General features: G+C 36.3%; 1 protein-coding gene and 2 pseudogenes across 3 annotated transcripts; all 3 read left to right on the forward strand.

Annotated features, from left to right (window-relative positions):
- The first annotated feature begins 5064 nt into the window (after window positions 1-5064).
- On the forward strand, window positions 5065-18021 carry LOC149834745 (pre-mRNA-splicing factor SLU7-A-like; annotated as a pseudogene).
- Window positions 15593-25049, forward strand: LOC149834746 (pre-mRNA-splicing factor SLU7). Of its 2 annotated transcripts, none has more exons than XM_090011533.1 (11): window positions 15593-15608; window positions 18180-18376; window positions 18759-18922; window positions 19023-19135; window positions 19274-19687; window positions 19832-19967; window positions 20083-20382; window positions 21406-21622; window positions 21849-21952; window positions 22050-22118; window positions 24540-25049. In XM_090011533.1, the coding sequence occupies exons 2-11, from the start codon at window positions 18361-18363 to the stop codon at window positions 24615-24617; spliced, it is 1611 nt and encodes a 536-aa protein (XP_089867659.1). In that variant the 5' UTR covers window positions 15593-15608; window positions 18180-18360; the 3' UTR covers window positions 24618-25049. The 2 variants fall into 2 exon arrangements, with proteins under 2 accessions (XP_089867659.1, XP_089867657.1); XM_090011531.1 differs by lacking the exon at window positions 15593-15608 and adding an exon at window positions 17318-17617.
- Window positions 25050-25703: 654 nt separating this feature from the next.
- On the forward strand, window positions 25704-38038 carry LOC149834747 (large ribosomal subunit protein uL2-like; annotated as a pseudogene). Its single transcript, XR_016432435.1, has 3 exons — window positions 25704-26100; window positions 37340-37426; window positions 37499-38038. The product of XR_016432435.1 is annotated as a large ribosomal subunit protein uL2-like (transcript).
- Window positions 38039-72089: the final 34051 nt, after the last annotated feature.

The raw sequence follows: 72089 nt of genomic DNA on the forward strand, positions 1-72089 counted from the left end.
GATGTTGTACATCTTGGGATCACTTTTATTCAAGAGAACGAACTAATAGTGACCAAAGCCAGTAGTTTGGAGAATTCAGATATCTTGCCCATATCTGATGGATTTTCACACAGCTCTTGAATAGTGAATTGCAGTAAGATTCCACTGTAAAAGCTTGGTTAATTTCATAATTTATGAGTGTCAAATGGAGAAATATCTCAGCCGATCAAATAGCATCCAGCTGGAGGTTAGCTATCGGCTGGGGATTAGCTATCAACGATGAAGGTCCCCACAACACTCAGTTGTCATTTAACAATTTCCAGCAAACTGTAATAAGTGAAATGAACATAAAGAGATTTATTCCAAGGAGTTTGTGTACCAAGTTGAGATGCCGAACTCAGGCAATAGCTGCTGCAATGCCCAACGCAGAAGATGTTTTGACAATGACAGAGAAAGATCTTCTTCTTTTCACAAGCGCCAACTTACAGTGGATTTGCATAGAATTCTCTAAAATCATCAAATTTAATAGTTCCTCCAGCAGGTGCTTAATTTTAGCAAATAACACAGGAAGTCCAAACGCAAATCCAGCTCCCACTATAAGCAAACAAGGATGGTTAGCCATGATATCTGAAGAAGATAAATAACATCACACCATAACTCTGCCCAAAAGCATGCCAAAAGGAAAAAGCATAGTTAATGCAAGAAACACGCTTCTCCTTCTTGCTTGCACAACTCTGTACACATTGAAAATATGTGGTAACAACCAGCTTTCCTAGTTGTGACACAGTTGGAATTTCTGCATATGGTAAATACGACTTCAAGGCTAATCGTGGCACCATATTTTCGTGATGTCATCTTGCTGCTCTCTATAGGCCAATGTTATCATTCAGGACACTGGAGCAATACATCCTGGGGGACTGGGGCATTTCCTTCAGGCATTCACAAAATTAGATTAATCAGGCAAATGTCAAAAAAAAATGTCACAGAATTATGAAACCGATAAGTCTCATCATGGTTCAATCTTCTGAATCAACCTGTTGATTACAAAGAATCTTGATGATGAAATATGCACATAAAGAGAAAGAATGTCCATTGATTAACTGCAATCCAACTTCATAATCTATTGACAGTAAATCAAATAGTCATAACCCAAGAATAGCATCTTTGAGTAAGATAATATGCATAAAATGAACACCACTCATGAACCTCTACCATGCAGCACTCTGTCACCTCCTGTAATCTCGCGATTTCTTCTTTTTTTCTTTTGTTTTGAGGGGATATCAGTGCCTTTGAAGCACTATGATGGCTCACTCCATTTCTCCAAATGGTAATCCAGACATCAACAATAGGATCATGAAACACACGACAAGGTTCATCCCCTTTCAACACTGTCTTCACCCTCGGCTTCAGCTCTTCATAATCCTTCTCAAGTGTAATCAGATTTTCATGAGCATCAGAGAGTTCACCCTTTTTCATGCCTTGATCAGAATACCGGTGAACACAGATACACTTAGCGTACATAAGATCAAACTAATGATCACAACGGTTTAGAAACATCATTTATAAAAAAAAAAATTGGCCAAAGCATGACATCAATGGTATAGACTGAATTCCATGGTCATGGTACATCGTTATGAAGTATGGTGAAGAGAAATTTTGAAAAGATATTACTGACGAAATCACCTGAATGACAAAAATGAAGCCGAGATAATAAACCTCAAAGTATTTACAGTGTGGATGACAATCATAACCACAGAAGGGTACAAATGAAGGGATGATATGCTACGTGAATATAATGACACTACGCAAGATCAAAACACCCGGGTATGGGCTCACAATGTATAAAATCAATGAAGTAAATCATGATACTGACATCCCAAAAATAATTCTGATCAGTAAAAAAACCCACAAGAAAACCACATAAATTTAAATCGGAATGCAAATAGAGGATCGAAGATCAGAACATAATCTGATTATGACATTAGAATGCAACCAAAGAAAAGGGAAAATCAGTAAGGAAATCAAGATAAAATGAATCTAACAGTAAACGAAAATGAAAAAAAAGGCATCGTCAGATACATCTGTGATGATGCGGTGGAAACGCAGTCAAAACGAAAACGAAAACCATAATCATACACATCTGTGAGGCTGCAACGAAGATGCAGTCAAAACCAGCTATTGAAATAAGCATTAGATAGCAACAAATAAACATCAGAAAGCTTCACAAAATTAAGAAGAATGATCGCCAAATGAGGTACCATGGTCGACTTGAAATTGAAAATGATATATGGGATTGCAATATTAGGAACGAAATGTAAAAAAAAAAGAACAAATGATGACTAAAAATGAAAGAAAATAATAAATAAAAAAAATGAGAAGATCTGTTGGAATACATGTATTCCGCTGATTTTGCCATTCATAAGTTGATTCTATTATAGATAGATCGACATTATAGAGAGGCTTACAAAAAAAAAAAGGAAAACAAAAGAAAGAATAACTTCAGATTTTTATAAAACAGAAAAAAAAGGAAGAGCAGACAAAATCCTTACCGATACATCCCCTTTAGTCGACTTTTGGAAGAAGATCAGAGAAGGTATGGGTACAGGAGGAGGAAAGAGGGCAATGGGATAGGGAAGAAGAAACCGGAAGGGAGAAGAGGGGAAGAAAATCTGAGAAAAGGGGTGCTAAAGGGGAAAAGACGAGGGGCGCGGGGGTGAAGAGGCGGTCTGTAGAGAGAAATAGGGGAAGAAAATCCGAGAAAAGGGGTGCCGAAGGGGAAAAGACGAGGGGCGCGGGGTGAAGAGGCGGTCCGTAGAGAGAAAGAGGGGAAGAAAAATCGAGAAAAGGGGTGCCGAAGGGGAAAAGACGAGGGGCGCGGGGTGAAGAGGCGGTCCGTAGAGAGAAAGAGGGGAAGAAAAATCGAGAAAAGGGGTGCCGAAGGGGAAAAGACGAGGGGCGTGGGGGTGAAGAGGCGGTCCCCAACCCCCTTCCCCCTGTACCTTTTTATAAAAGGGGAAAGAAGCCTCTAGAAGAAAAAATTTCAAAAAAACTTGAAAATTTTTAATGAAAAGCGAAGAGACGTCTCTTTTATAAAAAATTTGCAAAAAAGGGTTTTACTAAGAAGCGATTTTTATAAAAGAGGCTTAATAAAAAAAATTGTATTTTTTTTCTTATTATTATTATTATTTTTTTATTTATTATTTTTTTTTTGATGTTTTGATATAAAACTTTGAAAACTAAAAGGGTTTTAAATTAATTTGGCAAAATTTAAAAATATTTATCAAAGAAGCATTTTCTGAGCATTTGGATTTATCTTTTTTGGATTTTTCTTCAGAAGACAGGTTTAGATCCGGGATTTGAGAAAATATTTGAGTTTTAAACCTCGAATTGAGAAATACATAGCAGTGGATCCAAACGGATGCCGGATGAACTGCCCGAGCCATTCAAAAAATATTTTTTGGTATTTTTGTAATTTTAATTTGAAAATTGGACAACGAGGCTCATATTTGGATTTTGACAATGGATCAGGATCTGAAATTGAGTCAGATATATAAAACAAATTTAATTTCAGTAAAATCTGAGAAATAAATTGGAATTTCGATTTAAAACTGACTCAATTACTCAAAAAATGGGGTCAGGGGAAAAAGGGGAATGTTTACGATCATTTTAAAAAATTTGGGGTGTTCACACTCTTCCCTGCTCTCTCCTACCTCTCTTTTTTTCCCTCTTCTTCCTCTGGGGTGCGGATCCGATGGGTGGTTGAAGCCGCCACCCACTCCCTCCTTCTTCTCTGATTCCGGCAAGCCGCCTGGCTGTCCCGTCTCTTCCCCCTTTCCTTCTCCCTCTCTTCCTTTTTTCTGTCAACAAAACCAGAGCCACCACTGGTGGCTCTGGCTTGCCAAGAGGGAGGGTGCCAAGCACCCCCCTTTGCTTTTGTTCTTTTTTCTGCCGACCAGGTAGAGCGGCTGAGGCCGCCACCCACCTTTCAGTTCTGGACAGGTACCCTTTGCTTAACCCTTTGGCTGTTGGATGAGGGGAAGGGTACCATGTGAATGACCTGCACATGGGTTAGTCGATTCTAAGAAGCAGAGGAACCCCGTTGGATAGCGTGGATCACACGAACCTCGATAGAGAATCGGGTTAAAATTCCTAAACCGGGTGTGAGACACACTTGGTTCCCCTTTTTTTCTTCCCATTTTTTGTTGAGCTGAGCCGGACAGGGCAAACCCCTGTTGCACCTCTCAGCCTAGCTGAGCCCCGACAGGGCCAGCCCCTATCGCAAGACTGGGACCAGGCTAGGTTCGACTTGACCACCAAGCCCACCCCCTCCCGTTGGTCGCGTAGCCAGCCGAGCTAAGCTTGGCTAGAACTGAGCTCAGCACGATTTTCTCTTTTAGACCGAGTTGGTTTAGTTAGCAAACTAAATTTGACTCAGTCGAGCTTTACCCCTAGTCTCTTGTACCGAGCCCGGCTTGGTCCGGTCAGCTTCAACTGGGTTGGGGTTCGACCCCTGCCACACAAAAATCGCTTATTCTGTTAAATTAAAATTGTTTCATCATTCTTTCGTAGCACAATAAAATATTTTTTAGCACACTACATGGCCACCCTCTTCCCCTCTCAGTCGGGCTTCGATTGGCCGCAACGATGGCGACTTTATCATGCAAGCTTTTGTCTTTTGTTGATTATTTTCTCTAGTCTTGCTTTTAATCTGATTGCTATCCTTTGTCAATAGGACTTGCTTTAATGCTTTTTCTGTCTGTGTGGTTAGATAAGATTTCTGAATTGCATATCATATCTTAGTTCCTACGAGGTTTCTACTGAGCATGGACACCTTTTGGATATCTAAAAATTTAATGTGAATTTTTTTAATTTGATCTTCATTTCTTCAGAGAACATATTCATATGAAGATGACTATTTTGTCTGTTGTTCTTTGTTGTAGAAATAGATTATATAATGTTAGTCATAAATTTTGGTGTTTGTTTTTCATGTCTATTTTGATTGACATAAGAGTAAATGCCTATGATTCTACTTTTCCAATTTGTTAGCTTTTATTTTTGGTATTAAAAGTTGGAATTTTGTGAAATTTTACATCTGCAGTGGCCTTCAAATCTCGAGAGGACCACCAGAAATAGCTGGAATTGGAAGAGGCTCAAAAGGCGGGGTTGGCTTCAACAGAGCTTGATGAAGATGGGAAAGAGATCAACCCTCATATTCCACAGTATATGTCATCTGCACCTTGGTATCTTAATGCGGAGAGACCAGTAAGTCGTCCGTTATCAAACATACACAATGCTATACTGATATGGTTGACATAAATCTTTACATGCGGTTTCTGATACATGTTCTATCCATTGTAACCAGAGTTTGAAACATCAAAGGAAGTGGAAATCTGACCCAAACTACACCAAGGATTGGTATGACAGAGGTGCAAAAATATTCTAGGCTGACAAGTACAAAAAAGGTGCATGTGAAAAGTAAGTCCCTATCGCATCAATGATGTTGATATATGGTTACCTGAATTTTAAAGTGCAATAAATAATTTTTTTGTCCCTCTTTTGGACTTTGTGTATACAGAAAACTCATCATATTGTTTTTTGCCTTATGCATATAAGCTGTGGAGCTATGACACACAACACTAAGTCATGCATGGTGCAAAAAAAAAAAGAGTACGGAGAAGAGGAAGAACAGACAAGAGGAAAACACTCTTTACGTGGTTCGGTCCTTTTGCAAGAACCTACATCCACGAAGGTAATGAGCACTCTCTAGCTCTCTCTCTCTTTTATTTTCCTGTGTATTATTTTGCTATGGCAATACAACCATATATATACAAGAGGGGTCTCTCATGATAAGGCAATAGATTCCCTATAATCATGGGAGACGATAAAGCAGAGATCTGCTTTTATCAATTATCATACTTCCTTCCTTTTTGATATTCTTTGACTTGTGATCATGCGTATCTCCAGAAGTATCTCCAGAATTATCGCCATGCATATCTTGACCTCCTTGATTATTGTTAATATTCCCCCTCAAACATGGTCGTCCATGAAGACCAAGTTTGGTGCGCAAGAGAGAAAATCTATCACGGTTGAGGCTCTTAGTAAAAATATTTGCAAGTTGATGATGTGAAGGAGTATATTGAGTTTGGAGAGTTCCCTGAGCCACTTTTTTTCAAACATAATGGAAGTCGATTTGAATATGTTTCGACTTCTAGTGCAACACAGGATTAATAGTCATATATAAAGCACTGATATTGTCACAGAAAATTATTGGAGGCTGAAATTGAGGAAGTTGAATATCCCGCAAAATAAAGGAAATCCAAGTTAACTCAGTAGTCGTAGAAGCCATGGCTCGATATTTTGCTTCGGTGCTGGATCTAGCTACAGTACGATGTTTCTTGGCACTCTAGGAGATGCAATTGGCACCAAGAAAAATGTAGAAACCAGAAGTAGAGTGGCGTGTGGTAGGACATCCTGCTCAGTCAGCATCAGAAAAGGCATAAAGATCAAGATTTCTATGAGAATGAAGTTGAATTCCATTATTTAGATTGCCTTCGACATATTGAAGGATTCTTTTGACCATTTGAAAGTGCCCAACAAAGGAATTATTCATAAAATGGTTGACATAGTTGACACAAAAAGATAGTTCTGGTCGAGTAAGCGTAAGATATTGAAGTGCTCCGACTAAGCTGCGATATTGAGTAACGTTGAAAAATATAGAAGTATTTTGCTCTGCAGGAGATAGCTTTGGTGCCATGGGAGTTGGCATGGGCTTTGCATCAAGCATGTTAGCTTTGGCGAGCAAATCTCGAGCATATTTTTGTTGGCATAGAAAAAGCCCATGAGAGTTGGATTGAACTTCAATTCCCCAAAAATAGTGAAGTGGGCCTAGATCTTTCATAGCAATTTTTTTTCCAAGGTTAGCAATAACCTTATAAAGAAGAGGTGAACTGTTGCTTGTAATGATAATGTCATCGACATATATAAGAAGGATGACAATATGGTGATCAATATGTTGAACAAACATGGAGGGATCAGCAGTACTACAAAAGAAGCCTTGTGAAATAAGATAAGAGCTTAGACGATCAAACCAGGCTCAGGGCGCCTGTTTTAGGCCATATAAAGCCTTCTTGAGTTTACATACTTGCTCAGGATGAGATGGTTCCTCATATCTAGGTGGTTGAGTCATGAACACTGTTTCTTTTAAAATACCATGCAAAAAGGCATTTTTGACATCAAGTTGTCGAATAGTCTAATGTAGCTACTGTCAGAATGATTTGAATGGTAGCAGGTCGAATAACAGGAGCAAAAGTCTCTGAGAAATTAATCCCGTCAACTTGATTAAAACCATGGGCTACAAGACGTGCCTTGAGATGTTGTAAAGTGCCATCAACATTAAGCTTTGTTTTAAAAACCCATTTGGATCCAACAAGGTTCATGTTTGGTTGCTTGTTGACAAGTTCCCATGTTTGGTTCGCCTTCAAAGCTTTTATTTTTTCCTCCATTGCAGCTCGCCAACCAGCATGCTCAAGAGCAACTTTTATATTTATAGGTTCCTTAGGGATAGACAAATCAACTTCATGCGAAAGAGCATATTTGGGATTTGGCTTATGAATCCCATGCATGCTGAGTGACAATAGAATGAGTTGGTGCAAGACTAGTAGGATTACCTTGCATTGGTGCATTATGATCTTGATCACAAGAGCCCAAGAGATTGTTCCAACAAGGTTTATCACAATTTCCTTCAACTGCTATAGATGGTGGTTCAGTCTGATTATTATATGGAGATTCTACTATAAAGTTAGTAGGCAACAAGGTAGAAAAATGTGGTACATCTTGAGAAACTTCTTTTGATCTTGTAAACTGCAATGAATCGGATCTAAATAAAGCAGAGTCTCCTTGAGAAGAACTTGGTTGAATTAAAGATCTTGGATTAACAAAAGGGCAATTCCCCTCATCAAATATCACATGACGTGATATATATATATATATATATATATATATATATATATATATATATATATATATATATATATATATATATATATATATATATCCTGCCTGTAGAAGAATAGAGGCACTTGTAGCCTTTATACTCATTACTATAGCCAATGAAGACACACGACAAAGAATAAGGGTCGAATTTGTTCGTGTTGTAATCTCTGAGATAGGGGAAACAATGACATCTGAAAATCCGCAGGCTAGAATAGTCTGGATGTTTCTTATAAAGCCTAAGAAAAGGTGTTTCCATGTTCAACGTGGTTGATGGAAGCCTATTCATTAGAAAAACAGTAGTAACAAACACTTCAACCCACAAATTTTTAGGCACATTTGCATGATGCATCATATTTAAACCAAGTTCAGTAACATTCTTATGTTTATGTTCTGAAACTCCATTTTGTTCATGTGTGTAAGGACAAGATACTTGCCTTTTTATTCCATGATTCTCAAGATGTTTGATAAAACCGGAACTTGAATATTTGCCTCCTCCATCGCATTAAAATTTTTTTATTTTCTTCTCAAATTGGCATTCAACAAATTTTTAAAAATAAGAGAAAGCTTCAATCATCTGGGATTTCCTTTTTAGAGGATAGAACCATGTGAATCGAGTATGATCATCAATGAAAACAACATAATATCTAAAATTATCTTTAGAAACAACAGGGGCTGATCCCCAGAGATCCGAGTGAATCTTCATAAAAGGTTTCTCACAGAGTTCTTTATTAGAAATAAAAGGAAGTCAACAGACTTTTCCTAATTGATAGCTTCCACAAATAAATTTAAACATTTGATCTTGGCTCACATCTATCATCTTATTCTTGTGCAAAAAGGAAACAGTACTCATTTGAGGATGTCCCAATCGAGCGTGCCATTGTTCAGTCGAGACCAACTTACATCAATTTGAGAAGAAAGTTGTTGGTTCATCGTTCATGGCATACAGGTTCCCACGCCTACTCCTTGTTGCTATTGTCTGACTGATTCTCCTATCCTTCACAACACACCCGGATGACGTGAATTCAAAGACATAAGGAAATTCAGATGTTAATTGGCTAACTGACAACAAATCCTTCTTTAGCTTTCGAACTAATAAAACATTGTTTAAGGAGAGGGTGGTCAGAGCAGACTGAATTTTAGCATTGCCAATATGAGAAATATTAAGACGTTGTCTGTTTCCTACAATGATCGAATTTGAACCTTGGTTAAGCTTTAAGTTGGATAACTTACCAATATCGCCTGTCATATGTGAGGAAGCACCCGTATCAGCAAACCATTCAGAGTCTTGAGAGTCAGATATAGTCATTGCTGCCAAAGCTTGAGGGATACTCTCATCCTGATATGAGTGATTAAACCTATGATAGCAGTTAACAACAGAATGATTTTTCTTACCACATATCATGACATAGAATTTCCCTCTGTTGTAGCCTCCAATTTGATTGTTGCTATCTTTTTGCTTTTGGTCTCTTTGGTGAGGCTGGTTTTTTATTTGATTATTTTCACCTTGATTGAACCCTTTTTCTTTTGATGAAAACTTGAAATAATTGAACTTATTTTTGTTAAGCTTATTGTTATAATTGTTGCGATTGCTGAAATACGCCATTTGATTTGATGAGATGCCAGAATTGCTCCCGAGATTGGTTCTGGTTTCATGACTTTGCATAAATGAAACAATATCACGATATGATGGCACCAGTGGTTTTAGCATACTAGTGACAAACTGCTCATAACCTTGCTCGAGCCCTTGTAGAAGCCAAAAAACCTTAACTTTGTCTTCAACCGGCTTCCCAATGGTGGCCACAGGCCTTTGAATTTCCAAATATAATCATTTAACGAGTTTGATCCTTTTTTGATAGAAGATCGTTGTTGAATGAGGCAGAATTCCCTTTCCTGAGAATCCTGTGCAAAAGAATCAATCAACATGCCCCATATTTGTTTGGAAGTTTTGATTCCAACAACTAAACCCAAGACGGATTCAGATAAAGTGGTTGTGATCCAACCATTGAGAAGACGATCAGACTTCTTCCACAAGATGTAACTTAGATTTTCTATCTTTGTTTTTACAACATCTGTGTTGTTAGGATCATCAATGGTAGGACTAGGCATTTGAGTTTCACCAGTGATGAACCCCTTCATATCTTGGCTTTCTATGAGAGCTAAGATTTGAGTCATCTACAACAAGAAATTGGTGTGATTGAGCTTCAACGAGATGAAGTTTAAAGTATTCAGGGAAGCCGGATATGGATAACTGACAAAAGAACTTTGTTGAGCCATTTTGAAGAACAGAACCTTCAAACTTATGAAAAATATCCTATAGCTCTGATACCATGCAAAAAAAAAACAGAGTATGGAGAAGAGGAAGAACAACCAAGAGGAAAACACTCTTTACGTGGTTCAGTCCTTTTGCAAGAACCTACATCCATGAAGGTAATGAGCACTCTCTGGCTCTCTCTTTTTTTTATTTTCCTGTGTATTATTTTTCTATGGCAATACAACCAGATATATGCAAGAGGTGTCTCTCACAATAAGGCAATAAATTCCCTATAATCATGGGAAACGATAAGGCCGAGATATGCTTTTATCAATTATCCTACTTCCTGACTTGTGATCATGCCTATCTCCAGAATTATCGTCATGCATATCTTGACCTCCTTGATTATTGTTAATACATGGAAAGGCCTCAGAAGGTAGGTGCAAAATGAACCAACAAGCACATAGCACCAGATGAGAAAATAGAGACATTTGAGCTTGATTATGAGGGGAAATGTGATCGCTGGAATGGTTACGATGCTTCTACATATGCTCGGGTTATTCAAAGATATGAAGCAAGGGATGAAGCTCGAAGGAAATATCTGAAAGAGCAGCAGATGAAAAAATTGGAAGAGACAAACAATAAGAAGAAAGATAGTGATGACAGTAGTGATAAGGATGATGATGAAGATGAGCTGAAGGTTGATGAAGCAAAGGTTGACGAGAGTAAGCAGATGGATTTTGCAAGGATTGAGAAATGTGTAAGAACAACTGGTGGCGGCAGCACAAGAATTGTCAGGTAATATGAGGCACTTTCAGGTTATATTGTTTTCTGAATTTCAGCTCTTATTGAGAATTTTCCTCTCTAGTTTTTTGGTTTCCATTTGTCAGTTGTCTTTTATGTGATTCTGAATGTTCTCCAAATGTTTATTTTTATCTCCAGGAATTTGCGCATCCGAGAAGATACAACCAAATATCTTTTAAATCTAGATGTCAACTCTGCGTATTATGATCCCAAAACTCGATCCATGAGGGAGGATCCCCTTCGCGATGTAGATCCCAATGAAAAGTTCTATGAGGTAAGCGTTCTTACTGTGGATATAGAGAGTGAGGGTAGTTGTTTCCCAAACATTTAAAAAATGTGGTGTTTCATGTTTTCATTTCCAAAACGGCTTCTCAGGAAACGTGTTTCCCACTCTCTTATAACATTTTCAGTAACCTTGGTTTGACTTGACACAAGGACTGGTGTCAGTGACCCTACCTGGGGTTTTACCTGGCAGGACGTGGAGAGGGTGGTGTATGTTCTCCCTCGATGATTCACTGAATCCCACATTTGTGTTCGGGGGTCTGAATGAGCACCACGTATACAAGCACATGGGGCTCGTATTCCCGTGTATGTTGACATCACTTAGCATTAGAGTTTGGTGTGGTTGCAAAGACTTCAGTACCCGTTCTTGTTATTCTTCTCATAAAGCGATTGTTTGAAAAAAATGACAAAAATGCCCTTCATTAAAAAAAAAAACAAACAATTCAAAAAAAGGATAAACATGTCCTCCATCCAGAAAGTCAAGGATGATGTTGACTCTTCAAAGTCTTCTTCTTCTTTCTCCATAAAACATTGTAAAACTCTCTCTCTCTCTAGAGAAGAAATCAAGGGAGGCAAAGAGTTCTCCCTGAAGAAGGCCATGAACATCAACCCTCTCACTCTCTCTCCCTTCTCTCTTTACTTCTGTGCACATCCAACAGACGATCCTACATTGCTCCATCAAACACCGACTGACCTGCACACTGACTGTAGCATCGTTCAACTTGATGAGTTGTGGAGCCTGATTCATAGTTTTTGCCCTTACAGAAGGGGGTTTGGGGGCTCCTCTTAGCGTGGGTAACATCATTCAACTTAATGAGTTGTGGAGCCTAATTTAGAGTTTTTGCCCTTACAAGAGGGGGGTCTGAGGGCTCCCCCTGACACGGATCCAGCAGGCGGGGGTCAGGGGGGGCCGCCCCTGGTGGGGGGCTTGGGGGGCAGCGCCCTCCGGACCAATTTTTTTGGGGCCTTTCAACAACAATTTGTAGTATTATCGGGCTTTCCTACAACGATTTGTAATATTTTCGGGTCTCCAACGAGCCCCACAACGATTTATAGTGTTATCCGGCTTTTCAACTGCGATTTGTAGTGTCTTATGCAAATCACTATAGCGATTTATAGTGTTTTGGGGTCTTCAACGAGCCCCACAACGATTTATAGTGTTATCCGACTTTTCAACAACGATTTGTAGTAACTTTCGCAAATCACTATAGCGATTTATAGTGTTTTTGGGTCTTCAACGAGCCCCACAACGATTTATAGTGTTATCCGGCTTTTCAACAACGATTTATAGCATCTTCCACAAATTACTATAGCGATTTATAATGTTTTTTGGTCTCCAACGATCCCCACAACGATTTATAGTGTTGTTGGATCTCACTATAGCGATTTGTAGTGTCTTCCGCAAATCACTATAGCGATTTGTAGTGTTATTCAGTAAGCAAATCGCTGTAAATCGCTACCCGAATTAGGACCAACTTGTCAAGGCCATATCTCCCTAACCGGAGGTCATATTCCAAATCCGTAAAAAGTGGTGTCTTCGTTATTGAGTCTAGTTTATTCTTGTAATTTTTCAACGATTTCTATTGTCATTCCGTTCTCCACTTTAACTAAAAACCAGACCCCTATTATTCTGTGTTATTTGAGTTGCACAACACCATTCTCGCTTGATATCTATATCTTGATTCTGACATGCTCCTTGTTGGATTTTCCATTGATTTCTTCCAATCTTGCTTGGAACAAACATATGTCTTTCTCACCACGACACTCTATGCATTTTTTGACCACGACACCCGGGACCCGTGCCGGAGGGAGCTCCCGGACCCCCTCCTGTAAGGGCAAAAACTCTAAATCAGGCTCCACAACGAATCAAGTTGAACGATGCTACCCACGTTGGGAGGAGCCCCCAAACCCCCCTCCTGTAAGGGTAAAAACTCTGAATCAGACTCCACAACGAATCAAGTTGAACAATGCTATCCACGCTGGGAGGAGCCCCCAAACCCTCATCCTATAAGGGCAAAAACTCTAAATCAAGCTCCACAACTCATCAAGTTGAATGATGCTACCCACGTTGGGAGGAGCCCTCAGACCCCCCTTTCTGTAAGGGTAAAAACTCTGAATCAGACTCCACAACTCTTCAAGTTGAATGATGCTACCCACGCTGGGAGGAGCCTCCAGACCCCTCTCTTGTAAGGGTAAAAACTCTGAATCATGATCTACAACTTATTTAGTTGAATGATGCTATCCACGCTGGGAGGAGCCCCCAAACCTTCCTCCTGTAAGGGTAAAAACTCTGAATCATGCTCCACAACAGTCAATGTGCAGGTCAGTCAGTGCTTGATGGAGCAATGTAGGATCTTCTGCTCGATGTGCACAGAAGTAGAAAGAGAAGGGAGAGAGAGAGAGAGTGAGATGATTGATGTTCATGGCCTCCTCCAGGGGAGATTTCTTTCTTGGATAATCCTGCAGTGCAGAGACTGGGTCTTAAATAATCATATTCGGGGTACTTAAATCTTTATAACCACTCCTTTTCAAGAATCGTCATTTTTTTAGCACCAATGGAGGAGAGGGTACTTAAGTCTTTGCAATCTCATCAAACTCCAACGCTAATTAATGCTGACAAACATGGGGATACGAGACACACATGCTTACATACGTGATGCTCTTTGGGACCCCCGAACATGAGATGTAGCTAACTCCCCTGTTCGGAGGAAACATATAACCTGCTTCGCAGGACATGAGGCTCATTAAGTGACCACAGAAAAAAAAAAAGTAAATATAAGTGTGCATGCATGATACCTCATCCTATATCATGTAGTAGTGAGGTTACACCTTTACCGAATCCTCACCGGCCTGGTTGATGTCGCCATCTCATTTACTTTTAACCAAATAACAAAAAAAGAAAAAGTTGAATCATCAAAGTACAATTTTTTCAACAAAGTGAAAGAAAGGGACACCGTAGAAGGGCAAGAACAAATTTGATGGTTTTGATGCAGCCGAGAGGCAAGGCCTTGATCTTTTCCTTCCTTATAAATGACTTCAACCATTTAGGATACGTTTGCAAGCAGGAAAGTAAACCGTTGCCCTAAGAAATTGTAGCTGACATTTGTTTTCTCAGAACGAAGAGTGGAGAAAACTTTCACAACTAAAATTTCTTACATATCCCTTTGATTCATTTAGTTACCAGAGAAATGAATCTCATGTTTACAGAGTTGCGGAAAATTTCCTCACGTGAAGCGGTTATGAAAAATTCTCACTTTAGAACAAATGGCCTATCTTTGGTGACAAACTGTTTCATAGGCTTTCAGTGTTTGTTTACTAGGAGAGAGGATCATACACAAACGTCGCTCTCTCTCTCTCTCTCTCTTCATATGTATGCCCTAGATCATGGTTAATCTAATTCTGAAACTGAATTTTAAGCAGCAGGTACATAGTGAAAATGGATCTAACGAAGCTGAATTGAATCGAAATCGAAATCCCATTTTATATGGTACTGTCAGATCCTGTGGAGAAAAAAAGAAAAAGAAAGGCTGAGACATGCATTTTACATGCAACATGCAAATGGACTGGACTCAAACCGGAATCCAGAATACAGATTCAGGCATAAATATTGATCTGAATGAGTCTAAAACCACAAAGAGTATTACCAACCTACACTCAAAATTCTATTTGAAGATCAATATATGAAAGTGAGGTCATTTTTTATGCAGCGGTGTGCTGCATGTTTGGCTTGCAACTCGGCTGCTGATGACCATCCATCTCAATATTTCTCGAGATGAACACGACACCCATCTCGCGAAATGCTAAGATGGGTGGCTATCAGGCAGGCAATGCATCAAATGCGGATTGGATTCTCACTGAATTTGATCCATTTGCACCCTTAATATTAATATAACACATACGTTTTGAATGGATATACCAGTATTCGAATCGAATCCGAATCATTTACATCCTCACTTGGACCCGCCTAGTCCATGATGTAATATCAGGACCACACAAAAAAAAGAAAATTACAAAAAATAAATTTTAGTTAAAACAAAATCATGCCTTGTACTATTCTTTTTTTATTTGTCCAATATAATTTTTTCATAAAAGAAATAAAAATTAGTTAATAATGCACAAGAGCGATACCACACTCTTCTTCTTCTTCTTCTTCTTCTCTCTCTCTCTCTCTTGTTTGTCATCGCTAGCGCGGGAGGCAACGGAGAAGGAGCGCTCCCACCGTTCCTATTCTCCGTACCCGTCTTGATCCCGCCGCTGCAACATCACGGATCCGCTTCTTCCGTCTCAGCCCGTCGAGAGAGTGAGTCCTCTCTTTTCTTTGTTTGAACGATTTCTCTTTCTTCTTGTTCCGATCCCATCCTTTTTGGTTTGATTGAACTCTTGCTATTCAATCTGTTTGCTTGGTTTGCTCTTGGTTGCTGCTATAGTTTGATTTTTGTTAGTTTCTTTCCTCTTTTCGGTGTTTCTTTTCTTGTTTGTTTTGATTCACTCTGCCCTAAAATTAGTCACTTGCTTTAGTTTATTCGATTTGGTCTTTCGTTTCATTGAGCTTGAATCGATTCAGAAGATGGGACTAAGGGGTTTTTGTTTCTTGTGTGGTTTTTTGTTGGTTATACCTTTGTGGGCAGTTAGTTTTCTCACTCTTGAATGGAATTTGCAGCAGTTTTCTTTTGTATAACCTTTCATTGTAGTCAATGTCGTAACCTTCAAAATTTCCGTAGGTTTTCGAGGTTGTCTATGTGGTTTCTTAGGTTGACTCTTTCTTTGTCTCAAGAAGATGATGTTTTTATGCATTTTGGGAGAAAAAATGGTTTTGATTCCATGTACTTTGTGATTGAATGGATTTTGATAATCACACTGGTCGGTTTCGGCAGTTGGACTACCGACGAGGCGAGAGCTCTTTGACATCTGGTGCAATGTCTCCGAGTTTGGAATACTTGAGTTTCTGTATTTTAAATGGGTTATATTGGTGCTTATGATATCAGCACACTACATAAATACAAATACAGCGGCGTTGATAGATCCTATGTGGCCAAAAATGTGTTGCAGCCATTTTGGAGCCGCTGTGTGAATCTTTTCTCACTTTGGATGCCGTAAGTGTCATGTTTATTGATGATTGGCTTATTATTGCATTTTTTTAATTTTTTCTCTTATTGATTACGCTTCTCCAAGACATTTGTGCCTGATTTTTGCTATTAGGATATGAGCAATCTTGTCCTGAGATGCCTAGGGTCTCTATATGAATAGTAGCACAGTGTATTGTGAAATTCCTGTTAAAGTCAACATTGTTCACCCTTTAATTATGTACTGATTTATTTCAATAAATATGAATTCAACATTTTCTTATTTGGTCTTAATGACAGCCAAGCTACATGATATGCCCTAGTGATTTTTTTTGATAGATTCATGCTATTTTATGTGCATTTAGGATTTCAGAATTTCTTAAATTTTATGATGTTATTATACACTTGATGATTAGTTATATGCTGTTGCTTATATTCATTTTCTCTAGTACTTGAAAAATGTAGTTTTACTCTAGCAGCCTGTCGGTTGCAAGGTGAGCGATTGAAAGGTGCTTTCGTGTGAAAGAGTTCAAATTACTAAAAACGCTTGCTTTCGTATTTAAAATTTAAATTTTGTAGTTGTCTTTTTTTTACATTGTCAGTTATCAGTTGCATGGTTTGTTACTAATTTAAATTATGTAGTTGTCTTCGTATATGAATTTATGGTTGTATTTTGTGCAAATCATCATATGATTTTTTTTTTATAATTTATGCTATTTTTTTTCTGATTTTTGTAATTTTTTTTGGAATTTTGGAAAAGTTTTTATTAAAAATTTATGATACGTTTACGATATAATACGATAGTGTTAACTTTGTGCAAATCCCAGGAAAAAAACCGGACCCGGGTCGGGTCTGGACCTGACTCGGACCCGAACTGGATTTCCCCCCGTGCTTTTATAAGCAACTGAGGTGTTAGGCATTAGAAAACCCTCCCCACCTTCGCCGCCTGCCCTGGTCCCTCCTCCCGTCCGACTTCCAGCCGCCGGTCGACGGCTCGCCGGAGCGCCGATCGACAGCCCCCCGTGCTCGTCCCTCTCGGTTTCTCTCCCTCTGTCACCCTCTTCCTCCCTGACGCCGGCGACACCCCCGATGACCCCCAGGTAGCCCCCCTGCGCCGCAGCCCTCTCGAGTTCCCTCGGCTCGCCGGAACTCCGCCGGCGACACCACCTCCCCGGGTCCCTGCTTCCACCTACCTAGACGGACACCCCGTCCATCCCTGGGCTCCCCCTCTCCGGTCACCTCACAGGTAACCCTCTCTCGTCTTCCTGTTCTCTCTGTCTTCTCTTCGCTGTCTTCTTCTTCTTCTTCTTTCTCGGTTTCTTTTTGGTCCCCTGCCTGTCGTTTTTCCGACAGGCTGGCAGGGATGATGCCCCTGCCGCCTGAATCTTGTCCGACCCACAGGGGCGAAAGCCCCTGCCTGTCGTTCTTCGGCAGGTCGGCAGGGGCGATGCCCCTGTCGCCTGCATATAGTCGATCGATAGGGGCTTTTAGTCCCTGCCTCCCGTTTTTCAGGCCTGTGCCTCCCGTTTTTCAGGCCTGCAGGGGCAACACCCCCGTGCCTTCTGTGATAAGGCTTCTGGCAGGGGCCTTTGGGCCCTGCCCTCGTTCTTTTTCGGCAAGTCGGCAGGGGCCTTGCCCCCTTCCGCCTGAGCATTTTCGGCAGGCAGGGGCAGGGCCCCTGCCAGCTCTGATTTTCGGCGGGCAGGGGAGAGGCCCCTGCTGTCTTTGGATTTCCGACAAGGGAGAGGGCTTCACCCCCTGCCCTTTCTTCTTTTATTTTATTTTACTAACGTGCTGTACCTTCGCAGATTTGCGCAGCAGAGCCCTCTCTTGCCCCGCGGCCCGAGACTGTCATCTCCTACAGGTAGGCCCACGCAACCTCGCAACTCCCCAAGGTAGGGAAAACTTTAGCAGCACAATAAAATATCTTTTAGCGCACTACATCGCCGCCCTCTTCCCCTCCCGGTCGGGCTTCGATTGGCCGCAGCGATGGCGACTTCATCAGGCAAGCTTTTGTCTTTTGTTGATTATTTGCTCTAGTCTTGCTTTTAATCTGATTGTTATCCTTTGCCAATAGGACTTGCTTTAATGCTTTTTCTGTTTGTGTGGTTAGATAAGACGTATGAATTGCATATCATATCTTAGTTGAATTTTTTTAATTTGATCTTCATTTCTCCGAGAACATATTCATATGAAGATGACTATTGTGTCTATTGTTCTTTGTTGTAGAAATAGATTATATAATGTTAGTCATATATTTTGGTGTTTGTTTTTCATGTCGATTTTGATTGACATAAGAGTAAATGCCTGTGATTCTGCTTCCACAATTTGTTAGCTTTTATTTTTGGTATTAAAAGTTGGAATTTTGTGAAATTTTACATCTGCAGTGGCCTTCAAATCTCGAGAAGACCACCGGAAACAGCTGGAATTGGAAGAGGCTCGAAAGGCGGGGTTGGCTCCAGCAGAGCTTGATGAAGATGGGAAAGAGATCAACCCTCATATTCCACAGTATATGTCATCTGCACCTTGGTATCTTAATGCGGAGAGACCAGTAAGTCGTCCGTTATCAAACATACACAATGCTATACTGATATGGTTGACATAAATCTTTACATGCGGTTTCTGATACATGTTCTATCCATTGTAACCAGAGTTTGAAACATCAAAGGAAGTGGAAATCTGACCCAAACTACACCAAGGATTGGTATGACAGAGGTGCAAAAATATTCCAGGCTGACAAGTACAGAAAAGGTGCATGTGAAAAGTAAGTCCCTGTTGCATCAATGATGTTGATATATGGTTACCTGAATTTGAAAGTGCAATAAATATTCTTTTTGTCCCTCTTTTGGACTTTGTGTATACAGAAAACTCATCATATTGTTTTTTGCCTTATGCATATAAGCTGTGGAGCTATGACACACGACACTAAGTCATGCATGGAAAGGCCTCGGAAGGTAGGTGCAAAATGGACCAACAAGCACATAGCACCAGATGAGAAAATAGAGACATTTGAGCTTGATTATGAGGGGAAACGTGATCGCTGGAATGGTTACGATGCTTCTACATATGCTCGGGTTATTCAAAGATATGAAGCAAGGGATGAAGCTCGAAGGAAATATCTGAAAGAGCAGCAGATGAAAAAATTGGAAGAGAAAAACAATAAGAAGAAAGATAGTGATGACAGTAGTGATGAGGATGATGATGAAGATGAGCTGAAGGTTGATGAAGCAAAGGTTGACGAGAGTAAGCAGATGGATTTTGCAAGGGTTGAGAAACGTGTAAGAACAACTGGTGGCGGCAGTACAGGAACTGTCAGGTAATATGAGGCACTTTCAGGTTATATTGTTTTCTGAATTTCAGCTCTTATTGAGAAATTTCCTCTCTAGTTTTTTGGTTTCCATTTGTCAGTTGTCTTTTATGTGATTCTGAATGTTCTCCAAATGCTTATTTTTATCTCCAGGAATCTGCGTATCCGAGAAGATACAGCCAAATATCTTTTAAATCTTGATGTCAACTCTGCGTATTATGATCCCAAAACTCGATCCATGAGGGAGGATCCCCTTCCCGATGCAGATGCCAATGAAAAGTTCTATGAGGTAAGCGTTCTTACTATCGGTATAGAGAGTGAGGGTAGTTGTTCCCCAACACTAGTCCGGTATTTTTTATCCTGTATCTAATAGTATACTGATTTATTTTGTGGCAATGCTTCAGGGAGATAACCAATATCGTGCAAGTGGGCAAGCATTAGAGTTTAAGCAGCTCAATATTCATGCTTGGGAAGCATTTGAGAAGGGACAAGATATTCATATGCAGGCAGCCCCATCTCAAGCTGAACTACTGTACAAAGAGTTTAAAGTGAAAAAAGAGAAGCTAAAGTCTCAAACGAAGGAATCTATCATGGAAAAGTATGGAAATGCAGCTTCTGAAGAAGAACTTCATAGGGAACTTCTACTGGGCCAGAGTGAACGAGAGGTTGAGTATGATCGTGCCGGCCGAATCATTAAGGGTCAGGTAAGACTCATAGTTCAGATGTCCTCTTTGATTCTTTTTTTATTAATTCGGCATGGTTGCTTGTTGTGCTTGACCTTCATGTCAAATATGTGACAGCATGAGAACATGCATTAGTTAAAAAAGTGGAAGTAGGAACTTTTTGTAAATTTATTCAGATAAAAGTCAATATGTTGTTTAATTATGTTAAATTAGATGTCCATAACAAAGTGCATATAAATTGCTTGTCAGTTTAAATGTAAAGAACTCAAATATCTTTTGTTTTCAAAAAAGCCAATGATCAAACTTTGATCCTTGTTGGTTCCTTTTTGCGGTCCACTTCCTATTCAAAATTCTATTATCTGGCTGTTTATATGGTTCTTGGTTGTAATGAAGAACATATGGGAGCACATATTATCTAGTAAATGTCCCCTAATATTTTCAGCTTTGTGTTTGGTTATTTGTGTTAATCCAGATGATTGGATGACCTTGAGGCTGTGCACAAAGTTGGTTGTGTATTTTCTCTTGGTTACTTAATTTTATATTTTGAAATAATTTTAAAATTGTACTTTTTCTGGAGAGACAGAATTGTATTACCTGACTACTATAGGTCATGCTTGCATCAGATAGGTATCTGTAATTGGTTGTTTGTGTTAATACTGGACAGCATGTATAGAGGTAGGTCAAGTGTATATCAGAAATTTCTGTGTATGTTATAGTATATTGGTGAATGACTGCATGATTCTTGAACTACTATATATGCGTCTTTTTGTCATAACCTCTCGTTGTGCATCTTATTGTATCTAGTCAATGACTTTGTAGTGGTTGTCAAATTAGCTGTATACATTGGTTCACATTATCTCCTAGGGACTTGATCATGTGTTGGAGAGTTGGAACTTTCAGTCCTTCATATCATTTTGGTCAATTCATGTGTTTGGATGCTTTTCCATATCATGCTATTATTGTTAAGAATGTTTATCATGGACATGTGCTAATGTATTTCCATTGGCCTTGGTTGGTTAACTTTTTTCATCTTGCCGTTTGCAGGAGAAGTCCCTTCCAAGGAGCAAGTATGAGGAGGATGTGTATATCAATAATCACACAAGTGTTTGGGGTTCATGGTGGAAAGATCACCAGTGGGGATACAAGTGTTGCAGGCAGACTATCCGGAACAGCTACTGTACTGGTTCAGCAGGAATCGAGGCTGCTGAAGCAGCAACCGATCTAATGAAAGCCAATATTGCCCGTAAAGAAGCTATGGAAGGTCTGTTGTCAGTAATACTTGGAAGGTTTTGGAATATGACTACAAATTGTTTATTTTCTTTGTGAAGCCTGGGTTGGATCTTAAGAAGTAGCAATAAAAATTATAGCTTCTACATGCACTATGTGCAAGTGTGTATGAGTTATTCATGCTTGCGCACAATTTCTAGTTGTGGTTGTAACTATCATGGTATCTCTGAGTTGCTAACTAGTTAATTTGCACCATACAGAAAAGCCCGCTGAGGTTGAAGAAAAAAGGCTGGCTACTTGGGGCACTGATGTTCCTGATGACCTTGTTCTGGACCAGAAACGCCTTGCTGAGGCACTTAAAAAGGTAAAGTCATGGAATATGCAATATCAAACTTAGTGCTTGAAATTTCTTTCTTCTATTCAAAATAATGTTGCTCATTGCTGTTTCTCTTTCCTTGTAGGAGGATGTAAGAAAGAGGGAGGAGAAAGATGAAAGAAAGCGGAAGTACAATGTTAAATGGAACGATGAGGTACTGTCTTTTTCATCCCTAGCGTGTTTTTTATCAAGGAAACGAAAGTTAGAGAGGCTTCATGTTTGAGTCTGAGCCTGTCTTTCCAATTATGAAGGTTGCTCAACAGTTGACCACTATTAGTAAATAAAATCATTTCTTTCTCATCTCTATCTCAAGTAATTCTGTTAGAAGTGAATATACAAATGTTGTTTTTTTGATTTGCTCTTTACTTCAAAAGTAGATTTTAACACCATGGTAGTCAATGGCTCTGATGTCTCACCCATTGTAGTGCACCCAAACACAAGTCTTGTTCAGACAAGATCTGAATCTGTTTCAACCTAGGTCTGAATTAGACCTGTGTCAAAGCTGATCCAGATTGAAAGTAGACTTGTGTCAGTTCAAACAATATATATATATATATATATATATATATATATATATATATATATATATATATATATATATATATATATATATATATATATATATACAACAACAACAACAACTACGCCTTCATCCCAAAACAATTGGGGTCAGCGATATGAACCAAAAAAGAAATTCATTTTGGGTCTTCCACATGAATCCTTTTCCTCCAATCATTTCTATCCAACGCCATGTCCTCGGTGAGGTTCAAAGCATTCATATCCTTTCCTATCATCTCCATCCAAGTCTTCCTAGGCCTACCCCGACCTCTTTTAACTAATATATTTTCCCATTTCTCCAACCTTCTAACTGGAGCATCATTAGGCCTTCGCCGAATATGTCCAAACCACCGTAAACGATTCTCTCGCATCTTATTTTCAATGGGTGCAACACCTACCTTCTTACGTATCTCTTCGTTCCGAATCTTATCTTTTATTGTATTTCCACACATCCATCTAAGCATCCGCATCTCAGCTACACTCATTTTTTGAATATGATGTCTCTTGGCAGCCCAACATTCCGTACCATATAGTAAAGCGGGTCTAATAGTCGTCCTATAAAACTTTCCCTTCAACCGCAATGGCATTCTACGATCGCACAACACTCCAGTAGCACTTTTCCATTTCATCCACCCAACCTTTATCCTATGATTTACATCTCCATCAATTTCTCCATACTTTTGAATGATGGATCCCAAATATTTGAAATAATCATTCACCGGTATATCTTGCTCACCAAGCTTCACTACACTCCCATCACTACTTCGTTGCTTACTAAACCGACATTCCATATATTCAGTCTTACTCTTACTCAACTTAAAACCTCTAGCTTCCAATGTCTGTCTCCATAATTCTAACTTAGCATTAACCCCAGCTCTAGACTCATCAATCAAAACAATATCATCAGCAAACAACATACACCACGGTACATTTTCTTGAATTGATCTCGTAAGCTCATCCATCACTATCGCAAATAGGAAAGGGCTTAAAGCAGATCCTTGATGTAACCCAACCGTTATCGGGAAATTGGTTGTCACCCCTCCACAAGTGCGGACATTGGTTACTACTCCTTCATACATATCTTTAATTATACTAATGTACTTGAGAGAAACACCTTTCTTCATCATTGTCCACCAGAGAACGTCCCTAGGTACTCTATCGTATGCCTTCTCTAAATCAATAAAACCATATGCAAATCTTTGTTCCTCTCTCTATATCTTTCAATAAGTTGTCTAAGAAGATGTATAGCTTCCATAGTTGATCTTCCAGGCATAAAACCAATTTGATTCTCCGATATCATGACAACCTTCCTCAACCTAGACTCAATCACCCTCTCCCAAAGTTTCATAGTATGACTCATGAGTTTTATACCACGATAGTTTGTGCAATCTTGTATATCACCCTTATTCTTATATAAAGGCACCAAAGTACTCTTCCTCCACTCATTAGGCATCTTATTTGTTCGCCAAATCAAGTTAAAAAGATTTGTCAACCATTCTAAACCTTTCTCTCCCAAGCATTTCCAAGCCTCGATAGGTATACCATCTGGGCCAACTGCCCTTCTTGATTTCATTTTCTTCAAAGCCTCTGCAATTTCTTTCTTTTGAATCTTGCGCATGAAGTCACGATTTATCTCATGAAAAGGAATGGAGAAGTCTCCAAAAAAATGTGGATATGGGTATATATATATATATATATATATATATATATATATATATATATATATATATATATATACCCATATCCACATTTTTTGGAATTGCCGTGTCATACCCTCTGTACCCGCACCCAGGTGACATAGGTTTGGGTTGAAAAATGGAAGCCCAGTCCTGGCCTTACAATCTAAATAGTCTTTAAAATGTGTATCTTTACGTAAGCATATACAGCTTGTTTGTCTCAGTTAGTTTAAGTCTTGATGACTGTAAACAATGTCTGTAACCTTGTACAGGTGTTCATTCTACTATTTGTTTGTGTTCCTGGTGTTGCTGTTTGGTGCTTAAGAATTCAAGTTGTGCAGGTTACTGCAGAAGATATGGAAGCTTACAGGATGAAAAAGATCCACCGTGATGATCCAATGAAGGATTTCCTGCACTGAGGGAGAATGGGCCCATCTCGACTTGGTAGAGCAGCTAGCTATACAGGCATGTTTTTAGCATTAAGCTTAAATCAACAATGAAAACTATTTTTATGTATGATAACACCATACTGTGGTTCCAACTCGACCACAATGGGTGCCATGTAACGTGCTTGCGTTTTTCTGCAAGCGAACATGCATCGATCAACATATCTCACAGCAAACATGGCCTATGAACTAAATCAACCTACTGAAACCATTTCCTTGACTGTCTTCACTCAGCAGAAGCTGTCTTTTGGCCACACTTCTGGCTGATGCCTTACATCAAGTGGGCTTGCAAAAAATGTAACTCATTCCCATTACCAATTTTATACCGATGACACCTTAGAGTGCGAACGAAGTTTGTGTTTTTGTCTTAATGTTTATCGGTTGTTGTCCAGTTGGCTGATAAAATGTATATACGTCCTTTCCATTTCTTCTACTTTCGCCTGTTGTTTTTTTCTTTTTGTCGTGTTTATATATGACGAGTCATACTGTTGTTTTGTGTGAGATGATGTTCAATTTCTTGAGTGCCCACTAAGTGTTCTTTTTAGGCTCTGCTTGGGAGCTGGGAGTCTAAGGGAGTTTATAAATTTGCAGTAGTGGAAGTCCTGGAATTTGCTGCTATGTCATCTGGTGCCTAGCCTGATGACTAATTCAAGGGAGTGCCATTTTGTGTTTGTTGAAGTTGGTTCTTTATTTTATGGGTTTTTTCTTTTCTTTTTCTCTGTCAGTCAACCAAGTCATGAGAGGTTCTATTTTCATCTTTGAACTTGTAGAGTGGATGGTTTGGTATCTGTGTATAGGGCTGCAAACGGATCAGATATGGAGTGGATCTTGTTAGATTCAAATATGAATTCTGAAATATATATTGATTATCATAATTTTGTGAGTTTTGAAGATTATCTTTTCAAGCAAACAAACCTTAATTCTAAGTTGGTTCAAAAGTCCCACATTTCCTGCACACACACACACAGAGAGAGAGAGAGAGAGAGAGAGAGAGAGAGAGAGAGAGAGAGAGAGAGAGAGAGAGAGAGAGAGAGAGAGAGAGAGAGAGAGGTCACGTGATCAGGGCGCTCGCACATGCACCACCGGAAGGGTGCGGTGAGGTTCCAGTCGCTGGACTTCGGGGTGCGGAACGAGTACCTCAAGCGACGGTGACAGAGATCCTGCACGACCCAGGGAGGGGTGCCCCGCTCGCCCACATGACTTTCCAGCACCCGTTCCAGTACAAGCATCAGAGGGAGATCTTCATGGCCGCCGAGGTTATGTACACCGGCCGGTTTGTCTAATGCGGCAAGAAGGCTGCCCTCGCCATCGGCAACGTTCTCCCCCTTTGCTCCATCCTCGAGGGTGTCGTCGTCTGCAACATCGAGCACCACGTCGGCGACCACAGCGTCTTAGCATGCTCCTCTGGCGACTATGCCATCGTCATCAGCCACAACCTCCACAATGGCACCTCCAGGTCTATTGCCTCATCCTATCAGAACTCTCTCTCTTTCTCTATTTGATATTCCTTTTATTTCTGGAATTATTATTAGGTCATTGTTCTCTTCTTCTGGTTTCTCATTGCGTCCGCGAGTTGTTTCCTTTCACATGGTTAGTTCAATTTTTTATTTTTCTCTGACTGCGATCTGTAGGGTTTTCTATGGTGTTATTGTGGGTTGGTGGTTTCGATTGACGACGTAGGCCCACATTTTGGGATTTTGGATTCCTCGTTATTGGAGGTGTGATTGTGAGGGTTTGGGGTGCATTTAGTAGGGTTCTCTGGAACTTGATGGTGTGGTAAGTCAAGGTTTTGGGCAGATTTGAGGGGCTTTATTGAATTGTTGTATCTTATGGACCTGAATTGGGGTTGGCTCTTTTCTTAGGGTTGTGTGTTGGGGGTAAGGTAAAATAAAGTAAGGTTTTTGTATTGTTTTTGTCCCCGGTATTTGGGGTTATTGGGGTGCTATGCAGTGATTGGGTAGGCTGACTTTTGGTGATTGGTTTGGCGAGTGAGGCTGATTAATGTTTGTTGTGCATGTGACTCGGGGTTTTTGTTCCTTTTTTTGTTACATAGGGTTTTGATTTTGAGATTCCATCTTTTGAGACTCGTTGGTATTGGTTTAACATGTATTATACGATGAATTTAGGGTTTATGTAGGGTTAGGACAATGTTCCAATTATTTTGAGAATTTTTATTTAATGCTTGTTATGCATGTCACATAAGCCAGTGGTTGTGTTTTTTTGAACAGTTTATGTAAATTTGAATGCTAATTTCGGTAGACATCTTTATTAATTTAGCAACTTCTACTTCAATGGGATTTTCTTGCTATAATTGGAGGTTTTATTTTTCAAGACGGAAATGAAAACTGGGGTTTTGATTGATTTAGTGCTCTGGATTGTCGTTATTGCAAGGTGGAAATTTTTGTTGAGGGTTCATCTCTGGCAATGAGGAGTTCAAATTTGTCTCCTGCTTTGTGGGTTATATAATGCCAGTTTTTTAGTTGAGTTTACACAAAAAATTAGATTAATCTGAACAGATTTTTTGTTTGGAGAGTTCATTTCTATATGTTCGTAACTTCATATAGTGTGTTAAATTATTTGACAATGCCTCCGTTTATTTTTTTTTTAAGCATTGAAAAGCTGAAAAGCTTCAATGACATTTGTCACATAACCATCAACTAGTAATATTAATTAAATAATGGCAGCTCATATGTGTAAAAGAGGATTATGGTTTATCTAGTATTTAGGCCAAGGTTGCTTTTACATACACGTGAATACATGATTCAATTATTTTTTTTCATTAATTAAATAATGGCAGCTCATATGTGGAGAGGATTATGGGTTATCTAATATTTAGGCCAAGGTTGCTTTGACATACATGTTAATATATTATTCATCTATTTCTTTTCATTTGTTTGTTTATTTTGGTAGACCACCTGAGATTAGGCTAATGTCCAACCCATTGGTTTATATTTTTTAGTACAATTGTATAAAGCTCTATGGTGGACCTAGAAGTATCAAGTTAAACCTGATGTTGGATTGGTTACGAAGTGAAAAAAAAGTTGGGCGTGGCATGACACTAAACTGATGAATAAGATGAAATTTTAGTTTGAATTATTCTCACGTTGAGTTGAAGGCCACAGTTGATGGTAATTTTGGTGCATTAAAGTTGAGCGGGAATGCACTGAGAAATGATCTCTACTTTATGAAATTCTCATCATGGTTGCCGCACAAAATAGCAAGCAACAACACACTTTGTTCAAGCATAAAATGATGAAGAAAGCTTTGTTCAATGATTCAAAATGCAAGTTATGAAAATGCTCGAAGACTTCCACAATTCACCTTTGGCATGTTTGTGTATGTGTGCATGTATGCCTCTGCATGCAACCACAAGGCAGAAATACTCTGAGAAAGTTGAGTATAAAGGTAAATGGTAACCTTTATACATCTATAACCTGAGTTTGAAAATTTTAACGGATGTCTGACATTCACACCTGTATGTTTCTGATGGAATTTATTTTCCCTTTTGTGAGCACTTAATCACATTTGTGTTTAGCTTTTTATGAACTGAAGTAATTTAGTGATTTTTCTGTTTGGTGATTGAATCTTTACCTAACTTGGTTGATGAGCGTATTGATTACTTATTGGGCTTTCTTAGCTTGTAAATTAGTTACATCCAGTCATGATGAACTTTTTATATGATCAAGATTTGAGGACTTTTATTTAATGTTTTGAACTTTTTTTGTTTGCACATTTTTTGAAAATTTGTGCAATGTTAAATGTTAATATGAGATGGGGTCTTAATTTTAATAACTTTTATTTAGTGTGATTTGAATCCTGGACTTAATGAAGTATTTAAGGTTTAATGGAAGTGAAAACTTGAGTTCTAGTTGATTTAATGTTATCTGTTGTTTTGATTGCTTAGCAATCCTTTGTAGGGTTCATTTTTGGCAACAAAAAGCTGTAATTTGTTTTCCATTTTAGTTTCGTGCTTTAAGTTTTACATGACAATTGCTGAAACAGAAAAAGACAATCATTTCTTTTTTAGGGTTTACAAGAACGTTTTCTGTCTAGGTTTTACCGTTTTATTATGTTAAATGAAATCAAGTGCAATTTAGAAGACTTCCTACCTCTTACTAATATACAGTCTTATGGTATGCTAAACATGCTTTGATATTGCAACCATTAATTTTTTTAAACATCCAAATATTGCAAAGCCTCAGGCAACATTCATAAATGGTGGCTATCAACTTTCATGCTTGTTAGACAGGGCAGATATCGTGCATTTGTATTTGTATTTAAGTTTGGATCCGGATCCGGATCCAAACTACTTGTAACATGTCCAGCCAATATTGAGGCATACTTGTAAATACTTGTAACCTATTAAAGTTACTTGTAAAGTACCATGTATTAGGTTTTGTTTTATAAACTAAAGGAAGAGATCATGATTTTTCCAATTGGAAAAACGTGAGCAGTTGCAGCCCCATTATCTTTCTTCCCTGCAGTTTCTTGTTCATCGTTCTAGAGAATTCTGACATGGTATCAGAGCAGCTCTGATCCGAGGGTTGAAGGTTTTTCCAACAGGTACGTCTCTAAGAGATCTTATTCCCCTCCTTATTTCTTTTCTACCTGTTCACTGTTCTGCGTCTTCCCCTTTCTAAATATCCTCTTTTATTCTCCATCTACTATTTCTTTCTCCAGATTACTCCCTTTTGATTTGCGTTAAACTTGTTCCCTAATCTTCATTTCTCTGAAATTGGATTGGGTCTGTTTTTCAAACCAGTTTCACGGTAACCATTATCTCCCTCAAACTAGTTGGGTCTGGGACAAACCTGTTTCACGATCCACGATTCCTTTGTTTCCTAAAACTGATTTGGGTTTACGTCAAATCAGTTTCACGAAAACCTTTTCTTTCAGTTTTACGATTCCATATCGAGTTTAGATATGCTTTTCTTCCCTAATCCTCGATTTATGTTGCTGCTTACTTGCATTCGTTACTGCTGTGTGCAATCATAAGAAAAAAAAATTGAAATCAGATTACATCTGTACACCAGGCCTGTGATTTCTCATTCACGTTAAGTACTCGAGCTTTCTCCTGTAAAAAAACAAACAAAAAGAGACGAGTCTTATTCTATTGCATCGTGATTGCACATGCCAAAATTTTATTCATGGATTCTCCTTCTCAGTCATTTCTCTCATCTAATTTTCTTGGTTAACTTATTTCTGAAAAACTTACCAATTCAAATTTCCTGATCTGGAAAAGACAAATTCTTCCCTTTATTAAAAGTCAAGGTCTCTCTGGACATCTCACTGGATCAATCCCAGCCCCTCCGGAATTTATTAAACAAGGAACTAAGGATGGAAATGAGGCTGATTCTATACAACAAATTCCAAATCCCCAGTACGAGATTTGGATGAAGCGTGATTAGACTGTAGTTGCTTTTATTATCTCTACTATCTCTCAAGAAGTATTGGTGGGGATTTCAGACGAATGCTCAGCAAAAGAATTGTGGGACAGACTAGTGAAGACGTACTCTCAGATATCAGAGGCTAGAATTTCCTTTCTTCAGCGTGAATTTCAACTTCTGACTAAGGGCTCCATGTCTGTCATGGAGTACTTGAACAAGGTTAAGACTATCAGTGATCAACTTGCCGTTGTAGGGTATGAAGTGACAGATAAATACAAGGTCAGGCAAACCTTGAATGGATTGGGACCGGAATTTCATGTTCTCTCGACTTCACTGCTATGCCTACCTGATCTACCATCATTTGAGGATTTGCAAGCAAAATTACTTCAATATGAGATGACTCTGAAGGGGATGTCACATGAAACTGGTGGATAGGTTCTTGCTATTGGTGTTTCCTTTAGTCAGAGACGTGGTGATAATAATTTTGGTGGTGGCAGAGGACGATGACGAGGTACTCCAGGGGGACGTGGGCTACTGCTTACCCCGAATGCTTCACCTCTTTATAATATGAAAAACATACCCACATGTTATATTTGCAACAAGCGAGGCCACATAAAAGTCAACTGTTGGCACAATCCGCAGAACAAAGGAAAGTTTCAAAAGGGTGAGAGCTCGTCAAGACGCAAGGATAATTCTTCAAAGTTTGGTGGAGATGTGAAAGAGCTTCTCTTGGCAACGTTGTCCGAACTTGATCTGAAACGCGATGATAAAGGAGTATGGTATATTAATTCTGGGGCAGCTACTCATGTCATAGGTAATGCGGGTAAATTCTCTACTTTAACTCCCTATTTTGAAAATAGTAGCATAGTCACTAGAGATGGGTCACACCATCCCATCACACACATTGGAAATGTTTCTATTCCCTTGCCTAAATCTCCACTTCATCTTTCCAATGTTATTCATGCCCCAGATATTACAAAAATATTGTTTCTATTTCTAAGCTTGTTGATCATACCAATTCTTCCGTTGAATTTACTCTGTCTTATGTTTATGTCAAGGATCTACAAACGAAGGAGACATTTGCTAGAGGGGAACACCGAAGAAATATGTATGTCTTTCAGGAGGATCCTTCTACTTGTGTTCGACCTACCTTGAAGTCCTCTTCTCAGTCTATGTCGTCAAAGAATGTTCATGTGTTCAGTTTGCAATCCTTGAATAAATGTAATAAGCCTGATTTTTGGCATTCGCGTCTTGGTCATTGTGGTCAAGTCTTTGTTGAGCGATTAGTATCCGATGGTCTTATTCCTGAATCTAGCTTGATTCCTAGTTCAGTTAATAAAATGTGTTTAAGTTGTCAAATGTGTAAGAGTCATGTTCTTCCTTTTCATTCAATAAATGAGAGAGCTTCAAGGCCTTTTGAAATTGTCTGTTCTGATGTGTGGGGACCAGCCCCTAATCCCTCTAACTCTGGCAGCAAATATTATGTTATCTTCATCGATAATTTCTCCCTTTTCACTTGGATATATTTCATGAAGAATAAATCAGAAGTTTTCTCTATTTTTCGTTGCTTTCATGCATTTGTCAAAACTCAATTTTCCTGTAATATTTTACATTTCCAATGTGATGTTGGGGGGGGGGAATACTCCTCTAGGGATTTTATCAATTATCTCCAAGATAGTGGGATAAATCATAGAGTATCTTGTCCGCATACGGCCCAAGAGAATGTAGTTGCAGAACGGAAACACCGTCACATTATGGAGAGCGCTATGAGCATGATGCACGGAAGTCGTACTCCCATAGGACTCTGGACAGAGGCCCTTCACTCTGCTGTTTACATTATTAATCGCCTGCCCATGAAGCTTTTAGAAGATAAATCCCCTTATTTCGTCCTGTTTGGGAAACATCCTGATTATGATGAACTAAAAATTTTTGGCTGCACGTGTTATGTTCATATTGACTCTTCTCTGCGAAACAAGTTTCAAGTTAAGGCATCAAAGTGCAAATTTGTCGGATATGCAGATCATCACAAAGGGTATAGGTGTTATGATCCTGACAGCAGACGAATCAAGATATCTAGGAATGTAGTTTTTGATGAAAGTGATTTTGGAGATGGAGAACATGTTTCTGCCCAAACCAATATGAGTGCGCTATTTTATGATCCATGGCTCAGTGCAGAGCTTTTTCCTGAAACAAACAATGAGTGCTCTTCCTCCTGTAATCAAGGAATATCCTGTCAAGATGAAAACAGTGGCATACAGGAACTTGAAATAGAACATCCTCCAGAGATCAACAAGTTTGCTGGACAAGTTTATAGGAGAAGAGAAAGGGACTCACTCTTGACTCCGGATGGTATTGAACAAGAAGCTCCTACGCTTCATTCATCCAATGACGTTACTTCTCCAGTATCTAATACATTAGCACTTCCAATCAGGCGATCTGAAAGAGCTCGGCATCCCATTGAAAGATGGGTCAGTTATGAGAATTTTACCATGGACTTTCAGTTATTTTTATCACAGATTGAGAAAGAGACTGAGCCTAGACATTTTCATCTAGCCATTAACTCCAAAAAATGGATTCAAGCCATGAATGAAGAGATGGAAGCCTTGTACCAGTGTCAAACATGAACAATTGTTCCTCGACCCTCAGATAAAAATGTTGTTGGGTCACGATGGGTCTACAAAATCAAATACAAACCGGATGGGAGTGTTGAACGATACAAAACTCGTCTCGTAGCAAAGGGATTCACGAGTTTGGATAGGACTATGATGAAACTTTTAGTCCAGTTGTGAAAATGGGCACAATCCGTATAGTTCTTTCATTGACTGTAGATTATCGTTGGAGAATAAGTCAACTAGATGTGAAGAATGCTTTCCTTCATGGGGATTTGAAGGAAGAAGTATACATGGAACAACCGCCAAGATATGCAGAAGGAGATTCAAAGGAATATGTATGCAGACTAAATTGAGCACTCTATGGACTGAAACAAGCGTCTCGATCTTGGTTTGAGAGCTTCTCCCTAGAAATTCAAAGACATGGTTTTTATCGATCACAATTGGACCATTCTTTCTTTATTCTTCAAGATAAGGAGTTTACTACCTTCTTGTTGATATATGTTGATGATATAATTATTACAGGAAACAGTGAGAACCATGTTCAAGAAACTAAGGATCTTCTGAGTCAAAGGTTCAAAATGAAAGACCTTGGAAATCTTCGGTACTTTCTTGGAGTAGAGCTGGATAATCAAGCAAATAAACTTACTTTGACTCAACATAAATACACTCGGGATCTGTTAGAAAAGGGTGGGATGAAAGATTGCAAGCCTCTTGCTACTCCTAGTGTAATTAATCAGAAACTAAGTGTACGAGACGGAAACTTGTATCATGATCCCACCAAATATCGGAGTCTAGTGGGAATGCTTCAATATCTCACCTTTACCTGGCCGTATATCACATATTCAGTCAATCAAGTTTCTCAATTCATGCATGAACCAAGGACGGGGCACATGGATGTTGTAAAAAGGATACTGCCGTACTTGAAGAGTACTGTTGGAGATTGACTTTTGTATACCAAAAGCAAATCCGTGAATAATGCTCATGACATCATTGCTTATTCAGATGCAGATTGGGCCGGAGATCCTGATGATCAAAAGTCAGTTTCAGGATATGGGGTTTTCATTGATGCCAATCTTGTTTCCTGGAGTAGTAAAAAATAGAAGGCAGTGGCTAGATCTAACACGGAAGCCGAATACAGGGCGATGGCTGCTGCTACGGCAGAAGTAACATGGACTAGACATTTGTTAACAGAATTAAAGGAACCGATTGTTAGTTGCTTCCTTCTTTGTGAGAACCAAAGTGCTATTCAAATATCTCTTAATCCTATTCATCACAGCAAGACCAAACACATTGAGATTGATCAACATTTTATCAGGCAAAAGATTGAAGAGAAAGAGTTTGAGCCCTATGTCACATGGGTGTGGGTGCGGGGATTCGTCACTTCCAAAAAACCCGGGTGCGGGGGTGCGGCAGGGGCAAAAATGTAATATATATATATATATAAAGGGGGTCGGGTTTTTTTATTTATTTTGCAGCTGTCAGCAGCTGACAGACAGCTGTCAGCAGTTGACAGTCAGCATATTTTTTTTTAAAAAAATTTCGAAGCCCATTTGGGCAATTTTTTTTAAAAAATGGACCTTAATGATCCTGGGTGCGGTCAACGCACCCAGGATCGGGTTGACCGCACCCGGTGCCACACCCGCACCCGCACCCGCGTCGAGTCGCGTCGACGCAGGTGCGGCACCCTCCTAGCCGAATCCCTGTGACATAGATTGAGCCTCATTATGTTAGAACAGAAGACCAAGTGGCTGATTTGTTCAGTAAGGGACTCACAAAGTGTCGTTTTTGGTTCCTAAAGAGCAAATTGTCCATGATTCGAAATCATGCACAACTTGAGGGGGACTGTTGGGCAGGGCAGATATCGTGCATTTGTATTTGTATTTAAGTTTGGATTCGGATCCAAACTACTTGTAACATGTCCAACCAATATTGGGTTATACTTGTAAATACTTGTTTGTAAAGTACCATGTATTAGGTTTTGTTTTATAAACTAAAGGAAGAGATCACGATTTTTCCAATTGGAAAAACGTGAGCAGTTGCAGCCCCATTATCTTTCTTCCCTGCAGTTTCTTGTTCATTGTTCTAGAGAATTCTGACAATGTTAGACAGGGCAGAAATCATGCATTTGTATTTGTATTTAAGTTTGGATCCGGATCCGGATCCAAACTACTTGTAACATGTTCAGCCAATATTGGGGCATACTTTGAACCTATTAAAGTTACTTGTAAAGTACCATGTATTAGGTTTTGTTTTATAAACTAAAGGAAGAGATCACGATTTTTCCAATTGGAAAAACGTGAGCAGTAACCAATGTCCGCACTTGTGGAGGGGTGACAACCAATTTTCCTATAACGGTTGGGTTACATCAAGGATCTGCTTTAAGCCCTTTCCTATTTGCTATAGTGATGGATGAGCTTACGAGATCAATTCAAGAAAATGTGCCGTGGTGTATGTTGTTTGCTGATGATATTGTTTTGATTGATGAGTCTAGAGCTGGGGTTAATGCTAAGTTAGAATTATGGAGACAGACATTGGAAACAAGAGGTTTTAAGTTGAGTAAGAGCAAGACAAAATACATGGAATGTCGATTTAGTAAGCAACGAAGTAGTGATGGGAGTGTAGTGAAGCTTGGTGAGCACGAAATACCGGTGGATGATTCTTTCAAATATTTGGGATCTATCATTCAAAAGTATGGAGAAATTGATGGAGATGTAAATCATAGGATAAAGGTTGGGTGGATGAAATGAAAGAGTGCAACTGGAGTGTTGTGCGATCGTAGAATGCCATTGCGGTTGAAGGGAAAGTTTTATAGGACGACTATTAGGCCCGCTTTACTATATAGTACGGACTGTTGGGCTACCAAGAGACATCATATTCAAAAAATGAGTGTAGATGAGATGGATGTGTGAAAATACAATAAAAGATAAGATTCGGAACGATGAGATACGTAAGAAGGTAGGCGTTGCACCCATTGAAAATAAGATGAGAGAGAATCGTTTACGGTGGTTTGGACATATTCGACGAAGGCCTAATGATGCTCCAGTTAGAAGGATGGAGAAATGGGAAAATATATTAGTTAAAAGAGGTCGGGGTAGGCCTAGGAAGACATGGATGAAGGTGATAAGAAAGGATATGAATGCTTTGAACCTCACCGAGGACATGGCATTGGATAGAAATGAATGGAGGAGAAGGATTCATGTGGAAGACCCATAATGATTTTCTTTGTTGGTTCATATCGCCGACCCCAATTGTTTTGGGATGAAGGCGTAGTTGTTGTTGTTTGTTGTTGGAAAAAACGTGAGCAGTTGCAGCCCCATTATCTTTCTTCCCTGCAGTTTCTTGTTCATCGTTCTAGAGAATTCTGACAATGCTTTACTTCTAACTAGTGGAATTGGTGATACTGTGACTTGTAAAAATGAGGATTACCTAGTAAGACTTGGGTTGAACTGACCCGTAAACACACACACACACACACACACATCGATTTTGTTTAGGCGAAACTCCGGTTTCTATGCTTTATAGTTGTCATGAGGTGGTATGAAGTTCTTTGTTTGCTCTAGAAGTCTTTCAGTTTAACTTGGCGTCATATTACTTGCAAGAGGAAATTTTAAATTGAGCATAATATGATATTGATGCATGAAATGATTATCTTCATTTGCAGTTATCATATGCATGAAATGATCTTCATTTCAGTACATGCTAGATGGTAATTTTTGTAGTTAATCTATGTTCATAGAAGGAATTTGTTGAGGAATAATCTTTTAATGTCTGGAACTATAAGCATGGTTACCACTTGAATAGATAGGGTGCAGTGTCATAGAGATATGATTAAAAGGACATACGGTACAATATTTTGTGTTTCCATTGAGAACAATATATAAGGGAGCAGGGCATGAGATTGAATTGGCGTATACCTGTAACATAGTTAAGAAGGGTTGAACATGGTTCAACCATGGAAATACTTGTGTCAATTATTCAGGATGTGAGTTGCAAAAAATTCTCGCTTAGGGTGCATTTGATTATATTTAGAGTTCAGATTTGAGGTGATCTCAGATACTGATCTAAAATCCTGTGTTTGATGAGTTCTTGATTTGAGAGAGAGAGAGAGAGAGAGAGAGAGAGAGAGAGAGAGAGAGAGAGAGAGAGAGATCCTCCTTCAGGCTGAGATTCATGAATTTGAGGTGGCTAGATGGTAATTTTTGTAGTTAATCTATGTTCATAGAAGGAATTTGTTGATGAATAATCTTTTAATGTCTGGAACTATAAGCATGGTTACCACTTGAATAGATAGGGTGCAGTCTCATAGAGATATGATTAAAAGGACATACGGTACAATATTTTGTGTTTCCATTGAGAACAATATATAAGGGAGCAGGGCATGAGATTGAATTGGCGTATACCTGTAACATAGTTAAGAAGGGTTGAACATGGTTCAACCATGGAAATACTTGTGTCAATTATTCAGGATGTGAGTTGCAAAAAATTCTCGCTTAGGGTGCATTTGATTATACTTAGAGTTCAAATTTGAGGTGATCTCAGATACTGATCTAAAATCCTGTGTTTGATGAGTTCTTGATTTGAGAGAGAGAGAGAGAGAGAGAGAGAGAGAGAGAGAGAGAGAGAGAGAGAGAGAGAGAGAGAGAGATTTCCTCCTTCAGGCTGAGATTCATGAATTTGAGGTTGCTTTTGAATTTAGGTCCAAGGATTTGAGATCCCATGTTTGTGAAAAACATGAATCTATGTGGCTGCATGCCAGACTGAATACACGAATTCATTTTTCAAGGTAAGAGTTGAAATTCTTCATTCTCCAATTCACACATCTGCTCGGCTCAGGAGTTGTGTTTGTTTTGTGAAGTCATTTCAGTTGTGTAGGGATTCAAGTCAAGGGCTCGAGTCTGCACTTCATTGATGACAACAGTTGTAATTTCTTTATCATGTTGATCTCTGAATATCATATTCGTCTCTTTCTTGTTGGCTTCTGACTATGCTTGGAGGGTCCACCGGGAGTTTGTGGTTGAACGTGTTAATTGCTGCACGTTGGTATTACCAGGTTGGTGGGGCATCTGAAGAACTCAACCTATTGCAATCTCTGGAAGGAAGAACGATGTTGAGTTGGAGTCTGGTGACAAGCCTGATGACTAATGTAATTTAGAGAACAAAGTTTGAGTTTCAAGGGAGTGCCATTTTGTGTTTGTTGAAGTTGGTTCTTTATTTTTATGGGTTTTTTCTTTTCTTTTTCTCTGTCAGTCAACCAAGTCATGAGAGGTTCTATTATCATCTTTGAACTTGTAGAGTGGATGGTTTGGTATCTGTGTATAGGGCTGCAAACGGATCAGATATGGAGTGGATCTTGTTAGATTCAAATATGAATTCTGAGAATCAATATATATATATATATATATATATATATATATATATATATATATATATATATATATATATATATTGATTCTCATAATTTTGTGAGTTTTGAAGAGTATCTTTTCGATCAAACAAACCTTAATTCTGAGTTGTTTGGTTCAAACGTCCCCCGAGGTCTGATTTTGGATTTTTCTTTGTGTTGCATATCTTGCCCTTTTAATTTGAGGTGCCCTTTTAATTTGAGGTACGAATGGATGTTATTTCTCTTGTTTCTTATGAAAGTTGTAGATGGATTTTTTTTTTGTATTGTTTGGCATACAAGGTATTCCAAATCTTACTCTAAAACCAAGTTAGATCTTTTAGTTCTTAATCTTTCATATGGGCATGTGCTTGGATGTACTTTTTCTGTGTATATGAATGTGATCCATTTTTACGTGAAAATTTATATGTTCTTACATGTTATTGTTAGTAAAATACATAATTATTTACTTATTTTTATATTATTATATAGCTGCATGTTTTCTTATCTTGTGATACTTGCGCTTCAATGCCTTGATACTTACGCCTTCATCAAGGCTATAAAGTTTTGCCTCACCTCGGCGCTTTTAACAACCTTGGCCAGATCACTATTCGCACTTCAGATTACTGATTATGGGCCCTCAATTTCTGAAATTCTCCAAGAAATGGCAGCGGGCTTTGGAAATGCTGAATATTAGCAGCTAGTGGCAAATCTAGAAAGAAAGAAATAACAGATTCTTCAATGTCCAAAAGCTTGATATTCAAAATGTGATTTACGCTATTCAGTCTGATATATTTCACTCAGCTAGGGCTACTTCGTCGTTGAGGATATTTCTTGGTTGGGGCCTTTTCTTAATTTTTTTGCTTAGGGCTTGTTCCTTATGTAAATTCTTTGTATTCTTGATGAATTCTCTTTGTTTCACTATTAATTAATTTTTATTACTCTAAAAAAAAAGAGAACTTAATGAAACTCTAATACCCTTTTACATTTTTCTTCGTTTCACTGCAATAAATGATAGTGTCATCGTGCCCATGTGTGTCACCAGGAGCATTCACCCAAAATAGCGTGTCCCTGCAACATAGCTTGCAAATGTGCACTTTTCCCGGAAATTACACTAACACCTCTTTGGGTGGTAGCTTTAAATACCATTGAAAAGAATAAATCTGTATGGTTTTGACTTTTGAGAACTTAATGAAACTCTATTACCATTTTACATTTTTCTTTTTCTCAATACAACAAATAAAATGTGAGCTGCATAATATGTCTCAGTATCCAAAATATCCATATACACTAGCTTCATTTTGACTAGTGTTGTCAGAATCGACTGCATAGGCGGATTCGGATCTAATCGGCCTAAAGGGGGTTCAAAAGGGGCCGATTCAGAGTTGATTCAACTGTTTTTTTATTTTAATATTTTTAAAAGAATTAAATTGTTTTCATCATTAATAAAATAATTTTTATGACACTTGTCATCCTATGGTGAAAAAGTACCGATTCACAAATTATCCAATTCTATTCAAAGGTTTTTTTTTATAAAAACTAATTTGAAGCAATTTTAACAACATTGATTTTGATTGACCTAAAAAAGATAAGATATTGGTAATTGGATTAGATCGTTGGGTTTGAATATCCCAAGAGTGCTTGGTCAACTAGTATCCCTAATGTCAGCATGGAGTTGGATAATGACCATGGGTTGGCAGGAGTAGCAATCAGGTGGCCTGACAAATTTTTAAATATGAGAGCAGGTATGTCAACATCAGACCCAATTCTGAATCTGATTAATTGGATTTGATTAAGAAAACTGAATCTGATTATTAATTTGATTCATATTCGGTGCAAGATTCATAAACTAATCCGATAGATATCCAAATATGATTGCTTGTATTTTCTTGGATTCATTATTAGCTTTTTTTTTCATCCAAATTCACGTCTGGTTAGCCAATATCCAATTAGTTTGATTTCGTATTAGCTACATCCGACCATAATCTGAACTGTTTGCATCCTTAAGAGCAAGAGTATATAAAGTATTTGCATTTTCAGAAAATGATTTTACTGTCTTCTAAAGATGGGCGTTGTTGCAAAAACCTACAAATATACCAAAATTCTTTGCATGTCCAAAAGCATTGATTTTTAATTTATTTAGAACCATTTTACCCTTTGAAATATATTTGTATGGTCCTCCTGACATTCATACAAATATGTGGTGAACCTCCTCAGAAGTGCAATTTATAAGAAACTCACTTTCACACAAATATGTTGTGAACCTCCGAATATGATTAAAATTATTTAAAAGATTCACAATATATTTTCATCAACTACCTCGTGTTCAAATATGTTGTGAACCTCTAAAAGATGTTTCATTACAAAGATTCACACTTGCTACAATCTTTTGTTCTCATTTGTGCATATCTCTCAACATTCGTATAATTATCATGCGAACCTTCAAATATGGTAGAAATCATTGAGAAAATTCACATAATAGTTGTGCGAACCTGTTGACATTTGCACAAATCACCGAATAATCATAGAGAACTGGAAGATACATAACACACAGTTAGGGTTCTCTCGAGGGGCAAAGAGAGTCACACACAAAAAAAATATAAGTATTTATACAAGTCTAAAATCATGTGACTATAAACTTTTAGAGGTTTATAAGATATTTTATGTGAATATCAAAAGGCCTCATAAAATATCATGTGAATCTTCTTAGTTTGATTTTAATTACATTTGAAGGTTCACAATATATTTGTATGAAATGTTAGAAGGTTTACGACATATTTATGTGAATGTCTGGGGGTTTATATGTGAACATGTATGCCAAGAACTTTGCAATATATTTACCTGAACATTAATAGTCTTACATATGAATGTCATAAGATTCACATGTATGTACAAATATCAAGAGGTTTGCATGCAAACAAGAGGTTGTTCACAACATATTTGTGTGAGTGTCAAGTGGTTCACGACATACCTGTGTGATCATTAGGAGGTCCACACAAATATGTTGCTAAGGGTAAAATAATCATAAATAAGTCGATAATCAATGATTTTGGGCATGCGAAGAATTTTGGCATATTTAGAGGTTTTTTTGTGAGAACATGCCATTTTTAGAGGATAGTACAATTTTTTTTTTGCAATTTAGTGTATTTAAAGTGCTTAACCGGCCAAAATGACCATATTGTTTTAGGACATATTAGTATATTCAGAATACATTTAGAAGTGGGAAAATGATAAGAAAACTATGAGTGAAAAAGGAAAAAATATTGTTTTTCCAATTGCTCCAACAAAAGATTTTTTTTTGCGGAAAAAAATTCTAAAAATATAACTACTTCATATGAAAATTTTCTTCCTTCTAGATGGCAAAGCTTAGCTGACAGTTTGACATAACTAGTTCTTAATGCCTCAAAGGGAAACAAAAACAATGGGCATTTTTCAGAAAAAATAGGAAATAAGATTTTTTTTTAAAGAAAATGACCGTATGTGTTTTAAAAAATGGCCTGCAATTTACCAAATCCATCGAATAGACAATGTAGTGGGTTCCCAATTATTTCTTAATGCTTTTACCCCTCATAGGTGCAAATTTCTAATTTTTGCATGTCATGACGCTAAAAAAATGCACCCATGAAATTCGTCAACAAAACCGCATTTGACGTTGCAATTTTTTTTAAAAATTATAAAATTCCAAACAATTTGTGAAACTCTTGATTCCAAATGAAAATTATCATATACCTTGCGAAAATCTTTTCCAATTTAAAAATACTGAACGAAAATTTGCACATACCTTGCGAAATTCCTCTTCGATTTAGAAAGAATGATTGCAAATTCACACATACCTTGTGAAATTACTTCATAGTACGAAAGTTACTTAAAGCCTATTGTTCAAGATAGTAGTAACAATGCACTTAACTTTTCTCGCGTACAAAAGAATGACATGAAATCCAAATATGATTGGGTTAGAATGTTGTTTATCGCATGACTGACTGACATCATAGTGACCCATTTCCATCGGAAGTAATTGACAAGGCAATAAAATCAAATTGAAGATACCCTAGGTAACTACAAAAATACAAAAAAGACGGTCATTGACTCATTGCTTCATTATGAATGACTGAAAAAAAATAAAATACAAAATAAAAAATTGAGAAAGATATGGGATACCAAAATCGTTTTTGTATTTCAAATTTCTCATGGTTCAACTGAATTGTACTTCTTTATAACAATTCAATATGTGTGGGTCTCACATCAAAGAATATTTTGGACAATAATTTTTCAAAGCATGTGGACCTCCCAAGGAAAACCACAATTGATTATCATAAACAAATCACTCACCTATTACATAAACAACACATATCAAACAAGAAACAAGATCAAACAACTTTATTCTCTATAATATGCATAATTTATTCTCATAAATAAATCAATCACCTATTACAAATAGGTAATACATAGTAAAAAAAATCTCTATAGTCATCCATATTCATAGTAAAAAATCTGCATAGTCATCCACATAAATTTAAAATTTTATGTGCAATTTTTCACATCCATAGTTAATTAATAATACTTTGTTCACATTTATAGTCTAAAATTTGCATAATCCACATGGTACTTATTATATACATAATCATCAATAATACCCATGATTGCCCAGAGCTCCTGTAATCTCTCATCATCATCCAACACCTCATTGTCCGATGGTGTTTCCTATTCCTCAAGCACAAGGGCACCCTTCGACTTAGACACTTCATCAACTTTCATTTCCGCAAGCTCATCCCTCTTTTTCATCCACTCCTTACGAATGATCTTCCTTTTACGTTTATAGACCTTTATCAATCGGCACTTAATTGCAGTTACATGAGCCTGAAAAAAGTCACTCAATAAACGTGCAACAAACATCATAGAAAAAAAAAACATGATCAACAACATGGTGTACCTATGGAAAATTTAATCCTAATCCTAAGTATTTCTTATAAAAAAGACATATTTCATAATCATACTTGCAACAATCATATATCAAGTGAATAAACATGTATAAAATGAGTTAACAAATATGAACAAAAGTAAATACTAATTTGATTGCTTAAGAATGTCTTGCACAATGGTGGTCGACCATTCTGCATAAATATTGTAACCAATCCATCTTGAAAGAAAAAAAACTTTCAAATCAACATTAGACCGAATGAGTACTTGAACAAAAGAAACACAATATTGAATATGTAATAACATTATGTACCATATCTATGGCATTACTATTAGTAAGCTTTGTAGTCTCCATCAAATTATACAACATTAACTCCTTCGCTTTCATATTTCATCATGCATATATGTTACACGTTCATTCAACTTATTCTATGCATGATCCATGTGAAAATCGATTTAAAAATTCAATTTTATTGGTAGTTTCGAGAAACCACATTGTATTGAAAATTATCAGAAAATCATATTTTTCAAAGCTTTCCCTACATTTTTAGTTTTTAGCTTTAGATTTTATTAGTTGTAGCCTAGTTAGTTTAGGTTGAATTGAATAATTACAATTTAGCTAGTTTTGAATTTTGTTGAAACACGTTTTTCATAAAAAACCATTTTGGAAATTATTGAAGGTTTTTAGACTTTTTATGAAAAATAGGGTTTTAACCTAATTAGGTTATCTTAAATAGAATATTTCCAGCATAGGGGGGCATCTTTCTCCTCTTGAAAAACATGCCCCCCTCCCTTGCCTCTTGCCTCATCTTTCCTTCTCCCTTTCTTTTTTTTTTTCGATCTTGGCCGATTTCTTCTCTTGATCTTTTTCTCCTTCTTCTTCCTCTTCTTAATCTTCATGTCATCAATCTTCTAAACCTGTTCTTCATCGGTCCTTCTTGCCTACATCGTTGGGGAGGAGTTTGATTTTAAGTCGGGAAGCACCACACCCACATCGTCGGAGCAAACCGTACGGTTTGCTCTTCTCTACCCTCTTTTCTTTTCATTTTTCCTTCACGTAGTGCATTACATTGCATCCCATTGTTTTTATTTTATTTTTATGTCACTGCATCATGCATATAGATCTGCATATCATTCTATTATCTGAAAAACAAAAATAAAATTAGAAAATAAAAAGAAACAAAAATATATGTCATTTTGATCATATTAGCCATTTTCTTGAGTTAAGCATTGAATAATCTTGATTTAGATAATCAATAGTTTTAGAATAGGGTTTTCGTTTCTTGATTTTTGATTCTTGATTCTTGTTTCTTGACTAGATTTAGATTAGTTTTAGGTTAAATCTAATTTAGAATAGTTGATGCATGTTTTCCTTATTCATTTTTTTTAATTAAAAAAGTTTTTTTTAGTAGCTGATATGCATGCTTCTATCCAATTAGCATTTTTGTAGAATAACATATATAAAATTTTTGTTTGTCTTCCTTTATCAGTCAAATAAATTAGTCTCTTAATTCCAGAATCTTTTATTCCAATAGATAGAATAGAAAATAATAGTTTAGTGTTAGATATTATTCTTTCAAATTGCCCATTCGATTAATGATCGGTTTTCCATTTTCTTTAACAGAGTAGTGAAACTTCATTAGATAATGGTAGGGTTGTAGTTACTTTTAGAAAAAGTCAGTTAGCCATTGACGTTGCCTTAGCCTAGATTTATTTTGTTTAATCTGCATTTGCTTGTGTTAAATAGGTATAGTTTAAGAAATAACATAGTCAGTTACGTAAGTGTTGCGGTTGCCTTTTTTTTAGATAGATAGTTTCATTTCAGACTTGTGTTTAGATTAGAATCTTGTCCAGCAACATGTCAAATTGATTGTTTTGTCAGTTAATTACTTTACTTGCTATAGATTAAATAGAGTAGCTGAATCGCATTTTTTTTTCTGTTAACCATCATTTTTGTTTTTAGTGAGTTAACATTAGTTATAGTTAAAATATAGTAGTCACAGATTAAATAGTTATACTTTACTTTAAGCACGTTAGGTGAGTGTTATTTGAATCATGTTATTAGTTTAGTAGTTGTTCTATTCATTTTAATTTTGAAAACCATGTTAGCTTAGTTCTTAAATATCAGTCGAGTAGTATTTCTATTTCAGTTCTTGATTAGTCTTTAATAAATTTTTTTATTACAATTGTTTTTTAGAAGAACTTAGGTTAATGTTACTTTTTAGTTTTGTTTGTTAGCTTTGAAAAACCGTACAACACAAAGCTTTAGTTAGGTTCATTTAATTGTTTTTAGTTATTGGCTTTTTAGTTAGATTGTTAGTAGTTTGTTACATTAATTGAATTTTAGTTAGTTAGTTTGTTTTACTATTTTGTCTTTTAGTGTTAGGTTGTTATAAATAGTTTATAGTTTAGTTTTTGTTAGTAGTTTAGTTTTAGTTAGTTGAATCTTGGTTTTTGCTTAATATTTTTAGTTATTAGCTATTAATTTCTTGTTTAGTTTTCGTCATACTGTTTTGTTTTGTTTTTTATTCTTGCAGGGAAGCATTGGACGTGCGGCAGAGCCCTTTTCGTGCCCTCGAACTATCCTCTGAGCCCCCCTCAAGCCCTCAGGAAGCCCTTAAGAAAAGCATGCATTACTCGTTCCATTAGAAAAGGGACACGAAGGGATACAAGAGGGACCACAAAAGACTTGAAGCATTGAAGATCTTTCTTTTAGTTTAGATTAGGATTTTAATTTTTTTATTTATTAATTGGGTCTGTAATAAAACCATTTATATTTATTTGTTTAAGCCCTCTACGTAGGGCAACACTCTCTTATTTATTTATTTATTTAATTAATTCTTTTATTTTGGCAATAAAGAGTAGTTAGATTGTGTGTTGGATACAAAGTATTTTCCGTTTCCTGAGATCGACCTGGACTCCACCACTCGTGCGAGCCAATTTTTATATTTTTAGTGTCTGGCTTTCACTTGATTTTGATTAAAAATATTATTTTAAAAAGGGTTTTCCAAAACTTACACCAATATTCATCTCCCAAAGAACCACTGATAATTGCTTTAGTTGACAAAAATCAAGATCTACAACATAAATTGACTTTAAGGTAGTTGTCAGTTCAAATTTTATGTTATGTAAGTGTATACCTTGTCACATTCATAGAACAAATATGACATACAGTCAGGCTCAAAGCATGTGCATGCCCCATCTCGATATATGGTAGTTTCGAGCATTTGTTATAATTTTTAATGTTTATAGATTAGTTTCTATTAGAAGGAAGAAAGGAAGAGAAACATTGCTATATAGACTCATAAAGAAGTACATGATCATGTAAATGATTTTCGGCAAATCATGTCCCTCTCCCTTTTTTTGTTGCGAAACTTTCTAGGTGGTGCATCAAATAGGTAAATACACTCATATTATTTCTAAAAGAATCCACATATGATGAGAACAAACAGACACACTTAAAAAAACTTTTGATATACTTACTTCACTGACCAAAAAAGTTTCTTTAAAAAGTAGTAGAACTTTACTATATGTTGGCTTCGTCGGATCCTCTTCAGTCTCGGCCACCACAATTGTGTTAGGTGATTGGTCGTTGACTCCTTTTCTTGCACCACGTTTAGACATTGCAAGCTACCTATGATTTAAATAGTAGACATGAAACTTTGAAGACAATAGAAAATTAGAGCATTTTATTGAAAAAATATTATGTAAACTACAAAGTTTTGCTTGGGTAACCCAATATCTGAAAAATAAAATTCAACCTTTCTTGTCATTTTGACCTACTGAAAAAGGAAAATGTGTATTTGGCAGATAAAAAGTTTAACCTTTCTATGAAGATTTGTAAATTGAACAGAAAAACAAACTTATATGCAATTAGTTTTATGTGAAAAGCAAAAATTAAATTCAACCATATCTACTAATTACAAGTTATTAGATAAAAGAATCCAAAAATGTAAAAGCTCATATATATATATATATATATATATATATATATATATATATATATGCCAATAGGCACATAAATATCAAGATCATTTTCTCCTCTACTAGAAAAAAGCCAGTTCCCCGATGAACTTTGTATTTTATTGTATAATCACAATTTAATCAAATGCATGTGTTCTAATGGCTAGAAGACTTCCATGTTCTTTAGAAATGATACATCAATTAAAGAAAAGAACACAAAATCATGCAATAAAGTGCTTTTAACTCATAATAACAACCTAAATTATGGACATGCATAATTTTCTTAGGAATAATTGAGTTTGATTCATTCAAGAAACTATGAACTAGAAAGCAAAATGAACATGTATCAAGAATTGCAGTCTACTGCAAGCAAATAAACTCATGCTTAATTTAGAGATTATGCACATGTATTAGCATGAAAATAAGAGCCTAATTGCAAGTTCTAGAAATTCATGCATGGTCTTAGAAATACCTTGAAGCCATCAAAGTATCTTGAGTAGCTCAAGTTCTTATATTATGGATACCATGAAAGATAAGGTCTCCAACTTCAATGCAGAATAAATGCAAAAAAAATGTCATTCATGGAAAATTTTCATCATCAAATGACAGTAAATATTATTCATATGAGAAATTAATATTGTTGAGAAACTATGTTTTGATGATACATGATAAATATGATATGCTTTCATGATGCATATATATGATACATGATAAATATATGATATGCTTTCATGAGATATGATAAATATATGATATGCTTTTATATATGAAACTGAACATGTTATATTATGATTGGATATGCTATGCTATGTATTTAACGTGTATTTGATGCAAGGTTATTTCACTTAAGAAGAGTGAAGTCAACTTGATCAAGTGCAACAATTTGATGCAATCATACTACTCTGAAGAAAAAGCTTGATGAGCCAAAAAGATGCATTAAAGATTATCCAAGAAGATCGACTACTTCAAGATGAAGATTTTTCCTTCTTTAGAATCATATGTAACAAAACCTTCAGAAGCATGCATATTTCATATTAGACTATATGCTTTGAAATCATACAAGTCATTCATTTACAAAAAGTCAAGCTTTCATAAAAAGATACGATATGTACATTGTATTTTAAAAACACCTTTTTGAAACAAATCATTGTACTTCCTAAAAGCATTTATGAAAAAGACAAATTGACAAGATATAATAGCTCATGATTTCAAAAGCATTAATTGTACTTCTTACAAACATTTATGAAAAAGACAATTTGATAATAAATAAAAGCTCATGATTTCAAAAACATTTATGTAAGAAAAGACAAAATGTATTAGTTCATAATACATAAACATTTACGTAAGAAATTTTGGTTCATAATACATAAACATTTATATAAGAAAAGACAAATTGTGAAAAGATGTATTGGTTCATAATATATAATCATTTATTTAAGAAATGACTATTTATAATATAAGTATTACTCAAGCATTTATTATACTACAAATCATTCATTTTAGAAATGACGATTTGAGAAAATAAATATTATTTATTGTTGAAAAAAATAATTAATTTAAGAAATATAATTTATATTGTAATTTGTCTTTACTCAATTAAATGTTGTAGTACATTGTCTTTACTCAATTAAATGCTCTGATACCATGTTTTCCCTTCTCTGTTGAGAGAAGTAGACCTCTGAGGAAGATGGTGTTTTCCTTCTCTGTTGAGAGAAGTAGACCTCTGAGGAAGAGGGTGTTGTACTATTTATCCTATAACACAAATTTTATAGTGAAAGGATCAAGTGTTTTACTTGAAGACTGGATGTAGGTCAGTAACTCGGCCAAACCAGTATAAATCCTGTGTTTATTGTGTTGTGCCTAATTGTCATATTTTTTATATTATCGATCTGCAACGAATTTTACTTTTCACCCCCCTCTAGTGGAATTTTATTTGGTATCAGAGCAAGTTTTGCTGGTTTCGACATAACAAGTCTTCCGGCACAAAAATTGCATCAACCTCTTATGCTCGTGACATCGAAGGTCAACACTCATCTCGTCCTCCTTTTTTTAATGACACTAACTATGACTATTGAAAATGTAGATGACCATATTTCTTAAGTCTATAGATTTTGCTGTATGAAAAATCGTAGAATGTCCATATTCTTCTCCTACATCAGACTACTCTTCATGGTCTGATGAAGAAAGAAAAATGGCAAACTTAAATGCAAAAGCCATGAATGCTTTATACTGTGCCATAGAACAAAATGAATTTAACAAAATATCTATTTGTGATTCTGCTCATGATATTTGGCATTCTCTGAAAGTTATTCATGAGGGAACAAACAGAGTAAAAGAAGCTCAGATCTCATCATTCGTTCAAAAATATAAACTTTTCAAGATGACCAAAGATGAAATCATTACTGAAATGTTCACTAGATTCACCAATATCACAAATGATCTTAAATCTCTGGGAGAAACTTATTCCCAAACTGATAAGGTGAAAAAGATCTTGAGATCTCTCACAACTGACTGGGAGAAAAAGACTACATCTATTGAAGAAGCCCAAGATCTTTTCAAGCTTACTTTGGACGACTTAATAGGCAATTTTATGGCCTATGAAGTCCATATGAAAGAAAAAAGGGAAGAAGAACAACCTATAAAAAAATCTAGCCTTTTCAGCCATTTTTGAGAATGAAGATTCAGAAAAAGAATTTGTAATTGCGCTACTTACTCAAAGATTCCAGTGCTTCATGAAAAAGAACAGGCTGTCCAAAAAGCACAAAAAAAGAAAGATTCTAAAGAAGATACCATGTGCTATCAATGTAATAAGCCAAGTCACGTAAGACGTGACTGTTCTCTTCTAAAAAGAAGATCCAAAGTCGAGGAACCTAAGAAAATGTTTTTTCAAGAAAAAGACTCTCCATGCTCAATGGGATGATTCAGACCATCCACCAGTGAAGAGTCAAGTGATGATAAAGCCGAATCTGCAAACATATGCTTCATGGCAAACAAAAGCTCTGTAAGTGAAACTTCTGACTTCTCCTTTGAAGAACTTCTAGATGCTTTTCAAGAACTATTTGAAGAATCTAGAAAAATGAGTCTAAAAAATAAAATTTTAAAATTTGAGAATTTAGAGATTTTCCAGAAAAATGAAAAACTCATTATTGAAAATTCTGAGTTGAAAAAGAAAAATTTCATGCTTACTTCTGAAATCTCGTGTACTAGCTCCAAGACTAAAAATCTTCAAGTAGAAATTTCAGAATTAAAAGGTAAAATTGAAAACCTTATGAAAACAGTTTTCAAGTTTACCAAAGGAAAAGAGAACCTGGATAAACTCCTATCATCTCAAAAATTCTCTTTTTACAAGAATGATATTGGTTATTCTTATTATAGTAAACCTTCTTATACGAATCAAAAGACCACTTTTGTCAAAAGTTCTGCTGAACCTAAACAGGAGTATTATAATTTCAATTTTAATTCCATGTATTCCTCTAAGATTATAGATAAACCCAAATCAAAATGGATATGGGTTCTAAAATCTAACAAAAAGGGACCCGATCGGGTACCAAAAAGAGTTTTTACTTGATCTATTGCAAGCATTGAAAAAGAAGAACATATAGATATTAGACAGTGGATGTTCAAAACACATGACAGAACATCCAAATCGATTTGTTGTTCTTTATCATAAAGAAGGAGGAACTGTCACCTTTGGAGATAACAACAAAGGTTTAATAAGTGGTATTGGTAATATTAGTAATATTGATAAACCTCTTATTAAAGACATTCTCCTTGTTAAAGATTTAAAACACAATCTCTTAAGCATTAGTCAAATGTGTGACATAGGATATAATGTCAGTTTTAAACATGATGCATGCCTCATAGTGGACACAAACAAAAATATTGTTTTAAAAGGTATAAAGAAAAATAATGTATATAAATTATTCTTAGATAATATTACTGAACATTGTCTCATAGCAAATAATGACTCTCAAAATTTATGGCATATGAGAATGGGACATGTTAACTTTAAATTAATCTCTAAACTGGCTAAAAATAACTTGGTTCGTGGGTTACCTAAAATACCATTTAAAAAGGACTATTTTTGTGATGCTTGTCAACTAGAAAAATTGTCAAAATCATTTTTCAAATTAAAGAATGTTGTGTCAAGTAAAAGACCTCTAGAGCTTCTCCACTTGGATATTTTTGGTCCTTCTAGGGTAGCTAGTCTTAATCATAATAAATATGCTTTTGTCATTATTGATGATTACTCAAAATTCACTTGGGTAATATTTTTGAAAAATAAAAGTGATACATTTTGTGAATTTGAGATTTTATGTAAAAAATTACAAAATAAAAAATCCTCTATAATTGTTAAAATTCGTAGTGACCATGGAGGAGAATTTGATAATGATCTTTTTGTAAATTTTTATAACTTGCATGGTATTTCACATAACTTTGCCTTTCCTAGAGCTGCACCTCAAAATGGTGTAGTAGAAAGAAAGAATAAAACCCTTCAAGAATCTGCCAGAACTATGCTTCAACATAACAATCTTGCTAAATATTTTTGGGCTGAAGCTGTTAATACTGCATGCTATATTTCAAATAGAGTACTTATTAGACCTTTATTGAATAAAACTCCCTATGAATTATTCTATGACAGAACTCCAAGAATAGACTACTTTAAAGTCTTTGGGTGTAAATGCTTTATCCTGAACACAAAAGATAGCCTTGATAAATTTGATGCTAAATCTATTAAAGGCATATTCCTAGGATATTCAAGTCATAGTAAAACATATAGAGTTTTCAATAAGAGTACTAATACTATTGAAGAATCTATGCATGTCAATTTTAATGAATTTATTGGTCAATCTGTTTATAATAAGACTAATGATGATGATCTTGAAAGTACAATTTTTTTTAGATAACACAGCTGAATCTAATGAAGATGATCATCAAAGAACATTTGCTGAAATCAGAGATCATCCTCAAAAGCAGATTTTGGGAGGCTTGACCAAGGAGGTTCAAACAAGAGCTCAGTTGGAACGTATTGCAAATATGACTTTCATTTCTCAACTTGAACCTAAAAAGATTGATGAAGCAATCATAAACGAGTTCTGGATGTTGGCAATGACTAAAGAACTTAACCAGTTCCAAAGAAATGATGTGTGGAATCTTGTACCAAAACCAAAAGATCATCAAATCATTGGGACAAGATGGATCTTCAGAAACAAGCTGGACGAATAAGGTAATGTTGTAAGAAACAAAATAAGGCTAGTGGCTCAAGGATACAATCAGAAGGAAGGTATTGACTTTGATGAAACATTTTGCTCATGTTGCTAGACTTGAATCCATAAGAATATTTTTGGCATATGCAAGCTATATGGATTTTAAACTATATCAAATGGATGTTAAAAGTGCTTTTCTAAATGGTTTTATAAATGAAGAAGTATATATAAAACAACTTCCAGGTTTTGAAAATAAATAATTTTCTGATCATGTCTTTAAACTAAAACGTGTTTTATATGGATTAAAACAAACACCTCGTGCTTGGTACGATAGACTTAAAACTTTTCTATTAAAAACTGAATTTTCTGTAGGCAAAGTAGACTCAACTTTATTTGTAAAAATAGTGGATGCTCATACCTTAATCGTTCAAATATATGTAGACGATATCATCTTTGGATCTACTAACAATGGTCTTTGTCAAGATTTTTCTAAGTCTATGCAGAAAGAATTTGAAATGAGTATGATGGGAGAACTCACCTACTTTCTTGGACTGCATAATAAGCAAACCAAGGATGAAGTCTTCATCAATCAGTCAAAATATGCTCATGAACTTCTAAAGAGGTTTAACATGAACTCAACTGCTTCAAAGAATACACCTATGAGCACAACTATTGCATTGGACAAAGATGAAGATGGTAAGACTGTTGATACAAAATTATTCAGAGATATGATAGGATCACTACTATATTTAACTGCTAGCCGTCCAGATATTATGTTCAGTGTTTGGTTGTGTGCTAGATTTCAATCAAATCCAAAAGAATCACATCTTAAAGCTATAAAAAAATAATGAGATATCTAAAAGGAATTGTTGATTTTGGGTTATTTTATTCAAAATCATCTATATTTGATTTAATCTCATACAGTGATGCTGATTTTGCTGGTAGTAAATCTGATAGAAAAAGCACAAGTGGAACATGTCATATGCTCGGGCACTCACTATTTTTATGGTTCAGTAAGAAACAAAATTGTGTATCATTATCAACTACTGAAGTTGAATATATTGCTGCAAGCCTGGCATGTACACAAGTCATCTGGATGAAACAAACCTTAAATGATTTTGGTTTAAAATTCGAAAATACAATTATTTTATGTGATAATACAAGTGCAATTAATTTATCCAAAAATCTTATTCTTCACTCACGTACAAAGCACATACAAATTCAACACCACTTTCTAAGAGAACAAATTTTAAACAACATAATTAAACTTGATAACATACCCACTAATCAACAATTAGCAGACATTTTCACTAAACCTTTAAAACATGAAGACTTTATACAAATTAGAAGAGAATTAGGAATCTGTAAACTAAGTGGCATATAATTAACTTATCACACTTAATTGTATTTTTTACACAGATAAAACTTTGTAATATCATATAATTTTTTTCACATATCACTAGTTTGTACTATTGTATAGTTTATCATTCATGCATATTATAGTTTTCCAAAGCTACTTATCAAAGTTTACTTTATCTTTTCTTACCATTTTTATTATAATCTCTCAAATACGTTTTTGACTCTTTCTCTTTTATGTCTCATCATCTTTACACACCATTTTTTGATTTCTCACTTAACACTATTCAAAGTCAAAATATGTCATTCTCATATTCACTTATGAGTATAAAAGATATAAATATTAAAACACATTAAAATTCTTTATGTCATTCACATATTTCAAACATGACTTCTTTCAAGTACACATCACATAATTACCCCATATCTTATCTCCTTTCACGCCTATCCATAAAAACAATTTACATTAAATAAGCTATCATGACATTCTTTCATGTCATTCATCTCATAACCCTCTTCAATTTCTTTTGTCTTTTTCTCAAAACCTCCCTTACGAAAATTGAGCCTATCTCCTTTATGTTACCTCAAATCAAATATATTGACCCATGTCTTGTATTTTAAAATACCTACTTGTTATTTGTTTTATTAGGCCATTATTGAACATTTTTTATTTTATTCACACTATCACATCATTCTTGTCACTCACTCTATATCATTCTTTATTTCAAAACACCTTTTAACGCCATTTTTTTGGTCCTTCCTCTTTTTAAAAATTATTATGTTTCATCACTCCTATGATCAGATTCTTTAAAAATCCGTGGTTCATTGTTTTGTAACATCGTCCTATACTTTTTTTTATTCATCCTTCCTTTATGTCTTGTCTATACTTATCAATGACTCATAAAAAGCTTGTCCTAAATTGGACCTTATTCTCACACATAAAATGTATTATTGTTGCTACTTTATCTCAAAACCATGTCTCTCTCTATTTTTTTCTAAAAACAATGGACTCTCCCATATCAAATTTCCTTTATGTTTGAAACTATGTTTTTTTTTTTATATTATATTCTCACACGAGAATTTAAACCACTTTTGTGTCTTCTTGTTTGCCTCTATCTTGTGGACCACCCCACATATACTCAATATCACATTAAACTACCTTCAAAAACTTGATCTGACCATACATTCACTAGCTTTATTTCTTTTCATTAAAGAAATAACCCAACCTTCTCTATTTAATGAACTCGTGCATTCGTACCTCTATCACTTGAAAAATTCATCATACCTTCATCGATTTTATCACTTGGTATCACACTTGTTCTTCATCATTCACTTCTTCAATTTTCAAATGGCCTCCTCTTCTAAATCCTACTATGATGACTCCCACATGATTGATTCTTTAGATCCGTGATATCCAGATCTGATTCACCACTACAACTACATAAGTTCACTTCCCATCCAACCAGGTAGGTTAGTGCACTTCGAGGACTTCACCCTGTTTGACCTCGAGACCTCTCTTTCCGACTTCACTCACATTCTAGGATCATCAAACCAAACCTCCCACCATCCAGATCATATCTGACTATTCTATACTAATCTTTCAATAGATGACAATCGTCAGAACATCTCTACCATGATCCGTGGTCATCGCATCTCGTTCAACTATCACACTCTAGGGTTTATTCTCAATCTACCCTCTTATGGCCTAGAACTTTCCAACATAGTACCTATAGACCGAACAGTTCTTTCAAAAATTTTGAACTCCACTCGTACGACCAAATTTCTGTGGCACTCAAACAATCTAAAACCACATGCGAGACTTCTCGCAAAGATCCTCTCCTACAATGTTTTTCCCAAACAAAACTCAAGGGGGTTCGTGACAAATGAGATCTCTCTTCTCTTGTATGCCATCTTTTGTATTCTTACTATAAATTGGTCATCAGTTATTTTTGAAAATTTAATCAATTTTAGAGTCTTCCGCATTCTTTCTTTTGGCTATTACATATCACGTATTTTTACCTATTTCAACGTTCCTCTACAAAATGAGCACGTGGCCTTCTCCACTCAAGTCATCAATGCCTCCACCATTTCTCATGTTTACAATTCCCAGCAACCAGCGGACGATCAAGAATTTGATGAAGATGTTGATAGCACATCTCAGATCAACCTGTTCTCTGTTCTAGTAGATGTCCAAGCTACACAGGATCTTCTAATGCAGAATCAGGCCTCACTTATGTCAGCATTTCAATCTCTAAAGATTGGCCAAGATGCTCTCCTTCGACAACTGCATTCCTCGTCCAATTCAAAGTGATTTATTTTTTTTTGGTCTGTAATATTTAACTTACCTACTCTGATCCCTTCTTTTTGTCAATGACAAAGGGGGAGAGAAAACCTACCACCTCTTCTATGTAGGAGAAAAACGAAAAACACATTGTTTATTATTGTGCTTTCTTTTATTTATGATTATTTTTTTTTCTAAAATGCATTTTTAGTGTTTTGATATCATATTTAAAATATTATAAATAAATAAATAAATAAATAAATAAATATATATATATATATATATATATATATATATATATATATATATATATATATATATATATATGACTTATTGACATGGGGAGCATATATTGACATCATAAAAAATGGGGAGAATGTTGAGAAACTATATTTTGATGTTACATGATAAATATGATATGCTTTCATGATGCATATATATGATACATGATAAATATATGATATGCTTTCATGAGATATGACAAATATGATATGCTTTCATATATGAAACTGAATATGTTATATTATGATTGGATATGATGTGCTATGTATTTAATGTGTATTTGATGCAAGGTTATTTCACTTAAGAAGAGTGAAGACAACTTGATCAAGTACAACAATTTGATGCAATCATACTACTTTGAAGAAAAAGCTTGATGAGCCAAAGAGATGCATTAAAGATTATCCAAGAATATCAGTTACTTCAAGATGAAGATTTTTTCTTCTTTAGAGTCATATGTAACAAAACCTTCAGAAGCATGTATATTTCATATTAGACTATATGCTTTGAAATCATACAAGCCATTCATTTACAAAAAGTCAAGCTTTCATAAAAAAATACGATATGTACATTGTATTTCAAAAGCACGTTTTTGAAACAAATCATTATATTTCCTAAAAGCATTTATGAAAAAGACAAATTGACAAGATATAATAGCTCATGATTTCAAAAGCATTAATTGTACTTCTTACAAACATTTATGAAAAAAACAATTTGACAAGAAATAAAAACTCATGATTTCAAAAGTATTTATGTAAGAAAAGACAAAATGTATTGGTTCATAATACACAAACATTTACGTAAGAAATTTTGGTTCATAATACATAAACATTTATATAAGAAAAGACAAATTAAGAAAATATGTATTGGTTCATAATATACAATCATTTATTTAAGAAATGACTATTTATAATATAAGTATTACTCAAGCATTTATTGTACTTCAAATCATTCATTTTAGAAATGACGATTTGAGAAAATAATATTATTTATTGTTGAACAAAATAATTAATTTAAGAAATGACCGTTTGTATTTATTTTATTTTAAGCATTAAATATAATTTCAAAAACACTCACTCAAAAAGTGATGACTTATATTTGAAGTCATCATTCTTTTAGTAAGCATTAAATGATACTTCAAAAGCATTTACTCAAGAAATGACCATTTAATAAATTAAAGTGCTAAACAAGCATTTATTATGCTTTTCACATATTTAAACAAAGAAGTGACGATTTGTAATAAAACAATTAATGTACTATAAATCATTTAATTGACTAAAGACAAATTACAATATAAATTTCATTTCTAAATACTTCAACGTTCAATGTACTACAAAACATTTAATTGAGTAAAGACAAATTACAATATAAATTACATTTCTAAATACTTCAACGTTCAATGTACTACAAAACATTTAATTGAGTAAAGACAAATTACAATATAAATTACATTTCTAAATACTTCAATGTTCAATGTACTACAAAACATTTAATTGAGAAAAGACCCATTATAAATTAAATCTCATTTTTAATTACACCAACGTATAGTGTATCCCAAAATATTTAATTTAGAAATGACGACTTGAAGAAACTATCATTATTTAAATACACCAAACATGTATTACTTAACAATTATTTAAATCTATGGAATGATGATTTTTTATAGTACACACATTATTACACACCTTTTCTCATAAAAGTTGTTTTTGAGATGACTTGGCATCTCACATCACAAAAGGACAATTATTTCAAAGCATTTCAAAATGCAACGACTACTTTTTTAAGGTCTATATATATACAGACAAAATAATATTTCAAAAGACATGTGAGCTTTCAAAGAGAAACATTCCTACTCGACACACTGAAAAGTGCTTAGAAAAAGAAAGAGAAAAAGAAAGAGAAAAAGACAAGAAAACTCTCTGACAAAGTGTGTGAAAAAAAAGAAAAAGAACATTCTGTTCTCCTGAAAGATTATTCTGCCTATTTTCAAAAGAGAGAACATTCTGAGAGAATCCTCATACGTGCATTCATACTCTGCATACCATTCTGAAGGTTCGATAGAAAAGTGTTGTGACTTTCTGTTTGCTGGTGTTTTCCCTTCTCTGTTGAGAGAAGTAGACCTCTGAGGAAGATGGTGTTTTCTCTTCTCTGTTGAGAGAAGTAGACCTCTGAGAAAGAGAGTATTTTCCTTCTCTGTTGAGAGAAGTAGACCTCTGAGGAAGAGGGTGTTGTACTATTTATCCCGTAACACAGATTTTATAGTGAAAGGCTCAAGTGTTTTACTTGGGGACTAGATGTAGGTCAGTAACTCGGCCGAACCAGTATAAATCCTGTGTTTATTGTGTTGTGCCTAATTGTCATATTTTTTATATTATCGATCTGCAACGAATTTCACTTTTCACCCCCCTCTAGTGGAATTTCAAATATGCCAATATCTTCACTGCACCTCCCTTCATGTGGCAACATGCTACTTAAAGGCAAACTCCATGATGCATATTGGTGCCAACTTTTGAAGGTGATTTCAAGCATATAACCTTCATTTCTACATGTTAATGTTGACAAAACCATCAAATATTCACAAGCAATAGATAAAAATAAGTAACTATATGCAAAAATCTCTAAAGATCATAGACCCTAAACAATAAATCCAATGATGAATATTACATGTTTACATAGAGTAACATCCACCCCAACTAAATATGCAAAATAAATCCACAACAACAATAAAATATAAAGAAGAGGAAACAATATTGCAAAAAAAACAAAACAAAACAAAACAATAGATATATTATATGAAACTCACCTTAATAGCTAACCAGAGAAGTGGGAGAGAAGGATACCACAACCTTGTATGATGTAGAATGAACAACTTTCACAAAAATTACCGAAAGAGTTGGGGTTCTAGAGAGAGGAAGATTGGGATTACTCCTCTTTCCATATACAAATGAGAAAAATAAATAAATACATATTTATATGAAACAAAATTCTGCAATACATGTGAGATGTAAATAAGAAATTTTACAATATTGAACTTTCACAAATATTTTGAAATTTTGCAATACTTCATGCAATACTAGTCTGCAATTTCACAATCTTTTTTGGAATATCGCCACCTCGTATACGATTTGTTGACGAGTTCTGTGAGTGTATTATTTTAGCGTCAATACATGCAAAAATAAAAAATTCACACCTGCAAAAAAATTGAAAAAATGCGATATCGTTCATTCGATGGATTTGGTAAATTGTGAGGTATCTTTTGAAAACATGTTATTTTTTTGTACAGTACAATCATATTTTTTTTGGCTCAAGAGAAATGAAAAATGAACATGCCCACACACACACATAGAAAAAGAGATAGGGAGAGCAAAAATATAAATATGTTAGTATGTGTAAAGAAATTAGAGATTGATATAAACTTTAGTTGTTTACTAGCATCATGTTAACATTAAGAATTAATTTCTTCCACAAAATATGTTAGTACTTTATTTACATCTTATAACTCTAATACAATCATACAAGTTGTTTTATACTTCATGTAAATGAGTGTACAGTGAGTTACTTTTAATAAAACAATAAATATCATAAAATAAAATATTCAAATGCAATATTGGACTTTTAAGGTTAAAAAAAAGTAAAAATTGCAAAATTGCATTAATTTATGTAATTTTTCCCTTTCATGTTGCACATTGCTTCATTTTTAACATTGGAAAATGTAAAAATTGATTATATAAATTTTAACATTAATTAAAAAGTCACATACATGCATCTCAACTTTCTTAAAAAAAAATCTTATATAAAGAAAACAACTGAGAAACACAATTCTCTTATATACGAGACATATTTTTTACTTGATTGAAAATGTGTTTCCCATGTGTTTTTTTTTATTTGTCACTTGCAAGCTTTAGGTTTCACGTTTTAGACTTCTCAAGAGAATAGAGTTCCTTGATAATCCTAGACTAGGCTAGCTGTCTAAGCTCAAGATGTGGCTTGGATTTATTTCAGGAAAAGGACAATTCCTAGTTTGATAAGCAATCAAGTTGGACTGAGGCACCATTAAATAAGTTGTGTTTGTATGTGTTAATCATGCAAATATGCACAATGTGTATGCATGCATACATTTATCTCGGTAAGCATAATGATGGAGAAGAAGATTATGATTTGTAGTCCCAAAACGGTTTAGCATAGTGGGATGGGGCTAGGCCGTTAGGTGAGAGGTCTAGGGTCAAATTTCATAAGTGGCAGTCCTTGCCCAAGCCCAAGCGTGGCGAGGCAAAAGGTAAGCCCACAGAATTTTAAGCTGAACTACGACAATAAGTACTGCAGGCATTGTGTGGATAGATCTAAAAGACACAAGACACTAAAAGACACAAGACACGGTAATGCTTTCACATTAATTTTTGATAGGCACTAGATATAATATGACATGACACAAATGAAAATTATCTACTTTCTTCGAGTCTATAGGCCTCGATTCCCAACCAAAACGGTTCTATCTTCTTTCTTCTTCTGATGCGACATGCGACATGATTTTTTTTTTTGTCATATGGAGTCGAGGAAAGCCCATTTTTTTCTATGGTCAGGGCAACTATAAAGACGTCTTGTCTTTCTATTTCCGTATAGAAAGCAGAAAGAATGTCTTTTTCATTCTGTGTAGAAAGTCAAAGTCTTGTCTTTTTATGGTCAAGTCGAGTCTTTCTTTGGTCATATTGGAAAACGGTATCTTATTTGCTATTCTTTTTTTACCACTTGAGGAAAGACGTCCGTCCACTAATTGTTTTTTCTTCTTGTTTTTTATATTAGACTGACAGAGTTCCTGCCATAGGACTCAATATCGAGAGTGTTGTTTTTCTTGACTTATCGAGAGTGCACTTTCCTGGATATGTAGGTGTATCCAAACACCCTCTTGTGGAACAATAGATTTTGTTTGAGCTTTGGATTTGAACAAAGTTTTTCATTCAAGCGTGAAAATCTTGGTTGATACTGCTTTCCACGGAATTCTTGTAACAGAAACTCCCTAATGAATTTCAACTAGTCTTGCTTTTAATCTTATTGTTATCCTTTGCCAATAGGACGTGCTTTGATGCTCTTTTCCATGGTATTCTTGGTTGATACTGCTTTCCACGGTATTCCTGTATCAGAAACTCCCTAATGAATTTCAACTAGTCTTGCTTTTAATCTGATTGTTATCCTCTGCCAATAGGACGTGCTTTGATGCTCTTTATGTTTTTATGGTTAGCATATCTTAGTTCCTACGAGGTTTCTACGGAGCATGGACACCTTTTGGATATCTAAAAATTTAATGTGAATTTTGCTAATTTGATCTTCATTTCTCCGAGAACATATTCATTTCTCCGAGAACATATTCATATGAAGATGACTATTGTGTATGTTCTTTGTTGTACAAATAGATTATAGAATGTTAGTCATATATTTTGGTGTTTGTTTTTCATGTCTATTTTTTATTAACATAAGAGTAAATGTTTGTGATTCTGCTTGCCCAATTTGTTAGCTTTTATTTTTGGTACTAAAAGTCAGAATTTTGTCAAATTTTACATCTGCAGTGGACTTTAAATCCCGAGAGGATGACCGAAAACAGCTGGAATTGGAAGAGACTCAAAAGGCAATGTTGGCTCCAGCAGAGCTTGATGAAGATGGTAAAGAGATCAACCCTTAAATTGCAGTGTATGTCATCTGCACCTCGGTATCTTAATGCGGAGAGACCAGTAAGTCGTCCGTTATCAAACATACACAATGCTATACTGATATGGTTGACAAAAATCTTTACATGCAGTTTCTGATACATGTTCTGCCCCTTGTAACCAGAGTTTGAAACATCAAAGGAAGTGGAAATCTGACCCAAATTACACCAAGGATTGGTATGATAGAGGTGCACAAATATTTCAGGCTGACAAGTACAGAAAAGGTGCCTGTGAAAAGTCCTTGTTGCATCAATGATGTTGTTATATGGTTACCTGAATTTGAAACTGCAATAAATATTCTTTCCGTCCCCTCTTTTGGACTTCGTGTATACAGAAAACTCATCATATTGTTTTTTGCCTTACGCATATATGCTGTGAAGCTATGACAGACGAACCAGCTCAATTTGAGAACATGAGGGAGTTGCAAGGAGTAACTACAGGAATTCAAGGAAAATGTATTTGGGAGGAGTTGTGGACTCCGTTTTTTATGTTTGAAAGCATAAACAACTCCTTCAATGATTTTCCGCACCATATTTGGGAACCTTCAGCATGATATTTTGGCAGGGCTAAGGCCTCTAAATTAAGCCTAAGCTCAGCCCAAAACGGGGCTGCGGCCCAGCTTGGCCTGTATATATATATATATATATATATATATATATATATATATATATATATATATATATATATATATATTATAATATTTATTATTTATGCATGAATATATATTATGTATATATACATGTATATAATATATATTATGTGTATATAACATAAAATTATAGGATTTAATGAAGTAAAATCTTATTGTTTATTGAAGTAAATGAGGTAAAAACTTTGAACCATTCGAGATTTAAAGTAAATGAGGTAAAAACTTTGAACCATTCCAGATTTAATAACCCACCAAAATCCTTCTGATTCAAGGAGTTGCTAATACCTCTTCTTTTATGCTTTGTTTGAAAATCCGTGTTGGATGGAGTTGCAAGGAATCAAGGAGAGTAGAACTATGGAATGATGACCAATGCAAAAAATGGGAAAGTGTCATTAAAACACTTTTTAAAAAAAAGGATGTTTGTGTCTTAAGTATTTTAGTGACGCTTTTGAGCACTGCTAAAGCCTCAAAAAGCAAAAAATGCTATTTTTCATCGTTTTTCAAATTTTTTGTGTTGGTCGTCCATCAAGGCTGCAATGGATGACCAGTATGATTGCAATGGTAGTTGCACACCTAAGGATTGGGCAGCTCTCTCTCTCTCTCTCTATATATATATATATAGTCACCTAGCTGCCTAACACTTTTTGAGTCTATCATGCTTTGAACAGATTTTTTCTATTTTTTAAAAAATCTAACCTTATAGATGTGATCTACGTGCTTGATTTTAAAGGAATCGACTATTGGATCATTTAATTCTGACATGCGGTTAGGTTTTTTATAAGATTTAAAAATCAATGGTCTAAAATTTTCAAAAATAATCAATACAACAACAACAACTACGCCTTCATCCCAAAACAATTGGGGTTGGTGATATGAACAAAAAAAAAATAAATCATTCTAGGTCTTCCACATGAATCCTTCTCCTCCAATCATTTCTATCCAATGCCATGTCCTCGGTGAGGTTCAAAGCATTCATATCCTTTCATATCATCTCCATCCAAGTCTTCTTAGGCCTACCCCAACTTCTTTTAACTAATATGTTTTCCCATTTTTTCATCCTTCAAAAATAATCAATGCTTTTAAAATATTTTTATCAAAAAATCATGATCCGAGTGTCATTTCCTAGCAAATCGACCATGTCAGACACATCTAAGCCCGCTAAAGTCCTTGGCCGAAATGCCCTTTTAGCGACCGAGAACTGCCACTAAAAGTGTATAAAGTGTTAATCGTGCACCCTCTGCTGATTTTGTGTGTGTCCACTAACAATAGACAACTCATGTCATCTACTGTTACGCTCGATATATATATATATATATATATATATATATATATATATATATATATATATATATATATATATATATATATATATATATATAGAGAGAGAGAGAGAGAGAGAGAGAGAGAGAGAGAGAGAGAGAGAGAGATTTCATCAAATTTGTTTCCATAGTTGATCAAACAAGATCAACAATTTCAATGCCATTTTTTTAAAGAACCCTAAATGTCTTAAATCACGCTAAAAAAAATGGATGCTCTGATCATGTCGGACTAGCGTCACATCCGATGATACACAGCACTCTCTTTATATATATATATATATATATATATATATATATATATATATATATATATATATATATATATATATATATATATATATATATATATATATATAGTTTTGCAACCCTTAAGTGAACAGCTACAGGAGGATGACGTTGAGCGGCATGATGGATGCTCAGCATTTTTTTCCACCGAAAGACCTTTACAAAAGTCACCGCTAAAGATCTGGAACCTTTAGTGAGAAAAGTCTCTGCTAAAGTACTCATTGAGACTTTTAGCAGCGACAAATGTTGCCGCTAAAAGTCTTTCGGTCGTCCCATTTTGTTTTGCACTTCTAATGATTGTGCAGCTACCATATATATATATATATATATATATATATATATATATATATATATATATATATATATATATATATATATATAGTAATGAACTCCTAGAGCATCGACTCCCACCTAATAAAAAAATTCACTTTTTTAAAAAAAATAGCATTTTTGTTGACCAGACCCTAAGTATGTGATCTACAATCGTTATTTAGTGGTAAAAAAGTTTTGGATCATGTGATTATAACATACATGCAAGTTTTTTTTTTTTATGTCTGATTGAAAAGATGCAACCTACCACTATGATTTCTAGTAGGTGGGAGTAGTGCTCCCGGAGCACCGTAGCCTTATATATAGTGAGTGGTAGCTGCCCAACCCTTTAGGTGTGCAGCTGCCAGTGTAACTTCCCTGGCCATCCATCGTGACCTTGATGGATGGCCAGTGGAAAAACTTGCTGGAAAGTGAGTATTTCAGTTTCTTTTAGAATTAGTGACTCTTGAAAGCGCTGCTAAAACACTTAAAGGATGTGCTTGTCCTTTTTAAAAAGTGCTCAGAAAGCGCTGCTAATGGTAAAAAAGTGTTCTTTTCAGCTTTTTTGTGTTTTTTGCACTGGTCATGCATCAAAGCCGAGCAAAAGCTCAAACATTGTGCATGAAAAATATTATAAGTTCACATAAACATTACTTTTTTAATAATATTATGATAATAGTGATATTTAATAAATTGTTTATAAAATATATAATTATATTGTTTACAACTAAAATGAGTAATTCAATTTTTGAATGACACATATATATCAACTTTTCATTAAAAATTTATTTATTTATTTAAAGAAAACTTGCGAAAAATGTTAGGAAACATGTATTTCAAATGAGGAAAATGAGTTTTCCATATAAAATAAGTGAGTTTACATGGGAAGAGAGTTGTACGGCAACCTAGGGCTTGCGCCATTCACGACCTGATCATTTTTCTACCGGTGGTTGGCCCGAAAAATGACTGAAAAGTTTGCTTTCTCCTTTTATCATTCTTTTGAAAAAGGGCTGACCAGGCATTTGTCGATTAGTGGTTGGTCAAAAAATGGCCACCAGCCTTTCTTTTGGCTTTTTACAAAATTTTTTGTTGTGTTTGATGTGGTTTGGTTGGTGGTTGAGTCAAAATGATGGATTTTTTAATTTTTTTTTAAACAAAACACATGAAAGTTCATCACCAAAACACTTGGGAGGCATGTTTGGTTGCTTGTGGTCCCTGTGAGATTCACTTTATAAATCTCATATCTCATGAGAACTCGAATCTCATGAAGTCGTATGAGATTAGAAATCTCACACAAATGAGATTCAATTTCTAAGAGGTAAATGAAATTTACTTTCTTTCTCGTGAAAGATACTTTTTAAGTTTAGTTGCTTTTGAAAAATAAAAAAAACAAATGAGAACTTCGTGTGATTGAACCAGACGTACCATTGATAATCTAGCCCCCCCAAAAATGGTTGTGCCCCGTGTCATCCAAAAAGGCCTGCCACTTTCCAAGATACTATTTTTTCTTATGAAAGTCTTGTCATGGCACATATCCAACGGGAATCCAAAAACTCAATTTAACCAACAAGAATTAAATCCTATTTAACCTTTTGCCTGTAATTCAAAAAATAGGTTACACTTTTGTGAATTTTCAGATATGATCCAAACTTTTTTGAGAGCAGTCAAATAGAGACCTCATGTCGACATTTATCATCTTGAAAAACGTGATTTTTTTTTTTGGTTTTTTTTATTGTTTCTTGAAAATTAAAAAGTACTCATTTATCCTCATAACAAAAAGTAGACAGGCATGATGGCCACTGTTGTAATTTGACATGTGATTGGCCTTTGTTAGTCAGTTTTGAAGAAAGTAGAGGCTCATATTTAGAATTTCAAACACGTGAGACCTATATTTGCAATTAGAGGCAAAGGTTGGTGCACAAATCGATTTTTTCCTAAAAACTAGGGAAGAAAGTTGTACGGCACACCTAGGGCTTGCGACATTCACGATCATTGATCTTAAGTGTGTATGTAACAGTTTATAATCCACTCGAAACTCGGCAGATCAAACCAGTTCAAACCGGTTTAGTTCTAGTTCCAACTGAGTCCTGGTCAAAACAAGTAAAACTTGATCTCTTGGTTGAGATCCCACTCTGACTGAGTCACTGAGTTCGAAACCAGCAAGTTGGCCAACCATGTATTTTCCATTTTTTATTTTGTTTTTGATCAAGAGAGACGGCTTTAAACTTTAGTGTTAGGGATAACTGTTGGGATTGAGGTCGGATGTATAAATAAGTCCAAATCCACGAAATCAGATTGGTAAAGTATTGCCCCAATAAGATCTGATTTGGGTTTTGTGTGGGGTTTTAATTGAAATCCCAGTCCAATCATATCTTACGGATATCCAAATATGGTTACTTGTAAAAAAAAAGAGACCCAATTAACTATTATGGATTCATTGTTAAACTGCTTTTGACTTTAAACAATATACAATTAGGTCACATTCACTAATGCTCACATCCAAAACCATCGTAGGGCACTAATTCTCCTGTTAAACAGTGTTAACCAGTAATACCGCTTGAGGCATGGACTCTGTTATTTTCTAACGAACCAGGTTCGGGCCGGGAGCTACCACAGGCAGCTGGGTCGGTCAAGCTCTTGCAGGCCTGATCAAGTTTTTCTTGAGCCAAGCCTGTAAGTGCTGACCCTGGTTGGGAATATTTCCCAGGAAGATGAATAGGGCAATGTTGCCAACCATTAGGGAAGGACATCGGGCCGGGCCGCAGGTTTTGGCTCGGTTCTTAACAGGCTCAGGTTTGAAGAGAAGCCCATGGCCCAGCTCATTGGCCCAATGGGCCAATGTGAAGCGGCCCGGGCCTGGCCCAGCCTGGCCCAAACCCATTCATTTCTCTTTATTTATATGATAGGACACGAAAACTTAAATTCTTAATTAGTGCAACTAATTAGGTAAATAGTAATAATTAACAAATAGCAAGTTCTCATGCAATTAATTAGGTAAATAGTAATAGTTATTCAAATTACTAGGTAATAGTTAATTTTTTTTTATATTATTAAAAAAATTAATAAATAATTCAAGCCCATCGGCCCGGGCCCAGCCCACGTATGTAACGAGCCGGGTTTCGGCCCGGTACGTAATGGGCCCGGGCCTAAAATCATGGCCCAAACCTGGCCCATGGTGAGCCAGGTCGGCTTGGCCCATCGGACCGCCCAGACCATTGCCCATCAGTGTTGGAAAAATAATCTTGTCTTTCCATTCATTTATCCTGTTTTGCTTTATTTGTCTTGGAAAAATAATGTATGAACATTTGCAAATTGGGTAGCTTTCAACAGCATTACAGCAAACCAGGATCATCAACCAAAGATTTGCCTGCAGCAGCTCCCGTCACGTATGATTGTGTAGTAGTAGCAAAACCAACAATAAGTACAGTCGACGAACAATATTCTTTGGTCAAGGCTGAACTGCAGCAGCTTCATTCTGCCCATATTACAATTGGTGTCCAAAATTTTGTAGTTTTTTGCTGCAGGAAAAATTAGTACTTAAATCAGCGGTAACAACTACAGAGCAGATGAAACAAACCTATTTTTTATGCTGACGATTGCTGTCACGGGCCTATTTCCTTCAATGGGCCAGCGCGGCGCGATGGTCCTTCCTCACCGTCGCAAGCCTACTCGTCAGCTCGCTTGCCGATTACGAAAGCTTGTAATCAGAGTGCCAGAGAGCAAGAGAGAATAGAGAGAGAGAAATTGCAATCACAAGAAGCAATCACAACGAGGGTGAACAAAAGAAAGCTCAACGCATTTACTTCATTCACAATTTTGCCAGCAGGCTATTACAGTTCAAGTATACGGGCTGCCCCTTCGGGGTATTGATTCACCTGAACCGGGCAGCTTACATCAGACTCAACAAAAGCAAAACAGACTCTAAGCGCAACTGTACATTGTAAGTCGCAAGGGAACATGCTCCCCCCTTCAAATCATGCGCCGTCCTCGGCGCCATCTGTTTCGTGGTAAGCCCTGACTTCAGCCAGGTAGCGGCTCTTCATTCGAAATGCAGGCTCCCACGTTGGTTCCACTGTTTCCTCCCACTGCACCAAGTATTTCTTCGCTTGTCCCAAGTAGTTGACATTGTGGCGAAGGATCTGACTGAGGTGCTTCTCGACCCGTTGTGCTGCCAGAGCCCTCTGCATGATGGGAGCACGTTGTGGCACACTGCGTTCTGGGTCTCCATCATCTGGATGGAACTGCTTGAGGTTGCACACGTGGAACACCGGGTGCACCTTGAAGTCTGGGGGCAACTCCAGCTTGTATGCCAGCTTGCCCACCTTCTTTGTGATAGTGAAGGGTCTCTCATACTTTCTGAGTAGTCCGCGGTGCCGCCCACGGAAGATGCCTGTGCGACCAGGGTATAACTTCACCAACACTTGGTCCCCAACTTGGAACCCTGCGGGCCGACAGTGTTTGTCCGCCCACTTCTTCATTCTCTTTGCCGCTTTGTGTAAGAATGCCTTTGCCAACTCATTTTGCTCGTGCCAGTCGCGAACAAACTGATAGGCGAATGATGGCCTTCCCTTTTCTTGTGTGGCAAGAGTGTGCGGGGTCAGTGACTGCTGCCCCGTGGCTATCTCGAACGGACTGTGGCCTGAAGACTCGCTCTTCTGCAGATTATAACAAAACTGTGCCACATCAAGGAGCTTCACCCAATTTTTCTGATTGGCACTAACAAAGTGCCTAAGGTACTGCTCCAATATCCCGTTGATACGCTCTGTCTGCCCATCTGTCTGCGGATGAAAGCTTGTTGAAAACAGCAACTTAGAGCCAAGTAGTCGAAATACTTCACGCCAGAACTTGCCCGTGAAGCGAGCATCGCGATCACTCATAATGCTCTTTGGTATGCCCCAGTACTTCACCACATGCTTTACGAACAACTCTGCAGTCTTCTCTGCAGGGCACTCCTTGGAAGCTGGGATGAAGGTGGCATACTTTGAGAAACGATCCACCACAACCAAAATAGAACTGAGGCCCTCTACCTTCGGCAGACTAACAATAAAGTTCATGGAGATGCTATCCCAAGGACATTCTGGAATTGGTAGAGGCTCAAGGAGACCGGCAGCCTTCTGGTTTGTCCCCTTATCTTGCTGGCAGATGAGACATGTCCGCACATACCCCTCAACGTCGTCTCTCATCTGCGGCCAATAGTAGCCGCGCTCAAGGAGTGCTAAGGTCCGCTCCTGACCAGGATGGCCAGCCCATAGTGTATCATGGCACTCCTTGAGTAGCTCTCGACGAAGACTTCCCCACCGTGGTACAAAGATGCGTCCCCCTTTTGTTACGAGGAGGCCATCCTGTAGCCAAAATAGCCGAGTCTTCCCTGCCTACGTCAGAGAAACAAGGTGTTGTGCGGTCGGATCCTGCTGCGTACCCCCGCGGATGCGGCTCAACAATGCACCCTCCAAATGCACTTCAGAAGACTCTGCGCACGCAGCTGCCAGTTCAGCCCTTCGGCTCAGAGCATCCGCCACAACATTGGTCTTCCCAACCTTGTACTCCAAGGCAAAGTCGAACTCAGCCAAAAACATCTGCCATCGAGCTTGTTTAGGCGTCAACTTCTTTTGTGTCTGAAAATAGCTCGTGGCCACATTGTCCGTCTTGACGACGAACTCGGCACCCAAAAGGTAGTGCTGCTAGGTCCTGAGGCAATACACAATGGCGGTCATCTCACGTTCATGCACTGTGTAACGCCTCTTTGCATCCTTCAACTTGCGACTCTCATATGCGATCGGATGACCATCTTGCATAATAACTCCGCCAATGACAAAGTCTGAGGCATCAGTGTGGACTTCAAAGGGTCTCGAATGATCAGGCAGTCGCAGCACTGGCTCCCTCACTAAGGCTTTCTTCAAGCCATCGAAGGCATCTTGGCACGCTCCTGTCCAGAGCCATACCCGATTCTTCTTTAACAAATCTGTGAAGGGCGCAACAATGAGGGAATAACCTTCGATGAAACGCCGATAATAGTTTGCCAAACCGAGGAATGACCGCAATTCTGGCACTTTGCTTGGCGGAACCCATTCCTGGATGACTCTTATCTTCTGCCCATCCATACGCAACACACCACGCCCCACAACGTGGCCAAGGAAGCTAATCTCCTTCTGCCCGAAGAGACACTTCTCTCGTTTGACACAGAGGTCATTCTCCTTCAGCACCCGAAACACTGTTCGCAAGTGCTCAACATGTTCCTCCATGTTGCTGCTGTAGATCACGATATCATCCAGGTATACTACCACAAACTTGTCTAAGTAAGGGTAGAAGATCTGGTTCATTAAAGTCGTGAACGTGGATGGAGCATTTGTCAACCCGAATGGCATTACTAGAAATTCGTAAGCAGCATAGCGGGTGATGCAAGTTGTTTTCGGCTCATCACCTTTGGCAATCCTCACCTGCCAGTAACCCGATCACAGATCTAGTTTGGAAAAGATACGGGCACTGCCTAGCTGATCGATAACAGATTTTTTTTTGGGAAGTTTGGACTTCGTTTGCTTTGTCAAACAGTCTGTTTGTGAAAACCTGTCAGAAGTCATTTTTGTACTATTTAGGGGTAAGATAGTCATTTCACTATTTTAGTCATTTTCGATCAATTTTCAGTGTTTTCTGCATTTTAGTTAGTGCATCTGCATCCATTAGCATAGTTAGACCTAGATTGATTATTTTTAGAATTATTTTGATATTTTATTTGTTATCTTAGTGTTAATTAAGCTTTGCTTTTGTTAATTTCTTCAAAATTAGGTTTAGTTTAAATCTTAGTTGATTTCCTTGAATTATTTACTAACTTTGTATTTTTCTGTGTTATTAGGTTGAAAAGCATATTAAAAATTCTAGGAGATTCTTGTCCAAGTGTGAAAAATCGATAAGTGGTGAAAGGACAGAAGTGCCCTTGGCGAGCAACAAAAGATTTAAAGTGCTTTTCTATTTAGTTTTAGTGTTAATTTGTACTTGTTATTAGAATGGTACTTGTTGACTTAGATTTATGAATTAATAAATTGAATTTCTTAGAAATAATTGAGTAATTCTCGTTCCCTATGGATTCGACCCGTGCTTGCCACTTTTGTGGAAAGTCAGTTATTTACTTTTGGTTGACGATTTTTCAAGTATTTTATTGAAAATTATCTTTTAAAAAGAGTGTTCACAAAAACTCAACCAAATTTTGGCGCCGTTGCTGGGGAACGGCGAATACATTATTTTATTTCTTAGAATTCAGTTTATTAATCTTTGTTAGTTAATTAGTTATTTTTATTTTCTAGTTAGTAGGATTAGTAAGTGAATATAGGCTGAACATAGTACATATAGGTTTCACGTACTATTTTTCTAGGATTCACTGAATATTCATTCTGCAAGGAGCGATTAGACAAGTGGGTTTTAGAAAACATAGTTTGTGATTTCCTGTATTGTTTATTTTCAGTAAATTTTACTTTGTTAGTTCATTTACTTAGTTAGTTAGTTCTGACATAGTTAATTTAGACTATTTTTATTAATTGTCTTTATTTTTGTTATTTGCATTTTAGTATCTGTCTTAGCTTAGATTTAGATTTAGGTCGTGTGCTTACATCTGGTCTTAGTACCAGTGTATGCAGGGGCGAAGAGCTTTAGGAACCCCATTACATCCATTTGTTGACAACCCAAAGAGAATTTTACATTCTTTTCGAAGTTCGACAACAATGGGCGATATGGATCCTCCAGTTCCTCCATGCACTCTCAGGGAATACTTCATTCCCACAGATTATGTTCAGGCATTCTGCATTCGGAGA

Source organism: Nuphar pumila, chromosome 6 (assembly GCF_984573655.1).
Source record: "Nuphar pumila chromosome 6, dmNupPumi1.hap1.1, whole genome shotgun sequence".
Taxonomy (NCBI): domain Eukaryota; kingdom Viridiplantae; phylum Streptophyta; class Magnoliopsida; order Nymphaeales; family Nymphaeaceae; genus Nuphar; species Nuphar pumila.

Excerpts from the sequence above, each read along its gene's own strand:
- LOC149834746 (XM_090011533.1), top strand. Across the intron at positions 20,383-21,405 it reads GCCGAATCATTAAGGGTCAG|GAGAAGTCCCTTCCAAGGAG; the intron begins GTAAGACTCATA and ends TGCCGTTTGCAG. Across the intron at positions 22,119-24,539 it reads ATGTTAAATGGAACGATGAG|GTTACTGCAGAAGATATGGA; the intron begins GTACTGTCTTTT and ends CAAGTTGTGCAG.